The sequence below is a fragment of the Bombina bombina genome, chromosome 3 (assembly GCF_027579735.1).
Source record: "Bombina bombina isolate aBomBom1 chromosome 3, aBomBom1.pri, whole genome shotgun sequence".
NCBI classification, from domain to species: domain Eukaryota; kingdom Metazoa; phylum Chordata; class Amphibia; order Anura; family Bombinatoridae; genus Bombina; species Bombina bombina.
In genome coordinates this window covers 1,284,037,910-1,284,109,998 of record NC_069501.1, presented here as the reverse complement: position 1 = coordinate 1,284,109,998, position 72,089 = coordinate 1,284,037,910, and the positions used below count along the sequence as shown (strand labels likewise).

At 37.8% G+C, this 72,089-nt stretch overlaps 1 protein-coding gene across 1 annotated transcript; it reads left to right on the top strand.

Annotated features, from left to right (window-relative positions):
- The first annotated feature begins 18,335 nt into the window (after nt 1-18,335).
- Nucleotides 18,336-58,067, top strand: LOC128652756 (vomeronasal type-2 receptor 26-like). Its single transcript, XM_053705687.1, has 3 exons — nt 18,336-18,845; nt 26,305-26,443; nt 57,169-58,067. Exons 1-3 carry the CDS (start codon nt 18,336-18,338, stop codon nt 58,065-58,067), a joined length of 1,548 nt encoding a protein of 515 aa, XP_053561662.1.
- The last annotated feature ends 14,022 nt before the right edge of the window (nt 58,068-72,089 follow it).

The following is a 72,089-nucleotide window of genomic DNA, read 5'->3' as shown; positions in this document are numbered from 1 at the left end:
CCGCTCTCCACGCTACAATTTATTCATTCATAAAGGTTAAACCTTAAACACCATTGTTTGTTATTGGAGTTATCTATAACCTTTATTGTGATTTTCATCTGACTCAGTATATTGCGGTTTGGGATTCAAGCTAGTATGTCTGGACTGTGTATATATTTTATTGCGTGAAAGTGTGAGTGCGTGAAGAAATTACCTTTACTTTATCAAGCAGTCTAAACCTTTGCTTTGCTTAATCTGCTTTAATCTGCATTAACTGTTGCATTATTTTGTAACACATATGTCATACTCTGAACTTAAATCTCAGTTACTCATAATCTTTCCTGAATATTTATATATTCGTATCTTAGTGAAGTTTCATATTATTCTATCAATTACAAAATGAATGACTCACCTTAAATAAGTAAGTTTAATAAATCATTTTCTCTTGCTTATTTTAAGAAAAGAGCAACAAAACCTTTATTTTTCATATTCTAATTATCACACTATTAGATAACTTTTGGTTATCACAGAATTTTCAGGCCCATAAGGTTATAACCTGTAGAATATAGGATGGATCCTAGTGAAATAAAAAATGAATTCACCAACATTCATCAAAAATTAGAATATCTAGCCAGGGCCTTAACTGAGGTACAATCAGAAAATAAAGCACTTAAAACTCTAATAAAAGAATGTTTACCAGCCAAGAGCTCAGAAGTCCCTGAACCTCACATTAACTATCCTCAACCCTTTTCTGGTAAACGAAGTGAATATAGAGACTTTAAAAATGCTTGCAAATTACTTTTTTCATTAAGGCCTAAAACTTATCACTCTGAGAGAATCAAGGTTTGTACTACCATCTCCTTCCTCCAGGGGGAGCCTCGCTCATGGGCTAATAGATATTTTGAGAATAACCATCCAATCTTAGATTCCCTGGAAGAATTTTTTTTAGCCATGACATCCTTATATGAGGACTCTCATTCCCAGATGACGGCAGAAACGAAATTGAGATCCCTAAAACAGGGTAAGAGGAATATAGAAGACTATATTACCGAATTCCAAATGTGGATAGATGATTCCAAATGGAATGAAATTAGTTTGAAGAACCAGTTCAGACTGGGCCTTTCAGAATTGTTAAAAGATGAGTTGTCCCGTTTGGAGATGCCCGAAACCCTGAATGGACTGATGAAATTAAGTACTACCCTGGATCGGCGATTACGTGAAAGGAAGGCTGAGAGAGCTACCTATGACGTACCACCTAGATGTCCTTATCTTTACACACCCAACCAGGAAAAGGGTACTTCAAATCAAACCCCAATGGAGATTGGTGCCATAAAAGGACCTTTAACACCTGAAGAAAAGGCCAGACGCAGATCTGAGAATCTTTGCTTATATTGTGGGCAAAAAGAACACTCAGTTAATAATTGCCCAATTCTTCAAAAGCAGAAGAAGGGTAAGATTCATTCAAAACATAATATTTTATACTTCACTCAAAACCCTCAACTGACTCTTAACCTTTCTTTACAGTGGGATCAGAAAAACGTGCAGTCTAATGCATTGATCGATTCTGGGGCAGCCGGAAATTATATCGATATTTCTTTTGTTGATTTAAATAAAATTCCTATTGTTTGTAAGGCACAACCAGTCTCTGTTAAAATCATTGATGGTTCCCTCATACAACATGGTCCCATTACCCATCAAACGATACCTTTACTAGTGACAACTGACAATGGACATACTGAATATCTTACTTTTGACTTAATTTCCATCCACATGCATACACTTATTTTTGGCTTTACATGGTTAAAAAAACATAACCCCAGCATTGACTGGTCCACTCCACAGGTATCATTAGCATCACCATTCTGTTTAAAAACATGTTATCCATATCAGTTAATCTCTGCTATTGAACCCGAATTACCAGAAATTTATCAGGATCTGGCAGAGGTGTTTGATCTAAAAGAGGCAGAAAACCTCCCCCCTCATAGGGAGTTTGATTGTCCAATTGATCTGATACCGGGCTCTCAAATTCCTCACGGAAAAATATACCCACTTTCACAAGAGGAACTTACTTACTTACGTTCCTATTTAGACGACAATCTCCGAAAAGGTTTTATATCCCACTCAACATCTCCAGCTGCTGCTGGAATGTTCTTAGTACGTAATAAGGACGGTACAATAAGACCCATTATTGATTATAGAGCTTTAAATGAAATTACTGTTAAAAACAGGTATCCTCTACCCCTCATACCCGAATTATTGGAACGTTTAAACGAAGCTACAATTTATTCAAAACTTGATCTTAAGGGGGCTTACAATCTTATCCGTATGAAAGAAGGTCATGAGTGGAAAACCGCCTTTAGAACCCGTTATGGGCTTTTTCAATATAATGTAATGCCCTTCGGCTTAAGCAATGCTCCTGCAACATTCCAGCATTTTATTAATGAAATATTCCACGACCTTATGGACATCTGTGTTATAATTTACTTAGATGATATTCTAATATACTCCAAAACACCCTCTGATCACGAAAAGCATGTAAGATGGGTACTCACCCGTCTCAAAGAGCACAAATTATATGCTAAATTAGAAAAATGTGTATTCCATGTCTCTAAGATAAAATTTTTAGGTTATATAATAACTCCTAACCATGTACAAATGGATCCTGACAAAGTGTCCGCCATTAAAGATTGGCCAGCTCCCACTACTGTAAAAGCGTTACAACGCTTTATCGGTTTCGCTAATTTTTATCGAAAGTTTATTAAAAACTTTTCTTCAATAGTAAGACCACTGACACAACTGACTAGTGTTAATCAAAAATTTAAATGGTCTCAAAAAGCTCAAGAAACCTTCGAAAAACTTAAAGAGTTATTTTCTACAGCCCCAATCTTATCACTACCCAACTTTGATCTACAATTCCAACTTGAAGTAGATGCCTCTAATACTGGCATAGGAGCAGTACTCTCCCAACAACAAGTTGAGAATGGGGAAATTCACCCCATTGCGTTTTATTCCAGAACCTTAACTAGTGCAGAAAGTAATTATAGTGTGGGGGACAAAGAATTGTTAGCAATAAAGAGTGCCCTTGAACAATGGAGACACCTCCTAGAAGGATCTAAACTTCCATTCATTATTTTTACTGACCATAAGAATCTTGAATATTTAAAAAAGAACAAGACTTTGACAGCCAGACAAGCGAGATGGTCTCTATTTTTAGACCGTTTTAACTTTCTAATTACCTACAAACCAGGCAGTCAAAATACTAAGGCTGATGCTTTATCACGTATAAACGAAAGCTTAACTCATGAACCACCTAATTTTACTATCCCTCCTGAAAAAATCATAGGCGTCCTGACACCTATAGAACAAGAGGTTCATAAGGCTTTAAAACAAGATTCAATACCCCACCAAACTTGTGTTAAAGACTCTCAATCTGGATTGTACTATCATAACAGTCAATTGTATATACCCAAGAGCATGAGATCTTCAATACTCACACACACCCATGATGATACAATGTCTGGTCATCCTGGAATTAAAAAGACCATTGAACTAACCCGACGTAATTTCTGGTGGCCTGGCATGAACAAATATATTTATGACTATGTATCAGGATGTGAAAATTGTGCCCGAAATAAATTAGTTCATAAGAGACCAATTGGTCTACTTACACCTCTGCCTATCCCAGATAAACCATGGAGTACCATAGCCATGGATTTTATTGTTGAACTCCCACTCACTCAACAATATAATACTATCATGGTAATAATTGACCATTTAACCAGACTAGCTCATTTTATCCCACTTAAGGGATTACCCTCAGCTATGACTATGGCTAAGGTATTTATCGACCACATAGTCAGACTACATGGTTTACCTACCAACATAATTACAGATAGGGGAACGCAATTTACCTCATCCTTCTGGAGATCTCTGTGTAAATTGCTAAAGATTGACCACCTTTATACCACTGCTTTCCATCCCCAGACTAATGGACTCACAGAGAGACTTAATCAGACCATAGAACAATTCTTACGATGTTACATATCACATCTCCAAGATGATTGGACAGTTTTTCTTCCCATGGCCGAATTCACATATAACAATTCCATAAATACTTCTATCAAAACTTCCCCCTTTTTTGCAACATATGGTTACCACCCAAACACTATATCTCTTTCTAACAAATCTGTAAACTCTCCCACAGCAACTGAATTTACATCTAACCTCCACGAAAGGTTAATTGTCCTGAAAAGACATCTACATGAAGCCAAACAATATCAAAAATCATATTATGACTTAAAACATCGTAAGGGTCCTGATTATAAGGTTGGGGACTTAGTACTTCTCTCAACAAAAAATCTTAAACTCAAAGTTCCTAGCAAGAAACTTGCAAATCAATTCTTGGGTCCATTTCCAATAGAACATGTGATAAATTCCAATGTGGTTAGACTTAAACTGCCAAAAGACTACAAAATACATCCTTCTTTCCATATCTCATTGTTGAAACCATTCCCAACCAAAAACCATCCTTCTTCTATTCCGCCACCACCTGTTATGGTTGATCATCAAGAAGAATTCGAGGTTGAATCCATACTGGATTCTAGGATACACAGAAATAAACTGGAATATCTCATTAAATGGAAGGGTTACGGCCCTGAAGAAAACTCCTGGCTCATTCATTCCGAAGTCCATTCGCCCCGATTGATCAGGTTCTTCCATAAGAAATATCCACTTAAACCTCACGCAGAATCCCCAGGGGTGATTCCCTGAGGAGGGGGGCATGTGATATCCCTTTAAATCTGAACCTGCATAAGCACTTCCTTCCTATTTAAGGAAGTGCTTACCCCTCAATCAGGGCCTGAAAATTGAAGCTGTTTTTCACTTCTCCTTGCTCCTCTGTGGAGCTACTACCACATTGTGCTATTGTTACTTTAACCTTCAGGTCTTTTACTTCGCCTTCGATACCCGCTGGGTATCTACAGTTACCTCTTTTCAGACCGGGATCATCTTCCGGATTCATCCGCCATTCGGAACTTCTTTCACCACGCCGAAGTCGCGCTCACACCAAACAGACGCTGAACCTAAGAGCTGCAACTTACCTCTCAGCCTTTATTTCTAAAAGGCATTACCGCTCTCCACGCTTCTTTCCACCGCTACTGTTAAGATAAGTACCGCTCTCCACGCTACAATTTATTCATTCATAAAGGTTAAACCTTAAACACCATTGTTTGTTATTGGAGTTATCTATAACCTTTATTGTGATTTTCATCTGACTCAGTATATTGCGGTTTGGGATTCAAGCTAGTATGTCTGGACTGTGTATATATTTTATTGCGTGAAAGTGTGAGTGCGTGAAGAAATTACCTTTACTTTATCAAGCAGTCTAAACCTTTGCTTTGCTTTATCTGCTTTAATCAGCATTATCTGTTGCATTATTTTGTAACACATATGACATACTCTGAACTTAAATCTCAGTTACTCATAATCTTTCCTGAATATTTATATATTCGTATCTTAGTGAAGTTTCATATTATTCTATCAATTACAAAATTAATGACTCACCTTAAATAAGTAAGTTTAATAAATCATTTTCTCTTGCTTATTTTAAGAAAAGAGCAACAAAACCTTTATTTTTCATATTCTAATTATCACACTATTAGATAACTTTTGGTTATCACAAACTTTGTGTTGTTTTGTCTGTAGTTTCTTTCAATTTTTGTAAGTCTGCTTCTACTCGGGCATGAAATGTCTCTATTACTGACCCTCTATTTTGTATCGGATAAAAGGTAGATTTATCCTTGAATGAGAGTGCTCTATTTAATGTTCCTGATACACTATTGCTCTCTATAGCTAAATTTTGAAGTGAGATGAGATTGCATGTTTCTGAGAAAGTATTTATGCCTATAGTGGATGTAGTGGGGGCATTGTCTGTCGCAGGGCTCATGGCCTCATATGGGATGTCTGCAAAGTATTTCTTGAGCGTGATATTCCTAATGAATTTGTTAATATCAATCAGTGTCTGAAAAATATCAAATCTAGTAGTGGGTGCAAAACCCAGACCTAGGGCTAATACATCAATTTGATCATTAGTGAGTGTGACTGAAGATAGATTTACCAAACTATTCATTTGTATTTGGTTTGTGTGCGATTGCCCCATAGTGGGTATCTCTCCTGGCCGTTGTGTGGTGTCCCCCCTATCCCCTTTGATGGTAGGTCCTGGGGAAAAACCTGGTCCAATAGTGATAGTTCTTGGGCCCCAGGGTTCCCACCATGGTCTGGCTGCTTGTGGTGCCAAGCTTGTAGATGCTCATTAGGGATAGTAGGAGCCTTTAGAATTCTTAGTTGTGTATTAGAGATAGTATTTGTCTGAGTTACTATATCTGTTTCATTTTCACCACCTGAGGTGTATTCATCAGATGATTTATCAGTATCGCTATCAGAGAAAGTAACCTGTTTAGAGTGACCCCTTCTATGTCTGCGATTACCTCTGCGGTTTTTGTTCTGTGGTAAGCTTCGTCTATAATTGGAACGTTGTTTCTTGTTCCAAATATAGACAGAGTTTTTCTGATAGTCTGTCTTATCACGAACAAACTTTATATGTTTGTTTTCAATTATTACTTGCTTACCACGGGCCAAAGACTCTTGCAAAATCTTATCAAATTTAGCAAAATCTGGATCAGCACTTCTACTGCTTAACTCTATCTGCAGAATATCTATCTCCATTTTAACATCATTCAAATGCTGTGTCCTATATTGTATCAATAACAAAATTAATTGTAATGAACATTCTGATAAAGCTGCATTCCATTTATCAACAAATTCTGTATCAGTGGCATCTACATCGAATGTAGGAAATTTAAAAATTCTCAAGCCTCTGGGAATCATTTGAGATTTAATATATGACTGAAATGTCCAAATGTCCCACTGTGTTTTGGTTTCTTTGAATAACAGAGTCTCCATTGATTCAAATAAAGTGCTAAGTGAAAGTGTCCCTTTATCCTCAGAAAATATTTTTTCACATTCTATGGAAAAGTTAGTGCGTGCTGTAGCAGGTCTCAGGGAGAAATATTGTTGTACTGTATCTTCACTCATGATAGAGGGATTGGTTAAGCAAATGCAATGTTCACTGCCCAGATGGGTCATGAATATATATATATCACAAAAAAGCCCCTGTATTAGTAGTTGTAAAGTGCAGGGAGGAGTTCCCCGGGTATCACCAGTAATACCCCAGTATAGCGGCAATATGTAGAAAGAAAGGGAATACTCCTCTAATATGCAGATAAATGAAAAGTGTGTCATGAACAAACAAAGTTGTTCCCGGGACTTACCCCAATTGAGCCGTTTCCACCCCTTGGAATCCTGTAGTATGCTATGCGGTGCTCCTGAAGAGAAACTCCAGACTGGCCGGGGACCTATATGGTCAAAACCGAAGTCTTATCGGTGAGCTAGTAGCTCCAAAGCATCCGGCATCGGCTGTAAAGCTCCAACAGCGCTCCTCGATTCCTGAGCTTGCACCCTGACGTCAGACGTGACGTATCCTGGATCTCCGTTCGGGGGGCGGCGCTCACTCTTCACCCGGGTTTACAACTGGTATACAGGGACTGAAGCGGATCCAAAGCTGGTGTGAGAATAAAGTCACAAAGAAGGCAGGATCCAGCTTGTGTAGAATAAAATCCAAAATTTATTAGGCATAGTTAAAACGCCTCGTAGGCTAGACAGTACAACGTGGAACAAAGTAGGTGTGTGAGCGTGACACCAATGGCTTACATGTTTCGGCACTCAGCCGTAATCATAGCCATGGGTGTCATGAAGGTGAATACATGCTTAAAAAGACAATGAAACAATATAATTGGATAAAAGATATATACAAAACACGCCCACACCACAGGTTAGAAAGAGATTAACCCTTAATGGCCTGGACCTAGAAAACAGTGATATTCAAGAATAATTAGTATATTTACATTGGCATAAAGAAAATATAATCACTTAAAAAAATAGATGCTTGTAGAGATAAGTTGGTATACCACCATAGTTCTTCTATATGCATATGAAAAATGTAGGGTCCCTGCTAAAAAAAATTTGATAAGATTTTGCCAGAGTCTTTGGCCCGTGGTAAGCAAGTAATAATTTAAAACAAACATATACAGTTTGTTCGTGATAAGACAGACTATCAGAAAAACTCTGTCTATATTTGGAACAAGAAACAACGTTCCAATTATAGACGAAGCTTACCACAGAACAAAAACCGCAGAGGTAATCGCAGACATAGAAGGGGTCACTCTAAACAGGTTACTTTCTCTGATAGCGATACTGATAAATCATCTGATGAATACACCTCAGGTGGTGAAAATGAAACAGATATAGTAACTCAGACAAATACTATCTCTAATACACAACTAAGTATTCTAAAGGCTCCTACTATCCCTAATGTAGCATCTACAAGCTTGGCACCACAAGCAGCCAGACCTAAAGCTAAAGACACTATTCCTAATTCTACCTCCAAATATATCTCCATTAACAGATTAAATGAACAAACTAATGTACATGGTGGGAACCCTGGGGCCCAAGAACTATCACTATTGGACCAGGTTTTTCCCCAGGACCTACCATCACAGGGGATAGGGGGGACACCACACAACGGCCAGGAGAGATACCCACTACGGGGCAATCGCACACAAACCAATACAAATGAATAGTGTGGTAAATCTATCTTCAGTCACACTCACTAATGATCAAATTGATGTATTAGCCCTAGGTCTGGGTTTTGCACCCACTACTAGCTTTGATATTTTAAAGACACTGATTGATATTAACAAATTCATTAGGAAGATCACGCTCAAGAAATATTTTGCAGACATCCCATATGAGGCCATGAGCCCTGCGACAGACAATGCCCACACTACATCCACTATAGGCATAAATACTTTCTCAGAAACTTGCGATCTCATCTCACTTCAAAATTTAGCTATAGAGAGCAATAGTGTATCAGGAACATTAAATAGAGCACTCTCATTCAAGGATAAATCTACCTTTTATCCGATACAAAATAGAGGGTCAGTAATAGAGACATTTCATGCCCGAGTAGAAGCAGACTTACAAAAATTGAAAGAAACTACAGACAAAACAACACAAAGTTTGACAAAAATACAATCACAAGCACTAAGGTCATTACAACAACAACCTGATCTGGTGATTTGTCCATCAGATAAGGTGGGTACCATTGTGGTTTTAGACAGGACAGACTATGTATCAGAGGCTCTCAGACAGCTTAATAACCCCTCAGACTACTCTCTTTTACAAAGGAATCCCACCAATGATTATAGGAATTTATTACTTGACATCTTGGATGATGGTGTGGAACATGGTTTCCTAGATGAAAATACAGCTGATTATCTAAATGTTAAGTATCCTAGGATTCCAGTGTTCCACATGTTCCCCAAGGTGCACAAATCTCTCACTAACGTAAAGGGCCGCCCAATAGTTAGTGGTGTTGACTCTATATTTGAAAGATTATCCCAGTGGTTGGATGCCATCTTACAACCATTGGTCAATTCACTACCCTCGTACACTAAAGATTTGAAACACATATTGAATCTCCTAGCTGATGTGAGATGGCAATCCAACTATCACTGGCTTTCAGTTGATGTGGTTTCTTTATATTCCACAATTCCACATAACAGAGGTATTGAGGCAATTAGGTACTTTTGACCACTACTACTGAATACACAACAGTTTTTCAAAAATATATCTTGCGGATTCTAGAGTTTTTACTAACTCATAATTTTTTCACCTTTGAAGGGCAATACTATGTACAAAGATGTGGAACGACCATGGGGGCAAAATATGCCCCATCTTATGCAAAACTTATTTCTTGGTAAATGGGAGCTAGATAACATCTTTCACCATAGTAACCCATACAGATCACACATTTGTTTCTTTAAACGTTATATCGAAGACCTCCTCTTCATTTGGTCAGGTCCTCCTGCTGACATCACATCTTTTATGGAGATGATCAATAATAATAATTTGAATCTAAGTTTTACACATATCACAGATCCGTTTTCTGTCAACTATTTAGACTTATGTCTTATAGGAGACAGTAGTGGTAAAATTGTGTCAAAGGTATATCGCAAGCCTATCTCTGGCAACACCCTTCTGCACGCTTCCAGTTGCCACCCGAAGAATACATCATATGCTGTTGCAAAAGTTCAGTTTAACAGACTTAAGAGAAACTGTAGCAATACTATGGATTACGTGCAGGAGGCAGGTTGTCTAGAGAATAGACTTAGAGAGAGAAAGTATGCACGCAGTCATATCAGACAAGCACGGTTAGCCATTGACAATTTGGACAGGGAACAACTATTGGTAGACAAGCCCAAAAAAATATGTAGTGATTTTCAAGGCGTACACTTTGTGACAACTTTCAGCACACAGTATTCGCAAATCTGCAATATCGTTAGGAAACATTTTCCCCTACTGGCGGCTGATGATAAGTTGATAGAAACCGTAAAACAAGGTGTTAGGTGCTCGTACAAAAAAAGCCGTACACTGGCATCTATCTTGTCTCCAACAGAACCTAAACAGACAGCTCGTCATACCAGTTCTTGGTTACAACATTTAGGCATGTTTAATTGTGGACACAGAAAGTGCAAACCCTGTGACTATGTCTGGGTCACTAAGGAATTTACCTCAACAGTAACTGGACAGACATACCTTATCAAAACTTGCCTTAATTGCCAGTACTGATGTCATATATATTATTGCCTGCACTTTGTGTAACATCCAATATGTAGGTTTAACCTCAAGAGATATAAACTCCCGCATTAGGGAACATGTTTCTACCATTACTAAGGGTACATCCAGCACGCCCCTTGTACAGCATTTTGCAACCAAACATAATTGTAGCCTTAATACATTCAGATGGGCAGCAATTGAACAAGCCAAGGTGCCTAAGAGAGGGGGCAACCTCGAGAATATACTTGCCAAAAGGGAAGTTTATTGGATCTTCACATTAAAGACAAGGCTACCCTTAGGATTAAACTCCAGATATGATTTAATCAATTTTTGGGAATAAGTTTAAATTCCAGTTTCTGATTCAATTCATTTATATTTAATCACATCTCCATCTAATTTAGGATATCACAGAATCTCCAAAATTTCTAGCTTTAACACCTATGTGTCCATTCACCACATCACTATATCTTAGCACTTTCATGTGTAGATATATATACACTTATAGACATTCTTATGTCTTAACTTTGTTCAAAGAAATTAATGTTATAAATATATAATTAAAATTTAACAACATAGTATAGCGTAACTATATGTACATAAACTTCTATTCTGTCATATAAAGTTTGTCCCTTCATCCCTCTAACTATCCTCACATATTTATAAACATATCACATCAGGGCCTGTGGATTTGAAATGGCACATATACATTTACACTCGAACATGTGCATAGATGTTACAGCTTAGTTTACATGATTATATAGGGTCTTTCATACCTGCTCATAGTAATAAGGTACATGGTAATTTTCCATTCATAAATACTAAAAAAAAAAAAAAAAATTTAGCAGGGACCCTACATTTTTCATATGCATATAGAGTATTTGTATAATAATGCCATTACCACTAGTGCAACCTTTATATACAGAGAATTTTCTATCACCTAAGAACTATGGCGGTATACCAACTTATCGCTACAAGCATCTATTTTTTTAAGTGATTATATTTTCTTTATGCCAATGTAAATATACTAATTATTCTTGTATATCACCGTATTCTAGGTCCAGGCCAATAAGGGTTAATCTCTTTCTAACCTGTGGGGTGTGGGCGTGTTTTGTATATATCTTTTATCCAATTATATTGTTTCATTGTCTTTTTAAGCATGAATTCACCTTCATGACACCTATGGCTATGATTACGACTGAGTGCCGAAACATGTAAGCCATTGGTGTCACGCTCACACACCTACTTTGTTCCACGTTGTACTGTCTAGCCTATGAGGTGTTTTAACTATGCCTAATAAATTTTGGATTTTATTCTACACAAGCTGGATCCTGCCTTCTTTGTGACTTTATTCTCACACCAGCTTTGGATCCGCTTCAGTCCCTGTATACCAGTTGTAAACCCGGGTGAAGAGTGAGCGCCGCCCCCCGAACGGAGATCCAGGATACGTCATGTCTGACGTCAGGGTGCACGCTCAGGAATCGAGGAGCGCTGTTGGAGCTTTACAGCCGATGCCGGATGCTTTGGAGCTACTAGCTCACCGATAAGACTTCGGTTTTGACCATATAGGTCCCCGGCCAGTCTGGAGTTTCTCTTCAGGAGCACCGCATAGCATACTACAGGATTCCAAGGGGGCGGAAACGGCTCAATTGGGGTAAGTCCCGGGAACAACTTTGTTTGTTCACGACACACTTTTCATTTATCTGCATATTAGAGGAGTATTCCCTTTCTTTCTACAGATTTTATGATACTGCACACTATAATCTGTTACAAAGTATACACTTCCATTACTTTCCGTCATTGGTTTTACCTTGACAAGTAATTCCTTCCTGTTTAAACAACTGACTCCTTCTCTTGCTTTATTGATGTCATGAGACTTGTAACATCTCTCCTTAAGGCGTTTTGACAATTGGTCAGCATGTACCTCAAACCGCTTACTGTTACTGCAATTGCACTTAAGTGTGGTGAATTGGCCCCTTGCGACTGACCTAAACACCTGTCTTGGGTGACTGCTCCTGGCGTGGAGTAGTGTATTACCAGTGATTGGCTTCCTGTAGACCTCGGTTTCAATCCCGACTTTAGGAATACCTCTCAAAGTGAGATCCAAAAAATTAATCTGATTCTTATTGAGTTCAAAAGTAAACTCCAAACCAAAGTCGTTATTGTTTAACCATTCAACAAAGGTCCTTGCTTCTTCCACTGTGCCCCTCCACACCAGGAGCAGGTCATCAATATATCGTCTGTAAAATTGAATATTTCTCCTGAAGGGGTTCTCATCTCCATAGATGCGGGACAGCTCCCACCACCCCATATAGAGGTTGGCGAAAGAGGGTGCAAACTTAGCGCCCATAGCTGTCCCGCATCTCTGGAGATAAAAAACCCCCTCAAAGGTGAAATAATTATGTGTCAAAAGGTAACGTACTACTCTGAGCACAAAAACAACTAGTTGTCAGAAAAGCCAGTATTCCGTCTTAGGAAAAATTCAATGGCCTCCAGACCCTTCTCATGCGGTATGGAGGTATAAAGCGCCCTGACATCAATGGTTAACCACATATCCTTCTCATCCCACATTACTTTTTCCATTAATTTTAAGACATGTGTAGTGTCCTGCAAGAAACTAGTAAGTTCCCCCACCATGGGCTGTAGTATACCATCCACCCATTGCGAGATTCTCTCCAGGAGTGATCCAATACCGCTCACAATGGGTCTACCCATGACCTCCTCCATGGATTTATGTACCTTTGGTAGGTGATTAAAGATGGGGGTTGCTGGATTATCCACCAGGAGGAAGTCACAGGTAGACTCATCCAGAATGCCTAGCTCCCTACCGTCATCAAGGATCTGTACCAATTCCCTTTTGTACCTGTCTGTGGGGTCTCCTCCCAAAATCTGGTAATTTCTGTTGTCATGTAACTGTCTCTCGGCCTCCGCGACAAATTGGGTTCTAGACATTACCACCACCGAGCCACCTTTGTCAGCATTCCTAATGACCAAACTTTCATTAGTTTAGAGTCTTTTCAAAGCATTTCTTTCTTTAGGATTTAAGTTATGTTGATTAGCAGGGGTGGCCCGGTGTAGCAATGTAAGGTCCCTTTCAACCCTTTCCTGGAAAATTTCTAATGTGTTCCCTCTGTAATGTATAGGATGAAACCTTGAGGTTTCCTTAAATTTAGGGGTATAACTCATTGAAGTGGGATCTTCCCTAATTCCTTCATGTAGTAGTGTTTCCAAATTCACGGCTAGATTTAGAGTTGGGCGGTAGCCGTGAAAACCAGCGTTAGAGGCTCCTAACGCTGGTTTTTACCGCCCTCTGGTATTTGGAGTCAGTCAGGAAAGGGTCTAACGCTCACTTTGCAGCCGCGACTTTTCCATACCGCAGATCCCCCTATGCCATTTGCGTATCCTATCTTTTCAATGGGATCTTTCTAACGCCGGTATTTAGAGTCGTGGCTGAAGTGAGCGTTAGAAATCTAACGACAAAACTCCAGCCGCAGAAAAAAGTCAGTAGTTAAGAGCTTTCTGGGCTAACGCCGGTTTATAAAGCTCTTAACTACTGTGCTCTAAAGTACACTAACACCCATAAACTACCTATGTACCCCTAAACCGAGGTCCCCCCACATCGCCGCCACTCTATTAAAATTTTTTAACCCCTAATCTGCCGACCGCACACCGCTGCCACCTACGTTATCCCTATGAACCCCTAATCTGCTGCCCCTAACACTGCCGACCCCTATATTATATTTATTAACCCCTAATATGCAGCCCCCAACGTCGCCGCTACCTACCTACACTTATTAACCCCTAATCTGCTGCCCCTAACACCGCCGACCCCTATATTATATTTATTAACCCCTAATATGCCGCCCCGAAGGTCGCCGCTACCTACCTACACTTATTAACCCCTAATCTGCCGACCGGACCGCGACGCTATTATAATAAGGTTATTAACCCCTAATCCGCCTCACTCCCGCCTCAATAACCCTATAATAAATAGTATTAACCCCTAATCTGCCCTCCCTAACATCGCTGACACCTAACTTCAAGTATTAACCCCTTATCTGCCGATCGGAGCTCACCGCTACTCTAATACATTTTTTAACCCCTAAAGCTAATTCTAACCCTAACCCTAACACCCCCCTAAATTAAATATAATTTTATTCTAACTAAATAAATTAACTCTTATTAAATAAATTATTCCTATTTAAATCTAAATACTTACCTGTAAAATAAACCCTAATATAGCTACAATATAAATTATAATTATATTGTAGCTATTTTAGGATTAATATTTATTTTACAGGCAACTTTGTATTTATTACTTTATTATAGTAGCGGTGCGGTCCGCTCAGCAGATTAGGGGTTAATAAGTGTAGGCTGGTGGAGGTGACGTTGAGGGGGGCAGATTAGGGGTTAATAAATATAATATAGGGGTCGGCTGTGTTAGGGGCAGCAGATTATGGGTACATAGCTATAATGTAGCTTGCGGTGGTGTACGGAGCGGCAGATTAGGGGTTAATAATAATATGCAGGGGTCAGCAATAGTGGGGGCGGCAGATTAGGGGTTAATAAGTGTAAGGTTAGGGGTGTTTAGACTCGGGGTTCATGTTAGGGTGTTAGGTGCAGACTTAGGAAGTGTTTCCGCATAGCAAACAATGGGGCTGCGTTAGGAGCTGAACGCTGCTTTTTTGCAGGTGTTAGGTTTTTTTCAGCTAAAACAGCCCCATTGTTTTCTATGGGGAATCGTGCACGAGCACGTTTTTGAAGCTGGCCCCGTCGATAAGCACCGCTGGTATCGAGAGTTGCAGTGGCGTTAAATTATGCTCTACGCTTCTTTTTTGGAGCCTAACGCAGCCATTCTGTGAACTCTAAATACCAGCGGTATTTAAAAGGTGCGGGGGGAAAAAAGCATGCGCAGCTAACGCACCCCTTTGGCCGCAGAACTCTAAATCTAGCCGTTAGGGCGTCACAACCTTCATTGAAGGAAAGTTCATATGTGACTAATTCATTATGTGAGATAATCTCATGTCTATCTTCAATGTTCTTATTGTAAAAAAAATTCGTACTGTTAACCCTCTGATTCAAATTGAATTTTTGTGTTGGAACAAAACCCAGTCCCAAGCTTAACACTCTAATTTCCATATCGGACAGAACATAATCAGATAAATTAATGACATTTATATCATCATTTATTGGTATTTGCTCCCGCGTCTGCCCCGTCTGGTTGATTGTCGATTTTGTCTTACTTGACCTGTCTGGTTGCCTCTTCCTCTCCCCCCTCCCTCTGATTCCTTGGGGGTAAGGGAAAAAACCTGCTCTAGGTCCTGTCGATCCCTTGAGTCAGCTTCAGCCCCTCTATCAATGTTAGAATGTCCTACAAAGGCTACTTCATCTGGGGTATACTTAGATCCCCCTTAATGTTGTTTTTTTAAAATAGAGGGTATAACCTTATTGGAAGTATTTGGTCTTACAACCAACTGTTCTGATACCGCTGTGGCTATGAGGTTAGTTGGCTCATTTTCCTCCCCACCTGATATGGAGCTATCATCATAAGAGTCTGCCTCACTCTCTGAGAATTGGACCTTCTTAGAAATCCCCACTTCACTTATTTTAGGACCTTATTGTCAACATCCCTATTATTTATGTTATTGGAGAGACCTCTGCCCCTTCCTCTGCCTCGTGATCTGTTGTAAGCTCTGCGGCCTTCTAGCCTATCCTTCCTGTTCCAAAAGTATACCCTATCAGTATCATAGTCGGATTGATCTCTTAGATATTAGTTGTGCTTTGCTGTAATTAGCAATAACTTAGATTCTGCTAGTCTCTTCACTGCAAAATTCCGTCATACTTTGGGTACTCTAATGCTTCTCTCCTCTGATTTAATTCAACCTGTATTGTTTCAATCTGTAAACTTATTGCATTGAGGGATTTAGTTTTGTAATCAACCAGAAGTAACATTAAGCGGAATGAACAGTCAGATAGTATGATATTCCACTCATTAACACATTCATGGTCATCTGTTTGAAAAGTTGGAAATTTATTAACCCTGAGTCCTCTGGGCATGATTTTCAGCTCCTCATATTTATTTAGGGTCATTATGTCCCATCTTAGTTTACTCTCCTTCAGGAGTAAAAATTCAATTTCTTCAAACAGTTTTCATAACGTGAATTTGGTTCTGTCTGTACAAAAAACCTCCTCTAAGTCCAGAAAACAATCATCCCTTTCCTGAAAGGTTTTCAAGGAAAAGAATGCACCACCTTCTTTGTAACAGCTACCTCCATAATTATCCCCTGGTCTTTAAATAGCTCAAAATCAGTTTGTCCACTTTGGTTAATATTAAATTTAAATTTAAATGTATTTTGTATGTCAAGCACTCCCTGTGAGTCTGTGACTGGCCTCAGTGCTTGCAAAAAACAAAGTAAAAAACCTTTAATTTGTCTATCCACAATAAATGCGATGATGTTTTCCTTAATGAGGTAGTATAATGAGGCAAAAGGCAAAAATCTCCAACCTTCAAGTAAATGTAGTTGCTATTAATATCTATAGTGCCACCCCAAAAAAATGTATAGATCACATTATACAGGAAAGATGCCTAATAATAGATCACATAATACAAAGAGGAAGGACAAATATACAATTGTGTATCACAAACCACCAGTCTATATATAATACATATTGCTGCAAAATGGTGTTTTCTTTGACACCGAGTTAGTCTATCAAGAATGACATTGATCCAGATTGAGAATGTCTCTGTCTATGTCACTTGTTGTAACATGTGTATATAAATTTTGCTTCTCAGGACTGTACCGCACAAAGAAAAAACGCTGTACTGATTCCGTCCACTGCAGACAATGTGTATAATATTAACCAGTTCATATTACTTGATGCGAATTGTAGTTGCTCCTTGAAAGGATATCACATAACAATAAGGCAATAAGCCCCACTACTGGTAATGAATGCCAGAATGATTATCTAGTTTCAACGTATGATACAGCCCTTTGACGTTTATAATACAAAATACAGTCCGTACTTGAAATAAAGCTTGAACTTGATTATGTGCTTGTATTCCTATGTACTATGTTGAGCACTATCCCAATCATACTTCCGTGTTCCGTTATTCAAAAATGTCCACTTTCGGGGTACAGTGTAGCCGCACACTTAAATGAATATCAACAACAATATCCCCCACACGTAGGAATAACAACCCTTACAGTGGAACATCAATTTGGGACTAACGATGGTTATTTTACAATAAGAACATTGAAGATAGACATGAGATTATCTCACATAATAAAACAAGGCAATTAGTCACAGATGAACTTTCCTTCAATGAAGGTTGTGACGCCCTAAATTTGGAAACACTACTACACGAAGGAATTAGGGAAGATCCCACTTCAACGAGTTATACCCCTAAATTTAAGGAAACCTCAAGGTTTTATCCTATACATTACAGAGGGAACACATTAGAAATTTTCCAGGAAAGGGTTGAAAGGGACCTTACATTGCTACACCGGGCCACCCCTGCTAATCAACATAACTTAAATCCTAAAGAAAGAAATGCTTTGAAAAGACTCCAAACTAATGAAAGTTTGGTCATTAGGAATGCTGACAAAGGTGGCTCGGTGGTGGTAATGTCTAGAACCCAATTTGTCGCGGAGGCCGAGAGACAGTTACATGACAACAGAAATTACCAGATTTTGGGAGGAGACCCCACAGACAGGTACAAAAGGGAATTGGTACAGATCCTTGATGACGGTAGGGAGCTAGGCGTTCTGGATGAGTCTACCTGTGACTTCCTCCTGGTGGATAATCCAGTAACCCCCATCTTTAATCACCTACCAAAGGTACATACATCCCTGGAGGAGGTCATTGGTAGACCCATCGTTATCGGTATTGGATCACTCCTGGAGAGAATCTCGCAATGGGTGGATGGTATACTACAGCCCATGGTGGGGGAACTTACTAGTTTCTTGCAGGACACTACACATGTCTTAAAATTAATGGAAAAAGTAATGTGGGATGAGAAGGATATGTGGTTAACCATTGATGTCAGGGCGCTTTATACCTTCATAACGCATGAGAAGGGTCTGCAGGCCATTGAATTTTTCCTAAGACAGAATACTGGCTTTTCTGACAAACTAGTTGTTTTGTGCTCAGAGTAGTACGTTACCTTTTGACACATAATTATTTCACCTTTGAGGGTTTTTTTTTTATCTCCAGAGATGCGGGGACAGCTATGGGTGCTAAGTTTGCGCCCTCTTTCGCCAACCTCTATATGGAGTGGTGGGAGCTGTCCCGCATCTATGGGGATGAGAACCCCTTCAGGAGAAATATTCAATTTTACAGACGATATATTGATGACCTGCTCTTGGTGTGGAGGGGCACAGTGGAAGAAGCAAGGACCTTTGTTGAATGGTTAAACAATAACGACTTTGGTTTGGAGTTTACTTTTGAACTCAATAAGAATCAGATTTTTTGGATCTCACTTTGAGAGGTATTCCCAAAGTCGGGATTGAAACCGAGGTCTACAGGAAGCCAATCACTGGTAATACACTACTCCACGCCAGGAGCAGTCACCCAAGACAGGTGTTTAGGTCAGTCGCAAGGGGCCAATTCACCAGACTTAAGCGCAATTGCAGTAACAGTAAGCGGTTTGAGGTACATGCTGACCAATTGTCAGAACACCTTAAGGAGAGAGGTTACAAGTCTCATGACATCAATAAAGCAAGAGAAGGAGTCAGTTGTTTAAACAGGAAGGAATTACTTGACAAGGTAAAACCAATGACGGAAAGTAGTGGAAGTGTACACTTTGTAACAGATTATAGTGTGCAGTATCATAAAATCTGCCAGATAATAAGGAAACATTTCAAACTACTAGCAGCAAATTTAAAACAATGGTGTGGGTGAAGCGCTGAATCTTAATCTCCAAAGCCTCACTATAAAACTATCCCCTTCCTGGATAGTAACAATTAGAATAATAGATTTTAAAAAAATAGATTTTAAAAAAGTGGGCGCTTAAAGCAGGAGATTCAGTAGATATGCACAAATTACAATTTCCTCTGTAGGGAATGGATCAGACTATGGGGGATGATGTCCAAACTACTGCCGTTCAGAAATCTTAATAAACAAATCTGATATATTTAAATATTTTTATTTAATATGTTTAAATGTTTCAAGAACAATTCAAAAATTCAAAAACAATAATTAATATTCAAGATTAAAACAATAATTCATATTCAAAATCTAAAACAATACCCATTCACTTCCAACTATAGTTGCTCTTTCAGCCGTACACACACTCCCTCAAACACTCCCTAAAACAATATAGTAAAGATGGTTATAAAAACAATATAAATGCAATAACAACAGTATAAATGCAAGCTTGAATAAGTGTCAAAAACCAGAAGTAGCAATATATTCCCAAAAGGGATCAACAGGTAATATTGTCTATTCCTGATAACAAAGTTGTGCACAGTATTTTTACACAAGTCCGCTACAGCAAGGTAAGGTGCCAGGTCTTAGTATCTTTAAAATTGATTAACCCCAAATGAGAACAGCCGTCAGTCTTTTTTCACCGGCGCTGTATTCAGTTTGCAAAAAAGGGGGGTAGTCCGTAAGACTTCAGTACTTTACGAAGAGCTCCGTTACGGTCCTGTATATTTAGAGGCTATCCGCCTTCTTACCGTTACTCCACTGTATTTCAGCCGTTCTTGATAAAGACCCACACGGGTTGAAACGCGTAGAAGAATTACCCTGTCACTACACAAACAAACTGTCTTTTTCTGCTACAAGTCTATTTGATAGACAAAGACTGGAGGATCTTTCAACCGCGTACTGTGTAAGTACTAAAGAGCGGTCACAGAATCAGGACTAGAGGTCTTCCTACACCTCGTAATAGACTTGCGCAAGTCTGATTCACCTGGAGGTTCCGGATACCAGGTGACGTAGGAGTCTTGGAAGCCGCCGGTGTGCGGTCAATTGTTTGCAGCAGAACGGCTGAAATACAGTGGAGTAACGGTAAGAAGGCGGATAGCCTCTAAATATACAGGACCGTAACGGAGATCTTCGTAAAGTACTGAAGTCTTACGGACTACCCCCCTTTTTTGCAAACTGAATACAGCGCCGGTGAAAAAAGACCGACGGCTGTTCTCATTTGGGGTTAATCAATTTTAAAGATACTAAGACCTGGCACCTTACCTTGCTGTAGAGGACTTGTGTAAAAATACTGTGCACAACTTTGTTATCAGGAATAGACAATATTACCTGTTGATCCCTTTTGGGAATATATTGCTACTTCTGGTTTTTGACACTTTTTCAAGCTTGCATTTATACTGTTGTTATTGCATTTATATTGTTTTTATAACCATCTTTACTATATTGTTTTAGGGAGTGTTTGAGGGAGTGTGTTCGGCTGAAAGAGCAACTATAGTTGGAAGTGAATGGGTATTGTTTTAGATTTTGAATATGAATTATTGTTTTAATCTTGAATATTAATTATTGTTTTTGAATTTTTGAATTGTTCTTGAAACATTTAAATATATTAAATAAAAATATTTAAATATATCAGATTTGTTTATTAAGATTTCTGAACGGCAGTAGTTTGGACATCATCCCCCATAGTCTGATCCATTCCCTACAGAGGAAATTGTAATTTGTGCATATCTACTGAATCTCCTGCTTTAAGCGCCCACTTTTTTAAAATCTATTAAACTACTAGCAGCAGACAATGCATTGGTTGATACGGTAGAGAAAGGATGCAAATACTCCTTTAGAAAGGGTGTTTCAATGGGCAACCTCTTGGCCCCTACCCAACTCAAAAGTACAAGAAGGGAAGAACCTAGTTCTTGGCTTAGATTTAAGGGAGTATACAAGTGCAGTAATTTCACATGCAAGGCGTGTGAACATCTGGTAGTAGGTGAAGGTTTCAAAAGTTGTGTCACCAACAAAAACTACAGACATAAGAAATGTATGAATTGCCGAAGTAGGTTCACAATATACCTAGCAGAATGTGTAGCCTGTAACCTACAGTATGTAGGGATGACAACAAGGGAGACACGGTAACTTAGTAGAGAACACCTCTTGGACATCAATGCAGGCACTCTGACCACTCCTCTCGTCCAGCACTTCAAATTGGTCCATAATAGGAAGAGTGCATACTTTAAATGGACTATAATAGAAACAGTGGATGCTGGACGAAGAGGGGGGAACAGAGAGGCTGTGCTTGCCAAGAAAGAGGTTTTTTGGATTTTTCATTTGGGGACTAGATATCCAACAGGGTTAAATTCAGCCTATGACCTCATCAACCACTGGTATTAGGTCAACGAAATGCTTAATTCATAGCATTGTTCGAATGTATTTACTTTTAGTACATAGTACCCAAAGTACAAGTTAGAATTACTTAAATCAGTGTATATGCCTACCATTATACAGAGGAGAGGTTAGGAGTACCTAGCTTTTCAGGGACACAACACAAGGGAGATTTCACCTAGTGTAGTACTTAAAGGAACTTATTAAAATTACAAGGCCTAGATTGAAAAAGAGAGAGAGAGTAATAAATTGTGTTTTCCCTTTCTACTTTCATATTATAAACTTATATAGGCACCAAGTTATTATGATAGTTTATAGTGTATTGACTATGTATTTTGCCCTTTAAGCTAAGGTCTGATCATTAACAATGCTGGTTTATTGATGTATTTATCCAAGTATTTAATTGTAGCCTGTTCCCTAATTCCAGAGGTTTGTTTTATCATACTAAATTAAGTCCTTAAACTAAATTAATTCACTAAGTTAAATCAGGTAAATTGCAAAGAAAAGTATATGACATACATATGAATGGTCAAATAGTCAACATAGAGTTAAATTGATCACAGCCCTTCAGCCAATCAATTGTTTTTACACCCTTTTTAAAGCCCAGCATGTTTGAGGGATACAGTGAGCTATGATTACGGCTTAATTTCCGAAACGCGTAAGCTTAACTACACACTGAAGGGCTTATCATTGTGTTTACCTGTTTTATTGAGAAATAAAGCTGCTAATTGACTTTCATTGCGACTCCAGCTTTTGTTTTTTGCTACATGATTTGAGCCGTCTGTAGGAGTCAGCAGTGGTCATCCCAATACCCATGATGGTTTCCTGTTTGGATATCGATGTGGTGGACAAGTGAGGACCTGAGATTGAATTCAAGAATCGGAGACTCCTTACCCCCCAGAAGTCGGCGCTAAACGGTGATGTCATACCTGTTAGCCGGGGTCAGCTGGTGCAGGCGGCGTCCAACGAGGAAGCTTGTTTGCAGCGTGGAGGCTCCAAGTGCAGTGTACGGACCGACTACCGCCAGAGGAGAGAAACCGCTGATACGGCAACTACATTCCAGGTATCCACACCGACCTTATTAGCCGTGAAAAAGGGGGTAAGTGTATGATTCCACCATCGTTAGTCCCAAATTGATGTTCCACTGTAAGGTTTGTTATCCCTATGTGTGGGGGATACTTGTTGTTACTATAATAAACATATTAACCCCTAAACCACTGTACTCTAACATCGCAAACACTAGTTAAATATTATTAACCCCTAAACTGCTGTCCCTAATATCGCCGCCACCTACCTACATTTATTAACCCCTAATCTGCCGTCCTATAATCGTCACCACTATACTAAATTTATTAACCCCTAAACCTAACCCTAAATCTAACCCTAACACCCACAAACTTTAATGTAATTAAAATAAATCTAAATAAAACCTACTATTAATAACTAAATAATTCCTATTTAAAACTAAATACTTACCTATAAAATAAAACCTAAGCTAGCTACAATATAACTAATAGTTACATTTTATCTAGCTTAGGTTTTATTTTTATTTTACAGACAAGTTTGTATTTATTTTAACTAGGTAGAATAGTTAGTAAATAGTTATTAACTATTTACTAGCTACCTAGCTAAAATAAATACAAATTTACCTGTAAAATAAAACCTATCCTGAGTTCCTGTTCCAATCAGCCAATAGAATGCGAGCTCAATAATACTGGCTGATTGGATCAGCCAATAGGATTGAAGCTCAATCCTGTTGGCTGATTGCATCAGCCAATATGATTTTTTTCTACCTTAATTCCGATTGGCTGAAATAATTCTATCAGCCAATCGGAATTGAAGGGACGCCATCTTGGATGACGTCATTTAAAGGAACCTTCATTCAGTCGTCGGATCAAGAAGGAAGAGGATGCTCCTCGTCGGATGTCTTGAAGATGGACCTGCTCCACGCCGGATGGATGAAGATAGAAGATGACGTCTGGATGAAGACTTCTGCCCGTCTGGAGGACCTCTTCTTTCCAGCTTGGATGAAGACTTCTGCCCGTCTGGAGGACCACTTCGCCCGGCTTCGTTGAGGACTTCGGTCCGGTTGGGTGAAGACTTCTCAAGGTAGGGTGATCTTCAAGGGGTTAGAGTAGAGTGGGTGGGTTTTAGAGTAGGGTTGGGTGTGTGGGTGGTGGGTTTTCATGTTGGGGGGGTATTGTACTTTTTTTTACAGGTAAAAGAGCTGATTACTTTGGGACAATGACCCACAAAAGGCCCTTTTAAGGGCTATTTGTAATTTAGTATAGGGTAGGGGTTTTATTATTTTGGGGGGCTTTTTTATTTTATTATGGGGTTTTGATTAGGTGTAATTAGTTTTAAAAAATTGTAATTATTTTATTATTTTCTGTAATTTAGTGTGTTTTTTTCGTACTTTAGATAATTCTATTTAATTGTAGTTAATTTAGGGAATTAATTTAATTATAGTCTAGTGTTAGGTGTAATTGTTACTTAGTTTAGGATTTATTTTACAGGTATATTTGTCTTTATATTAGCTATGTAGTTATTAAATAGTTAATAACTATTTAATAACTTGTACCTAGTTAAAATAAATACAAAGTTGCCTGTAAAGTAAAAATAAACCCTGAGATAGCTACAATGTAACTATTAGTTATATTGTAGCTAGCTTAGGGTTTATTTTATAGGTAAGTATTTAGTTTTAAATAGGAATAATTTAGTTAATTGTAGTAATTTTATTTAGATTTATTTAAATTATATTTAAGTTAGGGTTAGACTTAGATTTAGGGGTTAATAACTTTAATATAGTGGCGGCGACGTTGGGGGCGGCAGATTAGGGGTTAATAAATGTAGGTAGGTGTCGTTGATGTTTGGGGACGGCAGATTAGGGGTTAATAAAATGTGACTAGTGTTTGCGATGTGGGAGTGAGGCGGTTTAGGGCTTAATATATTTATTATAGTGGCGGCGATGTCCGGTTAGTCAGATTAGGGGTTAAAAATGTTATTTTAGTGTTTGCGATGTGGGGGGGCTTCGGTTTAGGGGTTAATAGGTAGTTTATGGGTGTTAGTGTACTTTTTAGCACTTTAGTTAAGAGTTTTATACTACGGCGTTAGCCCATAAAACTCTTAACTACTGACTTTTAAATGCGGTACCAGGCTTGACAGGAGAGGGTCTACCGCTCACTTTTTGGAAGACTCGTAATACCGGCGTTAGGAAAATCCCATTGACAAAATAGGATACGCAATTGACGTAAGTGGATTTGCGGTATTTTCGAGTCTGGCCAAAAAAGTGAGCGGTGAGCCTGTCAGTTCAAGACTCGTAAATACCAGCCGGCGTTAAAAAGCAGTGTTTGTACCTCTCAACGCTGCATTTTAAGGCTAACCCAAGACTCGTAATATAGGCGTTTATTAGGTAAGCATAATTATTTAGGGTTCTCTTAATAAAAATAAGGGCCTTTTTGTATTGTCATGTAATTTTTTTATCAACAGATAAGGGAACCCATGAAACTCAAAAAAATGCACTTTGTTCACACCAGGTTATTACTATAACCCCAATAATCACCTAGCTATTTACTTTACATTAGAGAGGGGATTCTGGGGTATAAAACAAATGGTGTTGGGGTCTCTGGGCTTCAAATCTTGTTCTTAGCCTTTAATTATGCACACATAAAGGGTTAATCCCAACAGTTCCTCATTTAATCTTACTACTGCAGATTAATTCTAACCAGTGCTCACTAAATTATATGGCCACTTCTAAATGTACCCGTGACATTCCCACCACAAATAAACCTATTTTCTCTGTCCCAATCCCCCATACATGCATTTAACACTTTTTATTCCCCACCCACTAATAATACTGAAACTAGAGCTAATCCCCAACTTTTCTGTCCTAACAATTACCCCCTTTCATAGCGTGATCTATCCACTACTAAAGTTAACCCCCCTACTAAACTCTTACATCCCAAATATACCCCAATACTTAACCTCTTCAATTAATAACTGCGTAATAAATAATTAAATAAAAAGCCTGACAATGAATAAAAAGCAAACTATGTGCACATCTATTATATGATTAGTCAGGTTCTCATATTACTGCTCCCCAATCCCCAAAATGTACTTATATATAATTTCATGTACACAGTGTTTGAGTTCTTATACATATTGTATTGATTTGATATATTGTATTATTATTTGTGTTCTGGTACAATGGAGTTGATACTTTAATTCTTTATTGTGTTTGTGTATTAAGAAAATTAATTGGAATTTGACTAAAAGTTATATTTTTATCTTTAGGGAAGTCTTAACCAGTTCCCTCGCTCCGTGTGCACTGAGAGTTGTATGCCCGGATATAGAAAAGCTGTTGAGAAGGGGCAACCCATTTGCTGCTATATTTGTGTAAAGTGCCCAGAAGGCGAGATCTCTAGCTCAACAGGTTAGTTTGTAAACTACCAGACCTTTACCTGAATTTTGAGACCCCCTTTCTGTGAGTTGATGGGGTCATATTAGACATTTATATGGCGAGGGAGGTGATAAGCTGATATTTAGATGCATTGTACACCAAAAATAATGTAACTAAATTATACTATAAACTAATAAACTAATATATAAGAATAAAATAGATCGACCAAGATGTATAGTATTTATAAATAATTATAAATGTTTACTAGGAGTATCAGGCTGATATCAAGCTTTAATATATGTTCAACTTAATAAGCAAACTGAATGAGATTTACAACAGTTATTTATTAAACCAGTAGTGAGCACACAATTTACTGATAGTCATATAGAACGAGTTAGCTGATAGTCATATAGAACGAGTTAGCTGATAGTCATATAGAATGAGTTAGCTGATAGTTATATAGAATGAGTTAGCTGATAGTCATATAGAATGAGTTAGCTGATAGTCATATAGAACGAGTTAGCTGATAGTCATATAGAACGAGTTAGCTGATAGTCATATAGAACGAGTTAGCTGATAGTCACATAGAATGAGTTAGCTGATAGTCACATAGAACGAGTTAGCTGATAGTCACATAGAACGAGTTAGCTGATAGTCACATAGAATGAGTTAGCTGATAGTCATACAGAACGAGTTAGCTGATAGTCATACAGAACGAGTTAGCTGATAGTCATATAGAACGAGTTAGCTGATAGTCATACAGAACGAGTTAGCTGATAGTCATACAGAACGAGTTAGCTGATAGTCATATAGAATGAGTTAGCTGATAGTCATATAGAATGAGTTAGCTGATAGTCATACAGAACGAGTTAGCTGATAGTCATATAGAATGAGTTAGCTGATAGTCATATAGAATGAGTTAGCTGATAGTCATACAGAACGAGTTAGCTGATAGTCATACAGAACGAGTTAGCTGATAGTCATATAGAATGAGTTAGCTGATAGTCATATAGAATGAGTTAGCTGATAGTCATATAGAACGAGTTAGCTGATAGTCATATAGAACGAGTTAGCTGATAGTCATATAGAATGAGTTAGCTGATAGTCACATAGAACGAGTTAGCTGATAGTCATATAGAATGAGTTAGCTGATAGTCATATAGAACGAGTTAGCTGATAGTCACATAGAATGAGTTAGCTGATAGTCACATAGAACGAGTTAGCTGATAGTCATATAGAACGAGTTAGCTGATAGTCATATAGAACGAGTTAGCTGATAGTCATATAGAATGAGTTAGCTGATAGTCACATAGAACGAGTTAGCTGATAGTCATATAGAATGAGTTAGCTGATAGTCATATAGAACGAGTTAGCTGATAGTCATATAGAATGAGTTAGCTGATAGTCACATAGAACGAGTTAGCTGATAGTCATATAGAATGAGTTAGCTGATAGTCACATAGAATGAGTTAGCTGATAGTCATATAGAATGAGTTAGCTGATAGTCATATAGAATGAGTTAGCTGATAGTCATACAGAATGAGTTAGCTGATAGTCATATAGAATGAGTTAGCTGATAGTCATATAGAATGAGTTAGCTGATAGTCACATAGAACGAGTTAGCTGATAGTCACATAGAACGAGTTAGCTGATAGTCATAGAGAACGAGTTAGCTGATAGTCACATAGAATGAGTTAGCTGATAGTCATATAGAATGAGTTAGCTTATAGTCATATAGAATGAGTTAGCTGATAGTCATATAGAATGAGTTAGCTGATAGTCACATAGAAAGAGTTAGCTGATAGTCATATAGAACGAGTTAGCTGATAGTCATATAGAACGAGTTAGCTGATAGTCATATAGAATGAGTTAGCTGATAGTCACATAGAACGAGTTAGCTGATAGTCACATAGAATGAGTTAGCTGATAGTCACATAGAATGAGTTAGCTGATAGTCATATAGAAAGAGTTAGCTGATAGTCATATAGAATGAGTTAGCTGATAGTCATATAGAATGAGTTAGCTGATAGTCATATAGAACGAGTTAGCTGATAGTCATATAGAACGAGTTAGCTGATAGTCATATAGAATGAGTTAGCTGATAATCATATAGAACGAGTTAGCTGATAGTCATACAGAACGAGTTAGCTGATAGTCATATAGAATGAGTTAGCTGATAGTCACATAGAACGAGTTAGCTGATAGTCACATAGAATGAGTTAGCTGATAGTCATATAGAAAGAGTTAGCTGATAGTCATATAGAACGAGTTAGCTGATAGTCATATAGAACGAGTTAGCTGATAGTCATATAGAACGAGTTAGCTGATAGTCATATAGAATGAGTTAGCTGATAGTCATATAGAACGAGTTAGCTGATAGTCATACAGAACGAGTTAGCTGATAGTCATATAGAATGAGTTAGCTGATAGTCATACAGAATGAGTTAGCTGATAGTCATATAGAACGAGTTAGCTGATAGTCATATAGAATGAGTTAGCTGATAGTCATATAGAATGAGTTAGCTGATAGTCACATAGAATGAGTTAGCTGATAGTCACATAGAATGAGTTAGCTGATAGTCACATAGAATGAGTTAGCTGATAGTCATATAGAATGAGTTAGCTGATAGTCATATAGAATGAGTTAGCTGATCGTCACATAGAACGAGTTAGCTGATAGTCATATAGAATGAGTTAGCTGATAGTCATATAGAATGAGTTAGCTGATAGTCACATAGAATGAGTTAGCTGATAGTCATATAGAATGAGTTAGCTGATAGTCACATAGAATGAGTTAGCTGATAGTCACATAGAATGAGTTAGCTGATAGTCATATAGAACGAGTTAGCTGATAGTCATATAGAATGAGTTAGCTGATAGTCATATAGAACGAGTTAGCTGATAGTCATATAGAACGAGTTAGCTGATAGTCATATAGAATGAGTTAGCTGATAGTCACATAGAATGAGTTAGCTGATAGTCATATAGAATGAGTTAGCTGATAGTCATATAGAATGAGTTAGCTGATAGTCACATAGAACGAGTTAGCTGATAGTCATATAGAATGAGTTAGCTGATAGTCATATAGAATGAGTTAGCTGATAGTCATATAGAATGAGTTAGCTGATAGTCATATAGAACGAGTTAGCTGATAGTCATATAGAACGAGTTAGCTGATAGTCATATAGAATGAGTTAGCTGATAGTCATATAGAATGAGTTAGCTGATAGTCATATAGAATGAGTTAGCTGATAGTCATACAGAACGAGTTAGCTGATAGTCTTGTAGAATGAGTTAGCTGATAGTCATATAGAATGAGTTAGCTGATAGTCATATAGAATGAGTTAGCTGATAGTCATATAGAATGAGTTAGCTGATAGTCATATAGAATGAGTTAGCTGATAGTCATATAGAATGAGTTAGCTGATAGTCATAAAATGTACTACAAAATGTATTTGCTAAATAATATTCCGCTGAAAAAAAGTATCAAATTAAAATTGATTAATCAATTGTTGATACATAAAACATTTCTTAAAAACTTTTCAAATAAAATGCATCAAGTTAAATACATAAATAAAATTCATCGCTGGCCAGAGTAAAAAGTTGAATGTAAATTCCAGTAAACTTTCTTCAGGTTCATAACTGACACTTTGACACATGGGGCCTATCTATCAAGCTCCAAATAGAGCTTGATTCCCCGTGTTTCTGGCGAGCATTTAGACTCGCCGGAAACAGCAGTTATGAAGCAGCGGTCACAAAGACCGCTGCTCCATAACCCTGTCAGCCTGCTCTGAGCAGACGGACAGGAATCGCCACAATTCAACCCGATCGAGTGCGATCGGATTGATTGACACCCCCTGCTGTGAGCTGCTGGTGCAATTTTAAATGCGGAGAGTGTATTGCTCTCCGCATCTAGCTAGGTCTTGCGGACCTGATCCGCACTGTCGGATCAGGTCCACAAGACCTTTGATAAATAGGGGCCTTAGTATTAATATATTATTTTTGAGAGTACCTTTAAAAGCCGTTTCATGTCTCCTTTCAAAATCTTTCTGTCTCAGCTCCCACCGCTATTTACTGTTGGGCTATCTCGACCCTGACAGTGCTTATTTGCACCTCGCTGTAGATTGTGGTTTTAGCCTACGTTGTTCTTGGCTTTGCTTACCCAGTCCGGACCTTTTCTAGCTCCAAACTTTTACTTTGCGGTTGAACATATAGCTCCAAGCTGTTTGATTTTGTTGGTATTCCGTTATGGTAAAGTAGTTTTTCACACCGCTACGCGTTTAAACTGATTTCTTCAGCCTTTCTCAAGCAGAAGAGTCTAGTGTCGGATTTTTGGTATTTCTGTAGTATTTATCACAGATACGGAACAGTGTATTAGAATAGATTATCGTTAGAATACAAACTGCCTCAATATTTTTACGGTAATTCGTTGCTAACGATATATTTTCAAACAGGGATCTTTATACTTATATCAATTATTTGCATTAATTGCGATACTTTGAATATAGATCACAACATCAGATCATGGCCCCTATTTAAGAAAGTCTGGCGGACCTGATCCGACAGTGCGGATCAGGTCCGCCAGACCTCGCTGAATACGGAGAGCAATACGCTTGCCGTATTCAGCATTGCACCAGCAGCTCACAAGAGCTGCTGGTGCAACGCCGCCCCCTGCAGACTCGCAGCCAATAGGCCGATAGCAGGGGGGGTGTCAATCAACCCCATCGTACTTGATCGGGTTGATTTCCGGTGATGTCTGTCCGCCTGCAGGCTCACCAGAAACACGGGGCATCAAGCTCCATTCGGAGCTTGATAGATAAGCCCTTATGTATAGCCTAATCTGATTAACATGGCATACCTAAAGATTAGTATAATAGTAAATATATGTCATCAGATTATAATAGTATGACTTAAGGTTATCGTTTATAGACAGGTTATTCTATTTGATTTTAACAATTCATAAACATTCATAAAAAATCTGCCATTACATCTAATACTAGCGACTAAAGACTATATAAATCCATATAGGTTATATGATAGAGGGTATCTTGTTAAAAAAAAAAGGGGAGGGATATTAAAAAGAGAGTATGTTATTCCAGGACGATATAGATAAAAATACAGAAAAAAAGAATATATAGATATAATTTAGAACAAATAATTTACATAATGGGAGTATCCTTTCAAAACCTAAAAGACTAATCCATATGTTAATGATATCTACAATAGCGAAATTAATTTAATTCACATCTCATGATATTCATATGTGAATTACATTAGAGGGAATTTTATATCTTTTTTTATTGGATTTCATTATAGTCATGTTATTTATATCTATTGAATGATGTTTTATTAGATATATACAGGGGCAAATTTACCATCATAAGATATAAAAATTTAAAATTTAAATTTAAAAATGTTATTAATAAGTGAAAGAATGGAATGATGCTAAATTCTATATTGAGACCTTTTGGATACTTTGTTTCCAATTCGTAGATCCATTTATACTCTAATTTTAAGAGTTCTCTTTGTATATCTCCTCCTCTCCAATTTGGGGTGAGTTTTGCAATTGCAGTGTAATTAAAATTCTTTAAATTGCAATTGTTACATTTAGTAAAAGGTTTTGGGACTGGGAGGTCTTTATAACTGTCCTCGAGCATTTTCAAGTAGATCAAATATGTTCTCTTACTCGCTCACGGACAGGTCTAGTGGATTCCCCTATATATTGTTTACCACAACTACATTCCAATAAATAGATTATGTTCTTATCTGTACATCTTATAAGGTCCTGTATTTCGTATTCTTTACCCGTTATTGTTGATTTAATTTTTTGCTTTTTCTTTGAATGTCTAGTGGATTCCCCTATATGCATAACATGGGAAAAAAACTTTTTTTTTCTCATTCCCATGTAAATCTTTATCTGAATTCTGTTTTTTCTTTTTTAGATCTGTAGGAGCTAATCTTTGTTTTAGATTTCTCACTTTTTATATACTATCTGTGGTTGTTCACCTACTATGTCTTTCAGTTTTTCATCTGATCTTAAAGCATTCCAATGTTTTTTCATTATATTTTCTACTTTTTTCTAACTACTGCTATATTGTGTTATAACTTATAAACTGAATTATAGGTTTTTTGTTATTGATATTTGTTTGGTTCTTATTTTTGTTCCCGTATAGGATCTCTTTTCTATCTATTTATTAATAAAATTGGGGAATGACATTAATAAACTAGAAGAAAAATTAAAGAAATACAAAAAGGATAAAGAATATATGGAGAAGTAAATAAAAATGCAAGAACAAATGAAAAATACTAAAAAAGAGCCAATAAGTATAAAAAAGAACAAATTAGAAAGAGACAAAAAAGACTTTGAACAATTTAAGGTAAAAGAGGGAGCTTTGAGCTTTAGCACCCATAACTGGAGAACAACGATTAATGTCAAAGAAAATATAGATACAAAAGAGGGAGAGAGACATGGAGAGACTAATATTTCGAAACCAAATCAGGAGAATGGGAGAGATTTGAGGAATAAGGGAGGAAATTACAGGAATGGTATAAACCGAAATAGATCAGATAATGTAAGTTGGCACAAACAGAATCAACAAAAGAGATGGGAAGAAAATCCTTGTACTAATACTCAGAACTACTAATTACAACGAACAGGAATGATTACAATAGACACAATTACAATAGAGGTTGGTCCGATTATAGGCCAAACTATGATAATAGATCACATTATGAAAATAGTTCACAATATAATAACCAACAACAGTATTGTTACGGTTACCCTTAGTCTCGCTGAGAGATGGACCGCTTAGTAGCCTGGATCCCTATTGCTAAAGAGGGGAGAAGCTGCTTTCCATAGTATTCTATATGAGTCTCGCAAATATAGAATAATCTCCCTTAGCTGCAGTACAGCTAGGATACCCTTCTGCCCACAAAAACGAGTCAACGCTGCGATTGAGGGTCAAACAAGAACTCAGGACTGGGATGCCCAGCCTGCTTTTTATTAAGGTTACATGCACACAGGGCACTCCCAGGGGGAGAGGGGGGGGAAGCACAAAATCCCCCATCACACATTTAGATAGAGAGCACTGTCCTTTGACAGGCCACAATAGGATTACAGTACTTAAGATAACAAGTTTACAAGTTCATCTTATCAATTAGCAGTCTGGCTCCAGAGGTGATTAGACAATAGTTTCTAAAAGCTGAAAAAAAAGAGTTAACTCTTTATGAAATGATACTTGTTACGGTTTTCTTGGAGCCCTTCTTAGGCGCTGGCTTGCTGGTTCAGGCATTGCTGCTGGGAAATAAGCTATTCAGAACAAAATAACTAATGCTTCTGTAACAGTGCTCCCTTTCTGTGGAACACTCTGGCAGACACGGTCTGACCCCTTTTCGGGGCAGACTAAGGCTGTCCAGACCGCTGGTTATGCGGGGCTGAGGTCGGTTTGTCTGGACAACCCGTCGGCGTTGCCATTCTGTTTCCCAGGTCTGTAAGTAATGGTGAAATTGAAGGGTTGCAACGATAAGCTCCAACGTAATAGCCTGCCGTTATCTCCAGAGACCCGGTTCAGCCACACCAACGGGTTATGGTCGGTGACCAGAGTGAACTCCTGCCCATATAAATAGGGAGTCAATTTCTTTAATGCCCACACCAAAGCCAAACACTCCTTTTCGACCGCTGCATAGCTGACTTCGCGGGGCAGGAGCTTCCGGCTGATGTAGGCAACTGGATGCTCCCCTCCATCTTCGCCTACTTGGCTGAGGACGGCTCCCAGCCCGAACATGGAAGCATCTGTATGGACGATAAAACGTTTGTTAAGGGCTGGGGCCGCCAAGACAGGAGCGTTAATTAGAGCATTTTTGAGAGCCTGGAAAGCCGTTTCACAGTGGGGAGACCACAGGACCTGTCGAGGTAAGTTCTTCTTGGTCAAGTCAGTCAGGGGTTTGGCAAGTGTGCTGTAGTATGGTACGAACCGTCTATAGTACCCTGCCGTGCCCAGGAAGGCTAGGACCTGAGTCTTAGTGATGGGGGTGGGCCAATTGGCGACAGCTTCTATTTTGGCCGGCTCTGGTCGCTGCTTTCCACACCCCACCCGGTGACCCAGGTACTGTACCTCGGCCATCCCAAAGTGGCATTTTTCTGGCTTCAGAGTCAGGCCAGCAGCCCGGATCTGATCCAGAACCATTCCCACATGAGCTAAGTGGTCCTCCCAGGACTCACTGTGGATCGCTATGTCGTCCAGGTAGGCGCAAGCAAAACTCTGGAAGCCATCCAGGAGCCTATCCACCAAGCGCTGGAATGTAGCTGGGGCATTCTTCATCCCAAACGGCATTACCCTAAACTGATATAAGCCGAATGGAGTGACGAATGCCGACTTGGGGATAGCCTCCGGGGCCAGGGGAATCTGCCAGTAACCTTTGCAGAGGTCAATAGTGGTCAGGTAATTTCCCCTGGCTATACGATCAAGTAGCTCGTCTACCCTGGGCATAGGGTAAGCGTCCGTCACGGTCTTTTCATTGAGCCTCCGATAGTCTATGCAGAACCGGGTGGTCCCATCTTTCTTGGGCACCAAGACAACTGGGGAGGCCCAGGGACTATCGGAGGGCTCAATTACCCTGAGCTGGAGCATCTCATCGATCTCCTTCTTCATTCCTGTCCTAACTGCTTCGGGGATTCGGTACGGAGCCTGGCGCAAGGGAGCTTGTCCCGGAGTATCTACCTGGTGGGTGGTTAAAGTAGTGTACCCTGGCTTCGGGGAGAAGGTGAGGTGTTTGGACTGGAGGAGTTGGTTGAGCTGCTCCCTTTCAGTGGGGCTAAGTCGGTCCCCTATCTGAACCTGCGCCACTATACCTGTGGGGAGGCTCTTTTCTAATAGGTCTGGAATGGGTAAACTGTCGGGGTCTTCCTGAGGGGAACAACATACGGCCGTCACGTTCTCTGGTCGCTCAAAATATTCCTTGAGCATGTTTACATGGAATGTCTTTCTAAGATTGTTGTCGTGGCAGCTAGCTATCACATAAGTGGTGTCTCCCCTTTTCTCTACGATCTGGTAGGGACCCTGCCAGGACGCCTGCAATTTGTCTGTCTTCACCGGCTTAAGTACTAACACCTTTTGTCCTATGGTGAAGATTCTCTTTCGGGCCCCCCGATCGTACCATACTTTCTGTCTTCTCTGGGCCAACTGGAGATTAGCCCGCACGGATTTGGCTAATTGCTCCATTCGGTCCCTGAGTTCCAGCACGTATGGCACAATTGGGACACCGTCAGCCTCCATCTCTCCCTCCCAGTGCTCCCGGATCAGGTTTAGGGGTCCCCGTACCTTTCTTCCGTAGAGCAACTCGAAGGGAGAGAACCCTGTCATTTCCTGGGGCACCTCCCGATAAGCAAATAGGAGGTGCGGCAGGAAGCGTTCCCAGTCTCGGTATTCCTGAGTGAACGTCTTGAGCATTTGCTTGAGGGTCCCATTGAACCTCTCACACAGCCCGTTCGTCTGGGGGTGGTATGGGGAGCTCAGGAGGGACTTAATTTTGCAAACCTGCCAGAGTTGTTGGGTCAATTCAGCCGTAAATTGGGTGCCTCGGTCGGATAGGATTTCTTTTGGAAATCCTACCCGGGAGAACACCTGTACTAGTGCATTCGCTACCGTATCCGCTTGTATGTTGGATAGGGCGACAGCCTCTGGGTACCTGGTAGCGTAGTCCACTACGGTAAGAATGTATCGCTTACCGGAGGGACTAGGGGTAGCCAGTGGTCCCACTAGGTCAATAGCAACCCGGCTGAAGGGTTCCTCTACAATGGGCATATTTACTAGCTGGGCTTTAGGGTGATCGCCTCGCCTTCCTACTCGTTGACACACATCGCAGGTGTTACAGTAAGTTCTAACGTCAGCGTGCACCCCTGGCCAAAAGAACGTGTGAGTAATGCGGTGTAGGGTACGGGTAACGGCTAGGTGGCCTGCTAAGGGGATGTCGTGGCCTATTTTGAGGATTTCTTGACGGTATTTGTGGGGCACTACCAGCTGTCGCCTACGCTGTCCCCTTTTCTCTGTCCAGCGGTATAGTTTCCCTTTTTCCCATAAGAATGTTTCGTTATCTGCCCCGCCCCCTCCGGTCTCTGCTCGTTCCCGGTACTTTTGTAAGGTCGGGTCAGTCTTAGACTCTGCCTCGAAAGAATCTGGGGTGTCCCAGGGTATGGGGCCTAACCTGTCAGGCAAGGTCGGGGTAGGTCTTACCTGTGTCTCCCGCACTGGTGAGAGCTCTCGCTCCGTCCGGGCTTGGGCCCGTGTAGTCACTGGGTCCGCCTCGTTGTTGCATACTGGAGCATAGGCAGAAGTCATGGGGCCCAAATCGTTGCCCAGTAGTACTTCGGCAGGTAAATTATCCATTAGGCCCACGTTCACAGCCCCCTTTCCCGCTCCCCAATCAAGATGCACTTTAGCTGTTGGAATTTTGTACACATCCCCCCCCGCCACTCTAATGGCCACAGTCTGTCCGGATCGCTTGTGCTCTGGCACCAAATGACTCTGTACCAGCGTGATAGTAGCCCCTGTGTCTCGCAATCCCTCGGTAGATCGCCCCTCGAGCCATACCCTCTGCCGATGGTGCTGGCGGTTATCTGAGGCAGCATATACAGGGTCTGCCTCGTGAAGCGGCCCCACATATCCCTCCATAGGGGCCTCTTGGTTAACACAGAGGGCCCGGGCCGGACGATAGGACCCAGAGGGGTAATTGTAATTCCTGGGTGTCTGGTGCGTATTAAGGGGGCAGCTAGCCATGAAATGCCCTGGTTGCTTGCATCGGTGGCAAGTCGGTCTGGGACGCTCAGAGCTGTTATTGGGTGGTCCTGAGTGTCGGACGGGCCCTGTGGGCACCGGGGCTCGGAATTCAGCACGAGGGGGTGCACGGTAAACCTCTCTGGGTTCGACCCGTGCTGGAGCTCGGTAGTTCATGGGTTCATGAAGACGGGAGTCATAATGTTCATCGGCCAATTTGGCTGCTTCTTCTAAGGTAGAAGGCCGCCTGTCTCGCAGCCATTCCTTCCCTTGCTGTTCCATGCCATTATAAAAATGTTCTAAGAGAAACAATTGTAAAATTTCCTCCCCAGTCACCGCTTTACTTCTGCTCAGCCAGTGATTTGCCGCTCTCCGCATTCGGTGCGCCCATTCCATATGGGTATCGTTAGGCTTCTTTTCCGTGCCCCGAAACTGTCGGCGATACGTGTCCGGAGTTACAGCGTACCGTCGCAACAGTGTCTCCTTAACTAGCTCATACTGTGTCACTTCCTCAGCACCCAGAGTACGAAAGGCTTCCAGGGCTCGCCCGGATAGTTTCCCAGACAATATCGTGGGCCACTCTCTGTTGGGAATCTGGTGCAGGGCACATTGCCTTTCGAAGTCCGCCAAATATTCATCAATCCCTGTCTCGCTCTCTAGGAAGGGTCGAAATGCCGCATAGGGTATCTTGGGCCTCCCAGCATTTTCGACAGGGATGATTACCTGCGGGGCTTCAGCATTGCGGTGTGCGTTCGCTAGGTTGAGTTCGTGGGCTCGAGTCTCTCGTATATCCTCGTCCGCCTCCGCCATCAACTGCTGTACCAATTCCATGGAGGGGTTCGGCCCGTATAATGAGAGCCTTTCCCGAACAATCCTGGTTTTTTCGTCACTAATCGTGGTCGGTGTTTCCGCCATTGTGAAGCTCTGATCCAGTTCGGTCAATTCTGCGATCAGCTCTCTCCTCGGCCGGTTGCTGGCGTACCCCCCTCTGCTTTCAAGTAAATCTTTTAGGGTTGTACGCTTCAATTTTTCGTAAGCGCTCTCCATCCGTTCTGTACCTCTCCTAGGAAATCCAGGAAAATCCCACCGCTGCCACCAAATGTTACGGTTACCCTTAGTCTCGCTGAGAGATGGACCGCTTAGTAGCCTGGATCCCTATTGCTAAAGAGGGGAGAAGCTGCTTTCCATAGTATTCTATATGAGTCTCGCAAATATAGAATAATCTCCCTTAGCTGCAGTACAGCTAGGATACCCTTCTGCCCACAAAAACGAGTCAACGCTGCGATTGAGGGTCAAACAAGAACTCAGGACTGGGATGCCCAGCCTGCTTTTTATTAAGGTTACATGCACACAGGGCACTCCCAGGGGGAGAGGGGGGGGAAGCACAAAATCCCCCATCACACATTTAGATAGAGAGCACTGTCCTTTGACAGGCCACAATAGGATTACAGTACTTAAGATAACAAGTTTACAAGTTCATCTTATCAATTAGCAGTCTGGCTCCAGAGGTGATTAGACAATAGTTTCTAAAAGCTGAAAAAAAAGAGTTAACTCTTTATGAAATGATACTTGTTACGGTTTTCTTGGAGCCCTTCTTAGGCGCTGGCTTGCTGGTTCAGGCATTGCTGCTGGGAAATAAGCTATTCAGAACAAAATAACTAATGCTTCTGTAACAAGTATTATAATAGACAATTTAATGGACATAATAGAAATAAAGAATATAATACAGATTACTCCTCATGAAGAGAGAATGAATATTGGAATGGAGAAAAGGGTTATGAATATAGTAACAGACGGCCAGATTAGGAGTTTTGCATTATGAGTGGCTCGGTAATAACTTGCAAGTTATTTCCACCACTCACCTTTAATAGAGCTGCTATTACAGGTTTTCCAAAAAACGGCGTTTGTGGGCAATATAGCAGCGTTGAGCTCCATACCGCACACAAATACCAGAGCTGTTTTGAGCTGCTTTTACGTGCTCGTGCACAATTTCCCCATAGACATCAATGGGGAGAGCCAGCTAAAAAAAAGCCTAACACCTGCAATAATGGAGCGTAAAGCTCAGTAACGCAGCCCCATTGATTCCTATGGGGAAAGAAAATTTATGTTTAAGCCTAACACCCTAACATGAACACTGAGTCTAAACACCCCTAATCTGCTGCCTCCTACATCACCGACACCTACATTACACTTTTTAACCACTAATCTGCAACCCCCGACATTGCCGACACCTACATTACACTTATTAACCCCTAATCTGCCGCCCCTGACTTTGCCAACATCTACCTACACTTATTAACCCCTAATCTGCTGCCCCTAACATCACCGTGGCCACTATACTAAAGTTATTAACCCCTAAACCTCTGGCCTCCCACATCACTAACACTAAATAAATATATTAACCCCTAAACCTAAGTCTAACCCTAACACCCTTAACTTTAATATAATTAAAATAAATCTAAATAAAAATTACTATTATTATCTAAATAATTCCTATTTAAGACTACATACTTACCTGTAAAATAAACCCTAAGCTAGCTATAATATAACTAATAGTTACATTGTATCTATCTTAAGTTTTATTTTTATTTCACAGCTAAGTTTGTATTTATTTTAACTAGGTAGACTAGTTAGTAAATAGTTATTAACTATTTACTAGCTACATAGTTAAAATAAATACAAAGTTACCTGTAAAATAAAACCTAACCTGTCTTATACTAAAACCTAACATTACACTAAAATTAAATAAATTAAATTACATTTTTTTTTATCTAAATTAAAAAAATATTAAACACTAAATTACACAAAATAAAAAAGAAATTATCGAATATTTAAACTAATTACACCTAATCTAATAGCCCTATCAAAATAAAAAAGCCCCCCCCCAAAAAAAAAAAACCCTAACCTACACTAAACTGCCAATGGCCCTTTAAAAGGGCCTTTTGCGGGGCATTGCCCCAAAGAAATTAGCTCTTTTACCTGTAAGAAAAAAATACAAACAACCCCCCCAACAGTAATACCCACCACCCACACAACCAACCCCCCCCAAATAAAAACCTACCTAAAAAAACTAAGCTCCCCATTCCCCTGAAAAGGGCATTTGGATGGGCATTTCCCTTAAAAGGGCATTTAGCTCTTTTACAGTGCCCAAAGTCCCTAATATAAAAATAAAGATCCACTTACAGTTTTTGAAGCCTGGACATCCATCCTCATCCAGCCGGGAGAAGTCTTCATCCAAGCGGCAAGAAGTTGTACTCCAGACAGGCAGAAGTCTTTATCCTTCCGACGCGTAGCGCCTCCATCTTCAAGACATCTGGCGCGGAGCATCCTCTTCTTTCACTGGCTACTGAAGAATGAAGATTCCTTTAAATGACGTCATCCAAGATGGCGTCCATTGAAATCTGATTGGCTTATAGAATTCTATCAGCCAATCGGATTTAAAGGGTAAAAAATCCTATTGGCTGATGCAATCAGCCAATAGGATTGAGCTTGCATTCTATTGGCTGATTGGAACAGCCAATAGAATGTAAGCTCAATCCTATTGGCTGATTGCATCAGCCAATAGGATTTTTTTACCCTTTAATTCCGATTGGCTAATAGAATTCTATGAGCCAATCGGAATTCAAGGGACACCATCTTGGATGAAGTCATTTAAAGGAAACTTCATTCTTCAATAGCCAGGAAAAGAAGAGGATGCTCCGCGTTGGATGTCTTGAAGATGGAGCCGCTCCGTGTCGGAAGGATGAAGATAGAAGATGCAGTCTCAATGAAGACTTCTGCCTGCCTGGAGGACGACTTCTTGCCACTTGAATGAAGACTTCTCCCGGCTTCGTTAAGGACTTCTTGCCGTTTGGATGAAGACTTCTCCCGGCTGGATGAGGATGGATATCCGGTCTTCAAAAACTGTAAGTGGATCTTCGGGGGTTAGTGTTAGGTTTTTTACGGGTTTATTGGGTGGGTTTTATTTTTAGATTAGGGACTTTGGGCACCGTAAAAGAGCTAAATGCCATTTTAAGGGCAATACCCATCCAAATGCCCTTTTTAGGGCAATGGGGAGCTTAGGTTTTTTAGGTAGGTTTTTATTTGGGGGGGTTGGTTGTGTGGGTGGTGGGTTTTACTGTTGGGGGTTGTTTATATATTTTTTTTACAGGTAAAAGAGTTGATTTCTTTGGGGCAATGCCCTACAAAAGGCCCTTTTAAGGGCCATTTGCAGTTTAGTGTAAGCTAGGGTTTTTTTTTTTAATTTGGGGGGCTTTTTTATTTTGATAGGGCTATTAGATTAGGTGTAATTAGTTTCAATATTTGATCATTTCTTTTTTATTTTCTGTAATTTAGTGTTTATTATTATTTGTAATTTAGATAAATGTTTTTTTGTAATTTAATTTATTTAATTTTAGTGTAATAATAGGTTTTAGTGTAAGACAGGTTAGGTTTTATTTTACAGGTAACTTTGTATTTTATTTTAAATAGGTAGTTAGTAAATAGTTAATAACTATTTAAAAACTAATCTACCTAGTTAAAATAAATACTGACTTACCTGTGAAATAAAAATAAAACCTAAAATAGATACAATATAACTATTAGTTATATTGTAGATAGATTAGGTTTTATTTTACAGGTAAGTATTTATTTAGTTTTAAATATGAATAATTTAGGTATTAATTGTAATTTTTATTTGGAATTATTTTAATTATGTTAAAGTTAGTGGGTGTTAGGGTTAGGGTTACGTTAGGGTTAGGGTTAGACTTAGGGTTAGGGGTTAATAACTTTAGTATAGTAGCGGTGACATTGGGGGCAGCAGATTAGGGGTTAATAAGTGTAGTTGGAGAGAATTGGACCGAGCGCTACAGTGGCGCCTTAAGCTTACTAACAGTTAGCCTCCTAGTAGGCTGATAATAGTACTAATACGAAAAGGTGAGAGTAAGCGCTAAAAGAGCTTAAAAGGCTAACAGACTTGTGGCTAAATCTTACAATTTATTACCTTCGATAAAGGCTAAACATAAACAAATATCACAATAAAACCACAATAACACAATAAAATTAGAAACATGGATCCATGTCTAACTTCTAAAAACATAAGTACATAGTAAAATCTCCTGGGAGATGCGAATTACAGTGGGAGTGATGACACTCCTTGGTAGTGATACACAAGTGTGGGAAGTTAAATAAAAATACAAATCTTAATACTTATAAGCAAAGTTATAAACCATAAAACGATTCCAAACTCACAATGTCAATCAAATATAAAGTCAATCAAATATAAAGTCAATCAAAAATGGTGAAAAAATGGTGGAAAAAGTAAAATGTGAATGTTCGTATTAAACCGTGGGTGTGTCCTCCAACGTTGCTTAGGGTAGTGAGAGATCTATAGTCAAATATAGATGTTAGATGAAGTTGTAGAAAAAATGAGTAAACAATGAGTAAAAAATAATTTAACCTTTAGGCAAAGGTTATTAGAACCAAAAGGCTAAAAACAAAAAGCAAAAAATAGAAAAAATAATAATAAATGAAAAAATCCACTTTGGTGAAATCAAATATGAAATGTAGCAATCCAAAAAAGAAAGCGTTCGTGTTAGTTGTGTGCAAAAAATGGGGGATTAAAACAAATTCTGTGCCCAGTGAGTTCAATGTCCCATCCGATGTTAAAAGTAAAATCACAATAAATAGCAACAAAAAAACCTGTAGGAAAACAAAGAAAAACAGAATAGTGCAACACTGTATACAATAGATAATAATGGTAATCAAAATCAAGCTCACCAGTATGCCAACGCGTTTCGGCCTAGATTAGGCCTTTCTCAAGACTATACTGTGTAGTGATCTCTGGGAGCTTTAAATAGAGAGTGTGAGAAAACAATTGGTGCCGTTTTGGCGCCAAAATCGGAAAGACTTCCCTTTCCTGTTTGCCCCATTGCATCTCTGGGATGTTTCCTGTGGTTTCTATCCTATTCCCATCCAACCTGTATTAGTTGAAAATTAGAGAGCCTCTATTCTATGTATCGGTCTAGAAATGGCCTTATTGTTCCTAAGGGTTATTTGGCAATCATTCCGGTACTCTTCTACAGTGGCTCTATACATCCTTTATGTATAGTAATAAATTGTTTGCTGTCTGCGGACTGATTTCCCTTTTTTTTCTGTGTTGATGTTATTATTAGGGAATGGATGCTTACTTTAGATCAACCTAATCCTTATATAGTCAGAAGCGCTCAAATCGGAAGATACCGGATGTTTACACAGCCGACTTCCGACTTAGCTCCTTGGATGCGCTCAGATCGGGAGATACCGGATGCTTACACAGCCGACTTCCGCCCTGATTGATTTGCTCCATTACGTTATGGAGTGTGACCGGAAGTGAAGTCATGTCTTCCGGTTTGGCTTCTGGTTGTTGTGGTAGATTACCACATTTGTCAGTTTTATTGTCAATGCCGGTTTTGGTTAGAACCTGATATGTCCATATTTAGGCTTTAGCTTCATATGTATGTGCATTTTAAAAATAAATCAGAGTGAAATTGTCAAATCAATATATTTAGTAAATTAGTGGGATATATATTCTGAGTCTTCATATATTATGAAACTTCTTAATCTGTCACTACTTTGTGGAACGGCTATAATTATCTAGCTTTTCTCAATATTTGTAATGATCTCTATTCTGATCTGTTAGTCTGTATTAGAAAAAGACAAATAAAACAAATTAAACCCTGTGTTTGTGTATTTCTCACTACCTACTGTTATGGTCAACAGAGGTGAGGTGGATCTGTTATATATATCCTAAAATGGAGTTTTAGAGTTCACCGGAGTTGTTATCTTTCTGTTAAGTGAACCCGTTAGTTATGGATACACTGAGAGTTTGGACCTTACTGTTCTTTCAGATGAAGTTATAAACTCAAGGTACTTGAGTGGTACATTAGATAAATACGTGGGTGTCTTACTAAGGGTGGCTATTTCTCAAATATAAGCTGGGGTCTGATAATGATCAAGAAGATCTATTCTTATAGGTGACTTATGTTAGATATTCTAACATACATAGTGTAACTATACTTGGATCCTTAGTTTGCTTGTTGTGCTTTAGGATTTACCATTTTATTCTTCATTGGGCTATAGTTTATGGATCAGATTGTGAACGAGGGATCTACTAATGAGGGATTCATGTTCCATTCGAAAGTTCTATCCTAAGTAAATGTCTAGGTGTTGTTGAATTAGATATTACTGAATGATTTCCTAAAAACTGTTTTCTAAATAGTTATTTTTGGTGTATGGATCTGTTGTCAGACATAATGTACTATTGTTTATATCATTCTTTGTGTCCATTATATTTATACTGGTATATTTCTATACTACAGTTTTTAGGAAATCATTCAGTAATAGCCACCCTTAGTAAGACACCCACGTATTTATCTAATGTACCACTCAAGTACCTTGAGTTTATAACTTCATCTGAAAGAACAGTAAGGTCCAAACTCTCAGTGTATCCATAACTAACGGGTTCACTTAACAGAAAGATAACAACTCCGGTGAACTCTAAAACTCCATTTTAGGATATATATAACAGATCCACCTCACCTCTGTTGACCATAACAGTAGGTAGTGAGAAATACACAAACACAGGGTTTAATTTGTTTTATTTGTCTTTTTCTAATACAGACTAACAGATCAGAATAGAGATCATTACAAATATTGAGAAAAGCTAGATAATTATAGCCGTTCCACAAAGTAGTGACAGATTAAGAAGTTTCATAATATATGAAGACTCAGAATATATATCCCACTAATTTACTAAATATATTGATTTGACAATTTCACTCTGATTTATTTTTAAAATGCACATACATATGAAGCTAAAGCCTAAATATGGACATATCAGGTTCTAACCAAAACCGGCATTGACAATAAAACTGACAAATGTGGTAATCTACCACAACAACCAGAAGCCAAACCGGAAGACATGACTTCACTTCCGGTCACACTCCATAACGTAATGGAGCAAATCAATCAGGTCGGCTGTGTAAGCATCCGGTATCTCCCGATCTGAGCGCATCCAAGGAGCTAAGTCGGAAGTCGGCTGTGTAAACATCCGGTATCTTCCGATTTGAGCGCTTCTGACTATATAAGGATTAGGTTGATCTAAAGTAAGCATCCATTCCCTAATAATAACATCAACACAGAAAAAAAAGGGAAATCAGTCCGCAGACAGCAAACAATTTATTACTATACATAAAGGATGTATAGAGCCACTGTAGAAGAGTACCGGAATGATTGCCAAATAACCCTTAGGAACAATAAGGCCATTTCTAGACCGATACATAGAATAGAGGCTCTCTAATTTTCAACTAATACAGGTTGGATGGGAATAGGATAGAAACCACAGGAAACATCCCAGAGATGCAATGGGGCAAACAGGAAAGGGAAGTCTTTCCGATTTTGGCGCCAAAACGGCACCAATTGTTTTCTCACACTCTCTATTTAAAGCTCCCAGAGATCACTACACAGTATAGTCTTGAGAAAGGCCTAATCTAGGCCGAAACGCGTTGGCATACTGGTGAGCTTGATTTTAATTACCATTATTATCTATTGTATACAGTGTTGCACTATTCTGTTTTTCTTTGTTTTCCTACAGGTTTTTTTGTTGCTATTTATTGTGATTTTACTTTTAACATCGGATGGGACATTGAACTCACTGGGCACAGAATTTGTTTTAATCCCCCATTTTTTGCACACAACTAACACGAACGCTTTCTTTTTTGGATTGCTACATTTCATATTTGATTTCACCAAAGTGGATTTTTTCATTTATTATTATTTTTTCTATTTTTTGCTTTTTGTTTTTAGCCTTTTGGTTCTAATAACCTTTGCCTAAAGGTTAAATTATTTTTTACTCATTGTTTACTCATTTTTTCTACAACTTCATCTAACATCTATATTTGACTATAGATCTCTCACTACCCTAAGCAACGTTGGAGGACACACCCACGGTTTAATACGAACATTCACATTTTACTTTTTCCACCATTTTTTCACCATTTTTGATTGACTTTATATTTGATTGACTTTATATTTGATTGACATTGTGAGTTTGGAATCGTTTTATGGTTTATAACTTTGCTTATAAGTATTAAGATTTGTATTTTTATTTAACTTCCCACACTTGTGTATCACTACCAAGGAGTGTCATCACTCCCACTGTAATTCACATCTCCCAGGAGATTTTACTATGTACTTATGTTTAATAAGTGTAGTTAGCTGGCGGTGATTTTGGGGGCAGCAGATTAGGGGTTAATAACAGTAATGTAGGTTGCTGCGATGTTAGGGACAGCAGTTTGGGGTTAATAAGTGTATGTAGGTGGCGATGACATTGGGGGCAGCAGATTAGGGGTTAATAATATTTAACTAGTGTTTGCAATGCAGGAGTACGGCGGTTTAGAGGTTAATATGATTATTATAGTGGCGGAGATGACTGGAGTGGCAGATTAGGAGGTAAATAATTTTAATTTCGAGTTTGCGATGCGGGAGGGCTTCAGTTTAGGGGTTAATAGGTAGTTTATGGGTGTAAGTGTACTTTGTGACACTTTAGTTATGAGTTTTATGGTACAGCTTTGTAGCATAAAACCCATAACTACTGACTTTCAGTTGACGGTACGGATCTTGTAGTTAAAAGCTGTACCGCTCACTTTTTGGCCGGACAGGCAAACTTGTAATACCGGCGCTATGGAAGTCCTATTGAAAAAGGACTTTTAAAAGGTGCAGTAGTTACGTTGCGTGACGGCCAAAAAAGTGTGTGGTACAACTGTACCTACAATACTCGTAATAGCAGCGGTAGTGAAAAATCTGTGTTATGAAGCTTTTTCACTCATAACTCAAAACTTGTAATCTAGCCGAGAGAGATTAAATTGAGCAATCAGTTAGAGAATTATTCAAATGATGTTAGTAATAACCAGAGACACACAGAAAATGAAAAGGAGAAGGATTTTTTAGAAATAGGCCAGATGAGACGAGAAGGAATACATACAGAAAGAGAAAAGACTCTGAAAGAGAGGAAGTCAGATACATAAAACCGAAAGACAAGAAAAGAAAGTAAAGAAAGATTATAAGGAGATTTATAATTTAAGCACTACTATATTGACTGAGGAACAAAAAGAAGTATTAATTAAGGGTCTAACATTTGCCCCAATGAACAAAATCAATACATTTAATACATACGTGGATATACAGAAATACATCAGAGACTTAACCCCCCTGGAAAAACAAGCAATTGAAACTAAAATCGAAATTAAAGATAATATTAAACATTCAGGTCTAAAAAGGAAATCCACTTTTTACCCTAAAACAGAAAAGGACAATGCCCTAGAGACATTTGAGACACAAGTGATTGAAGATTTGAAAAATATGAAAGAAAACAAGTCAAATAGAAATGGAAACAATAATCTAACAAAGAAAGAGAGAACTGTATTAGAAGAAATGGAATGTAATAAAAATATAGTAATTAAAGCAGCAGACAGTTATCCTCGATAGAGAGAATTATATGGGAACCTGCAGGGCTTTAATTAAAGACAGCGATACCTATAAAAAATGTATTAGGAACCCTACTAGTTTTTATAAACTAGAATAAAAAATGATTCCGAATGAAGCAAAAAGTAAAGGAATATTGACAGAAGTAGAATACAACTACTTATTACCAGAAATTCACAAAATACCATTGTTTTATATACTCCCGAAGATTCATAAATCCACCAGGCAGCTGAATTGTATCTGGGATAGACTCTTTAACATCAAATCTATCCCGGTACGTTGATAAATATCTACAGAAACATGTAGTGACTTTAGATAGTTAAAGATTCTAGATACAAATACTAGAAAGAATGAACTGGAAGGAAGATATGTGGCTCATCACTTGTGATTTTGCTTCTCTTTACACTAGTATTAAACACATAGATGGCCTATACGCAGTACAACAGTATTTAACATCAGTTGACGGGATAGATACTATACAAATAGATTTTATTTTGGAAAGTATAACATTTATCCTCATACACAATTATTTTAGTTTTGAAGATCATTTTTATAACCAAATTTGTGGAACAGCAATGGGGACCAGGTTCGCTCCAAGCTATGCAAATGTATTCATGGGTCACTGGGAAAATGACTTTCTCGTGAATGCATTGCCTAGATCGAACCTGGTCTGCTTTAAAAGATATATAATGAATAATAACAGCATAAATCTAAAGTCTACATATGAAATCAATAAAGAGAGAAAAGAATTCCTAGATTTAGAGATATTTATTGAAAATAACAAATGCAATACTAAAACACACTTTAAGAAAGCGGATAGTAATAACTACATCCACATAGAAAGTTGTCATCTAACAAAATGGAAAAAGAATATCCCTAAAGGTCAAATTTTACGAATCAAAAAGAACTGCACACAAGAAGACGACTTTATAAAACAATCAGATATATTAAAAGAAAAAATCATTAATAGAGGCTATGTTGCAAAAGATATAGATAGAGAGATAGAATATGTGAAAAATAACAAAAATAAGAGCCAAACAAATATCAATAACAAAAACCTATAATTCAGTTTATAACCCAATATAGCAGTAGTTAGAAAAAGGTAGAAAATATAATGAAAAAACATTGGAATGCTTTAAGATCAGATGAAAAACTGAAAGACATAGTAGGTGAACAACCACAGATAGTATATAAAAAGTGAGAAATCTAAAACAAAGATTAGCTCCTACAGATCTAAAAAAGAAAAAACAGAATTCAGATAAAGATTTACATGGGAATGAGAAAAAAAAAGGTTTTTTCCCATGTTATGCATATAGGGGAATCCACTAGACATTCAAAGAAAAAGCAAAAAATTAAATCAACAATAACGGGTAAAGAATACGAAATACAGGACCTTATAAGATGTACAGATAAGAACATAATCTATTTATTGGAATGTAGTTGTGGTAAACAATATATAGGGGAATCCACTAGACCTGTCCGTGAGCGAGTAAGAGAACATATTTGATCTACTTGAAAATGCTCAAGAGGACAGTTATAAAGACCTCCCAGTCCCAAAACCTTTTACTAAATGTAACAATTGCAATTTAAAGAATTTTAATTACACTGCAATTGCAAAACTCACCCCAAATTGGAGAGGAGATATACAAAGAGAACTCTTAAAATTAGAGTATAAATGGATCTACGAATTGGAAACAAAGTATCCAAAAGGTCTCAATATAGAATTTAGCATCACTCCATTCTTTCACTTATTAATAACATTTTTTAATTTAAATTTTTATATCTTATGATGGTAAATTTGCCCCTGTATATATCTAATAAAACATCATTCAATAGATATAAATAACATGACTATAATGAAATCCAATAAAAATAGATATAAAATTCCCTCTAATGTAATTCACATATGAATATCATGAGATGTGAATTAAATTAATTTCCCTATTGTAGATATCATTAACATATGGATTAGTCTTTGGTTTTGAAAGAATACTTCCATTATGTAAATTATTTGTTCAAAATTATATCTATATATTCTTTTTTATCTATATTTTTATCTATATCGTCCTGGAATAACATACTATCTTTTTAATATCCCTCCCCTTTTTTTTTTAACAAGATACCCTCTATCATATAACCTATATGGATTTATATAGTCTTTAGTATTAGATGTAATAGCAGATTTTTTATGAATGTTTATGAATTGTTAAAATCAAATAGAATAACCTGTCTATAAACGATAACCTTAAGTCATACTATTATAATCTTATGACATATATTTACTATTATACTAATCTTTAGGTATGCCATGTTAATCAGATTAGGCTATACATAATCTGATGTTGTGATCTATATTCAAAGTATCGCAATTAATGCAAATAATTGATATAAGTATAAAGATCCCTGTTTAAAAATATATCGTTAGCAACGAATTACCGTAAAAATATTGAGGCAGTTTGTATTCTAACGGTAATCTATTCTAATACTCTGTTCCGTATCTGTGATAAATACCATAGAAATACCAAAGCTCTTATGAACCAATAAAGACTCGGCTAGCACTCTTTCAACCAATGGAGAATAAGGGACAGGGTTTAAAAATCCGACACTAGACTCTTCTGCTTGAGAAAGGCTGAAGGAATCCGTTTAAATGCATAGCGGTGTTAAAAACTACTTTACCATAAAGGAATACCAACAAAATCAAACAGCTTGGAGCTATATGTTAAACCGCAAAGTAAAAGTTTGGAGGTAGAAAAGGTCCGGAGTGGGTAAGCAAAGCCGAGAACAACGTAGGCTAAAACCACAATCTACAGCGAGGTGTGAATAAGCACTGTCAGGATCGAAATAGCCCAACAGTAAATAGCGGTGGGAGCTGAGGCGAAAAGATTTTGAAAGGAGACAAGGAACGGCTTTTACTGGTAATCACCAGAAAAGGTACTCTCAAAAATAATACATTAATACTAAGGCCCCTAGTTAACCTCAAATACGCTGGAATTCCGCAGCGTATTTGTGGCGAGGCTGATTCGCCTTAGTTATCAAGTCCTAGACACCGGCAAAAGAAGAATTTTGTGACGTAAGCTTCAATCCGCCGGTCTCAGTCCGACACAGATCGATGCTTACGTCACTACAGATGTTCTGCACACAAGTGCAGCACAATCTGACTACTTTTGCTAGTTATCAAAAAACTAGCAGGTACGCTCTGCACTTTTCCGGCCCAGCGTACCTGGTTTTCAAACCGCCGCACTGGAGGCGGCGGATCCCATAGGAATCAATGGGAGTCTGACCATAGCGAAAGTTCATGTTCGCTGCTGCCAGACATCCCATTGATTCCTATGGGAGATGTCTACACCTAACACCCTAAAATGTACCCCGAGTCTAAACACCCCTAATCTGTCCCCCCCCTACACCGCCGCAACTAAATAAAGTGTTTACCCCCTAAACCGCCACTCCCGGAGCCCACCGCAAGCTATACTAAATATGTTAACCCTTAAACCGCTGCTCCCGGTGCCCGCCACAACTATAATATATGTATTAACCCCTAAACCGCCGCTCCCGGTGCCCACTGCAACTATAATATATGTATTAACCCCTAAACCGCCGCTCCCGGACCCCGCCGCCACCTACATTATACCTATTAACCCCTATCCTGCCCCCCTATACCGTCGCCACCTATAATAAATGTATTAACCCCTATCCTGCCCCCCCTACACCGTCGTCACTGTAATAAAATTATTAACCCCTAAACCTAAGTCTAACACTAACCCTAACACCCCCCTAACTTAAATATTAATTAAATAAATCTAAATAATATTTCTCTTATTAACTAAATTATTCCTATTTAAAAATAAATACTTACCTTTAAAATAAACCCTAATATAGCTACAATATAAATAATAATTATATTGTAGCTATCTTAGGATTTATTTTTATTTTACAGGCAACTTTCTATTTATTTTAACTAGGTACAATAGCTATTAAATAGTTATTAACTATTTAATAGCTAACTAGTTAAAATAAAGAGAAATTTACCTGTAAAATAAAAACTAACCTAAGTTACAATTACACCTAACACTACACTATACTTTAATAAATTATCCCTATTTAAAACTAAATACTTACCTGTAAAATAAACCCTAAGATAGCTACAATGTAATTAATAATTACATTGTAGCTATTTTAGGATTTATATTTATTTTACAGGTAACTTTGTATTTATTTTAACTAGGTACAATAGTTATTAAATAGTTATTAACTATTTAATAACTACCTAGCTAAAAGAAATACAAAATTACCTGTAAAATAAATCCTAACCTAAGTTACAATTAAACCTAACACTACACTATCATTAAATTAATTAAATAAATTAGCTACAAATAACTACAATTAAATTAAATTAAATAAACTAACTAAAGTACAAAAAATAAAAAAAGCTAAGTTACAAAAAAATAAAAAAAAATAAGTTACAAACATTTAAAAAATATTACAATTTTAAGCTACTTACACCTAATCTAAGCCCCCTAATAAAATAACAAAGCCCCCCAAAATAAAAAAAATCCCTACCCTATTCTACATTAAAAAGTTACCAGCTCTATTACCTTACCAGCCCTTAGAATGCGAGCTCAATCTGATTGGCTGATAGAATCCTATCAGCCAATCGGAATTGAAGGGACGCCATCTTGGATGACGTCCCTTAAAGGAACCTTCATTTGTCGTTAGTCGTCGGGAAGAAGAGGATGGCTCCGCGTCGGCTCGTCTGAAGATGGCTCCGCTCCGCTCCGGATGGATGAAGATTGAAGACGCCGTCTGGATGAAGACTTCTATCGGATGGAAGACCTCTTCAGCGCCGCCTGGATGATGACTTCATCGGATGGAAGACTTCTTCAGCGCCCCTTGGATGATGACTTCTGCCGCTCCGGATCTCCTCTTCGGTTCCATCGGTGGGTCGGCTGGCTGAAGACGGCTCAAGGTAAGATGATCTTCAGGGGGGTAGTGTTAGGTTTATTTAAGGGGGGTTTGGGTTAGATTAGGGGTATGGGGGTGGTGGGTTTTAATGTTGGGAGGGGTTGTATTTTTATTTTACAGGCAAAAGAGCTGTTTTCTTTGGGGCATGCCCCGCAAAAGGCCCTTTTAAGGGCTGGTAAGGTAATAGATCTGGTAACTTTTTAATGTAGAATAGGGTAGGGAATTTTTTTATTTTGGGGGGCTTTGTTATTTTATTAGGGGGCTTAGATTAGGTGTAAGTAGCTTAAAATTGTTGTAATAATTTTTAAATGTTTGTAACTTATTTTTTTATTTTTTGTAACTTAGCTTTTTTTATTTTTTGTACTTTAGTTAGTTTATTTAATTTAATTTAATTATAGTTATTTGTAGGTAATTTATTTAATTAATTTAATGATAGTGTAGTGTTAGGTTTAATTGTAACTTAGGTTAGGATTTATTTTACAGGTAATTTTGTATTTCTTTTAGCTAGGTAGTTATTAAATAGTTAATAACTATTTAATAACTATTCTAACTAGCTAAAATAAATACAAAGTTACCTGTAAAATAAATATAAATCCTAAAATATCTACAATGTAATTATTAATTACATTGTAGCTATCTTAGGGTTTATTTTACAGGTAAGTATTTAGTTTTAAATAGGAATAATTTATTAAAGTATAGTGTAGTGTTAGGTGTAACTGTAACTTAGGTTAGTTTTTATTTTACAGGTAAATTTCTCTTTATTTTAACTAGGTAGCTATTAAATAGTTAATAACTATTTAATAGCTATTGTACCTAGTTAAAATAAATTGAAAGTTGCCTGTAAAATAAAAATAAATCCTAAGATAGCTACAATAAAATTATTATTTATATTGTAGCTATATTAGGGTTTATTTTAAAGGTAAGTATTTATTTTTAAATAGGAATAATTTAGTTAATAAGAGAAATATTATTTAGATTTATTTAATTAATATTTAAGTTAGGGGGTGTTAGGGTTAGAGTTAGACTTAGGTTAATAATTTTATTACAGTGGCGGTGGTGTAGGGGTTAATAAATGTATTATAGTCGGCGACGGTGTAGGGGGGCAGGTTAGGGGTTCATAAGTTTAAGATAGGTTGCGGCGGGGTCCGGGAGCAGCGGTTTAGGTGTTAAACTATTTATTTAGTTGTGGCGAGGTCCGGGATCCGCAGGATAGGGGTTAATAAATTTATTATAGGTGGCGCCGGTATAGGGGGGGCAGGATAGGGGTTACTAGGTATAATGTAGATGGCGGCGGTGTCTGGGAGCGGCAGTTTAGGGGTTAATACATTTATAAGAGTTGCGGCGGGGTCTAGGAGCTGCGGTTTAGGGGTTAATAACTTTATTTAGTTGCGGGGGGCTCCGGGGGCGCCGGTATAGGGGGTAGAACAGTGTAGTTAGTGTGGGTGCTTAGTGACAGGCTAGCAATAAAGCTGTCAAAATGCCGAAGAGCAGCGAGATCGGATGAGTGATAACTCTCACAATCCGCTGCTCATCGCCCCGTACTTGGTGCGCAACTTTTTGACAGCTTTTTTGATAACTTAGGTGAAATTTTGCAGGTCAGCGGCGGCGATGGTAGGCGGGCGTATTGAACCGGCGAAGGCAGGTAAAGTAGACAACTTGATAACTAGGCCCCTAAGTGTCAAAGTGTCGGTTAAGAACCTGAAGAAAGTTTACTGGAATTTACATTCAACTTTTTTACTCTGGCCAGCGATGAATTTTATTTATGTATTTAACTTGATGCATTTTATTTGAAAAGTTTTAGAAAAGTTTTATGTATCAACAATTGAATAATCAATTTTAATTTGATACTTTTTTTCAGCTGAATATTATTTAGCAAATACATTTTGTAGTACATTTTATGACTATCACCTAACTCATTCTATATGACTATCAGTAAATTGTGTGCTCACTACTGGTTTAATAAATAACTGTTTTAAATCTCATTCAGTTTGCTTATTAAGTAGAACATATATTAAAGCTTGATATCAGCCTGATACTCCTAGTAAACATTTATAATTATTTATAAATACTATACATCTTGGTCGATCTATTTTATTCTTATATATTAGTTTATTAGTTTATAGTATAATTTAGTTACATTACTAGCAATGTCTGTAATACTTTAAGAATATATAGCCCTAATTTGGGTTATAGAAGCGCACCTTAAATAATTTCTGTTAATATGTATCTTTTTATCCCAATATCAAGGTTTTTGGGCTTTTAAGGTGTTTAGTTTTTTGATCCCTTTCTTTTGAGTAATATTTCGTTTTACTACAAAAATAATACCAAGAATGTTTTTATGCCATTATTATAATCACCTAGCATCTGGACAAACACAAGGCTACTCATTTCAAAGAGAAGAATTGCTGATTTTAAATAAGGGGTTTATATAGATTGGGGGTGGCTGGTTATGCTTATCAGAAATTCCAGATATTATATTTTGTGGCATATTTCTGGGCATCTAATCATTGAGACATGTCTCTTATTTCAAAAGAGATGCAATTTACCCCATATTAGTTCTTATATGCAGCTTCAAGGGTCCCTTTAGAGCTTAGAAATAATATCCCTTTAATTTATATGGGCTCTGAGACATGAGATACGGAGTCAATTTGTGCAACTGCCCTGGGCACTCTCTTCATCATCAGCAACCTCAGAAGGATAAGGAATTCCCAACATATGATACTAGGGCCTCTTTACCGATGGAATATATAATGTTAGCCTTTAAAAAGTACTTCCAGTGCAGGATTGTTGTGCTTTCCCATAGTTCCAAAAAGGTGAAGACTTCATTAAAGGGACACTGAACCCAAATTTTTTTCTTCTGTGATTCAGAAAGAGCATGAAATTTTAAGCAACTTTCTAATTTACTCTTATTATCAAATTTTCTTCATTCACTTGGTATCTTTATTTGAAATGCAAGAATGTAAGTTTAGATGCTGGCCCATTTTTGGTGAACAACCTGGGTTGTTCTTGCTGATTGCTGGATACATTCATCCACCAATAATAATGTGCTGTCCAGAGGTCTGAACCAAATAAAGCTCAGCTGCCTTCTTTTTCAAATAAAGATAGCAAGAAAACAAAGAAAATTGATAATAGGATTAAATTAGAAAGTTGCTAAAATTGCATGCTCTATCGGAACCACAAAAGAAAAAAATGGGTTTAGTGTCCCTTTAAGCCAAACACCATATGTTATAAACCATATAAATATAAATACTCTCAACCATAAAACTTGAGCCAATCACCACCAGGCCTGTAGGAGGGGAGAAAATTATTTAATTCCCTTCTCACCATAAACCCTTAATCTCCCTCCCTAGTATATATATCATCCATCTTAAAAACAAACTGTAGACAATAAACATAACAGCTGCAAGCTAAAATGTCCTATAAAAACAATAGTTAGGCTACCTATAACAAAATAATATTACAAAGGAATCATTTACAGAAATGGATTCAAGTAATGTTCTTTATTTAAAGTGAAGGTCCATTTTGATAAATTAGTGCCCGGTTTTTAATAAACCTATTAAAAACAAGGGCACTTTAATTCATCAAATTGACATTTCACTGTTTTCTTCAAAAACTTACCTTTTAATCCTTGCAGCAGCTCCAGTGATTCCCCCGGCTGTCAGAAGCCTCTGCAGATGTCAGAAATTATGACTTAGGCTTCCCCCAATCACAGCTTCCCTCCCGGGGGAATCTTGGCCTGATGCAACGCTGTGATTGGAGGAAGCCGGATTCGTCATTTTGGACCCGCGAAGACGGCTTGTGATGGGCGGAGGAAGTGCTGGAGCTGCTGCATGGATTAAAATGTACATTTTTGAAGAAAACAGTGAAATGTCAATTTTGATGAATTAAAGTGCCCTTGTTTTTAATAGGTTTATTAAAAACCGGGCACTAATTCATCAAAATGAACCTTCACTTTAATTCCTTCGGGTCTAGTATAAACAAGTATAATACTCATTTAGATTTTTTATATAATAGATTCCCCAGTCTCTCTCCTAGGTTCTAATAGGTCTTATCAATGCGCATTAAATAAAAAGACCGTGAACATTTTTTAATAGAAGTAAAGTGGAAAGTTGTTTATATTATCATGAAATAAATCATGAAAGTTGAATTTTGACTTGAGTGTCCCTTTAACTGTTTGATCTATTTGAATATATGATTGTATTGGCAAATGTTTAATTTAAGGGTTTCTGACATTTTTGTTTTCTTATCCTAGTCTTTACTTTTGGGTTGTTTCCCCCACATTTAAAAGTCCTCATAGACATTTAGGTGTATTCAGTACACATGATAAATTATGTGTGGAATAACCTTTGATCTTAAATTGTCGCCCTATATATTAGTGTGAAATCTCAACTCCTTCTCTCAATAATATTATTGAACTGTGTACAGCCCCAACAATAGTATTTTTAGAAAGAAAAAATATATACACATGTGCAATGATTTAACTACTTAACATTTGCACTGACTAACACTGAGATTGTTATTATACAGATGCAGAAAATTGCGTGAAGTGTCCTGAAGATCAGTGGTCCAATGAGAGCAGAGATATGTGCATCCCAAGAACTCTGGATTTCCTATCCTATGAGGAGATTTTAGGCAGTTGTTTGATAACCCTGTGCATAATATTCTGTATAACTGCATTATTAGTGCTGGGGATCTTTATTAGACACCATGAGACACCTATAGTCAAAGCCAATAACCGAGATGTAAGCTACATTCTCCTCCTCTCCCTAATCTTGTCCTTCCTCTGCCCCTTGTTATTCATTGGACGTCCTGTGACAGTGACTTGCCTGCTCAGACAAGCTGCCTTTGGTGTAATATTTACAGTATCTGTCTCTTGTGTTCTGGCAAAAACCATCACTGTTGTCATTGCCTTCAATGCCACTAAACCTGGCACTAACATAAAGAAGTGGGTAGGTCCCCGGGTATGCATGTGCCTGATTATCATTTGTTCCCTGGGGCAGGTAGTGACATGTACTGTGTGGCTTAGCCTCTGCCCTCCATATCCAGACTATGACACTCAGACTGACACTGGGAAGATGATATTACTGTGTAACGAGGGGTGTGTCCCTGCTTTCTACACTGTGATTGGATACTTGGGCTTCCTGTCGGCATTAAGTTTCCTGGTTGCTTTCCTGGTTAGGAAGTTACCTGCCAGTTTTAATGAGGCCCAGCTAATCACATTCAGCATGCTGGTGTTCTGCAGTGTGTGGCTATCCTTCATCCCAGCGTACCTGAGCACCAAGGGCAAATACATGGTGGCCGTGGAGATATTTGCTATTCTGGCTTCCAGTGCAGGACTGCTGGGCTGTATATTTATTCCCAAGTGTTATATTATTATTTTCCGGCCCAAACAGAACACCAGACAACATATTCATTTGAAACACTAAGCTTATTTTTTATTTAATTGATTTTTAAATAGAGCACCAGATTAGACTTAAAAATGATCAATACAGATTGTCACAATTAAATTGCAGGTAGCAAACAACAAGAATTAGACATTTAGATCTATGAATGTAAGTACAATTGTTAACATTGCTACATTTAGCAATAAAATACATACATACATAAAATAAAGGTAAAAACAAACTTAGTTTAATTGATTCCTGTTTCAGTTTATTTATTGTTAATTGTTTGCTTTCTGCTCCTCTTGGCTTATGCAAAAATAAAGCTACGCCCACTAGGAATGCGTTATAGGAGGGCCCTGTCTCTTCTGCAGTAAGCTGAAAAACAAATAAAGCGCTACCATAGCTGATCAAAATAAAAAACAATTACTTAATGTAATATATAAATAGATACTTATAACACAATGAACACATGGACAACACAAGATGAATACAATACTTTATATTGCTCTCTAGTAAAAACCATAAGTTAATTATATATGCAGCAACAAGTGTCTGAAGTCACCATTCTTAATGTCAATAAATAAGTTTATAGGAGCGTATCTAGGAACTCCAAACAATGATATCCCAGTCACGTGACCACTAGAGCCAATAAAATTCCAACTAGTTCTTACGCTATACTTTTTATTTTGTGTTTTCTGCATCTTTAATAACTGTGAATTGGAGGTAATTGTGAGTATTATGATATACAATGTATAACATCACTGGCAATAAATAACTTTGTAATAAAATTAACCCTTTAAGGACACAGCTTTCAGTTTGCTCAATTGTTTTATGACGGAAAAATTCCGTCATATGTCCTTAAGAGGTTAAAGGACTAATTATTTCCCTATTGGTCAATGAATATCACGTGACCAACTATCGCACTGAGTACAGAAGATACAAAGTAACAACAAAATAAACAGGAATTGAATTGGCTCCAGTGGTCATGTGACTGGGATATTATTGTTTGGTGTTTTTACATAAGCTCCTATAAACTTATTACTGACATTTAGAACTGACTTCAGACACTTGTTACAAGCATATATAATTAAAGGTACAAGAAGCTCAACATTTTTCTTTCATGATTCAGATAGAGAATACAATTTTAAGCAACATTTCAATTTACTACTATTATATAATTTTATTTATTCTTTAGATATCCTTTGTTAAAGAAATGACCATGCACATGGGTGAGCAAATGACACAAGGTATCTATGTGCAGCCACCAATCAGCAGCTACTGAGAGTATCTAGATATGCTTTTCAACAGAGGATATCAAGAGCATGAAGCAAGTTAGATAATAGAAGTAAATTGGGAAGTTGTTTAACCCTTTAACGACCGAGGCCGTTCTAGATACATCCTCTAAAAAACGTTCCTTAAAGACCGCCGATGTATCTACTAAATAAAAAATATATCATTTTGATAAATATATTGAAAAAGGGCTCTATTTCTGTTTGAATGGAGTGATAGCAAAAATGCTAAAAATACTTTGGTCTTTTGAAATAGTTTTAGTCTGAAATTCCCGGTCCTTTACGGGGTTTAGGGGGCAAACATTGGGTATTTCTAAACAGGACAACATTTAGAAACTGTTTAGCATGGGTGTTTTTTGATGGTTGTAGATGTGCAACAGATTTTGGGGGTCAAAGCTAGAAAAAGTGTGTTTGTTTAATTTTTTTCATCATATTTTATATATATATATTTTTATAGTAAATGATAGGATATTATAAAAATAATGGTATATTTAGAAAGTCTATTTAATGGCGAGGAAACTGTATATTACATATTTGTAGGTACAGTAAATGAGTAAGAGGAAAATCACAGCTAAACACAAACACTGCAGAAATATAAAAATAGCCCTGGTCCTTAAAGGTAAGAAAACTGAAAAATGGTCTGGTCAATAAGGGGTTAAAACTGTGTTCTCTATCTGAATCATGAAATAAATGTATTATTATTATTATTTATAGAGAGGGATGTTTTGGTGTTTGTGTGAATCTTGTGTTGTTGACACTGGGGCAATTTTTTTATTGTGTTACAAGTATCTATATAAATAGTTATATATATTACATTAAAGTCAATGTAAGGCTTAGTGAATAAGTGCCCGGTATCTAAAAGTACTCTTAAAACAGGGCACTTTCATTCATTAAACTTTACAATGAAGCTGATTTTACCTTTGTTTTACGGAAAGCAGACAGGTAAGCCTCCGCCGTTTATTCTGCTGTAGTTAGCACAACAATGATGAATCCGGCTTCTTTCAATTGTTGTGTACCCCCTTTGGCATCCAGCTCGTCAGGCAAACAGGAGGAGGGGCCAACTGGGTATATATTGTTTGTTTGCACATTATTTTGGTTGGTCTGATGGAGGGGTGAACACCCCTAAACGCCACTGGTATGTAATAAAGGATTATTTCACCTTATACATAAGTCCAGACAGTGTTGTCTTCTACATATTATATATACACACACAGTTTATACAAGTAATTAAGTGCCATTGTATATTTTCTGTACACACAACAATTACAATTTGGAAGTAAAAATAAGCAGGCAATATATTATTTAAATGATACTAGACTTAGCCAAACAGAGGAGGGAAGGGATTTGGGAGCAGTAATAGATAACAAGCTAAAGATGGGTGCACAATGCAGGGCAGCGGCTTCTAAGGCTAATAAGATACTAGCATATATTAAAAGAGGCATTGATGCAAGGGAGGAAAGCATAATTCTGTCACTATATAAATCCCTGGTAAGACCTCACCTTGAGTATGGAGTGCAGTTCTGGGGGCCGATCTCAAAAAAGACATTGCAGAGAAGGGCCACAAAACTATTAATGGGATTAGAGAATTTAAGATATGAGGAGAGTTTAGCCTAACTGTGTCTGTTTTCTCTAGAAAAAAGGCGCTTGAGAGGTGACATGATAATGTTATATAAATATATTCAAGACCCATATACAGAGATGGCAGAAGCTCTGTTTATTCCTAGAAAATTGTTTGTGACAAGAGGTCACAATTTTAGGCTAGAGGAAAGGATATTTAATCTCCTGCAATGGACATGTTTTTTCACTGTAAAATAAAATTGTGGAACTCATTACCTGAGGAGGTAGTGGATGCCAATACCTTGGATACATTTTAAATGGTTTAGATACATTTCTGGCAAGAAACAGAATTCATGGATATGATTGCTTGTGTTAAATAGGTCACCTTTTTAATTGGTATAATTTAAAATCAACTGGAGCTTTTATTGTAGATACAAATGTGTGTAAAGGTATGCACTTCTGTCTTTTTTCAAGCTCATCTACTATGTTACTATGTTAATATCTAAATCACACAAGTAGTGCTTTGCTTGGGAATTTACAATTTGAAACAACAGAATAAAATGAAAATTAGGTTATGAACATTTACTTTACTATATGATTATATTATTAGTAGTGCAAATGTGTCTTTAAAATAATACTAATAATAATAATCATGCAAAAACATAAACTGGATATTAGATCACAAAAATACATTTATATTTATCACTTGTTCTTTAAAGCAAATACCCTGTAACATAATGTTTAGCAAATCTCTCTATAAGTAGCAGGGTAAACACCATTTTGAGCTCAATTTATCAATCCATGGTGGCAGGGGTATACATATTAGCTCCTGTACGCCCAACCTCTCCTCTGGGGGAAAGCAATCCACTGCCCGCATTTAACATTGCACATGAGCGTTCCTTTGCGCTTGCGTGCAACACCGCCACCTGTCTGCGTACAGCCAATCACACATGGGCAGGGAGCTGTCAATCTCCCCTGTTGGAAGAGACCGGGTAGATTTAAATTCTCCACTTAAGAGGTGGAGAAAAAGGTAAGGAAGCAGAGGTCTGATGACTGCTGCTTTATAAATCCTGACTTGTGAGAACCTGCAGTCAAAGTGGAGAAAAGGGCTTTCTAAATTGAGCCCTTTGTGCAGTATTTACATATCTTACTTTACTGTAAACACAGACCTGTGTCTCTCTGTTATTGTTTAGCAACCAGTAAACAAACACATTAATTAGCTCGAATTAGAGCTTGTCAGAACTGTCTATATATGTGACCCTGGGCACAGAGGTATCTGTAGCACAACTCTGTAATTGTGCAGAGGATAAAACATGTTATTGTGCAATTGTACTCTCTAAATAGCTTGTTTATTATTTATAGTATTATGTCTGTACAGCGAATCATCCCACGCAATGTGACCCAGGTGCAGAGTAGTGTAGACCTGTGTTAGAAACAAAACCACCGTGAGACAGAAACAGAACTGTATGCTTAAATACTGTTACTATATCAGATGGAAACAGCAAAAGGAGAGCAGATACTGATATTGTAGAATTAATAAGAACTCAATAAATTTTGTTATTAGCCTGTTAAAGACCTGGGGTTTTACTTATATCTGAGAATCAAATAAGAATACAACACAATGTACTATTAGCTTGCTGAAGACCTGGGTCTTACTTATATCTGGGGGGCCAAATAAGAATACAACACAATGTACTATTAACCTGCTGAAGACCTGGGTCTTACTTATATCCGAGGGTCAAATAAGAATACAACACAATGTACTATTAACCTGCTGAAGACCTGGGTCTTACTTATATCCGAGAGTCAAATAAGAATACAACACAATGTACTATTAACCTGCTGAAGACCTGGGTCGTACTTATATCTGAGAGTCAAATAAGAATACAACACAATGTACTATTAACCTGCTGAAGAACTGGGTCTTACTTATATCTGGGGGGCCAAATAAGAATACAACACAATGTACTATTAACCTGCTGAAGACCTGGTTCTTACTTATATCTGAGAATCAAATAAGAATACAACACAATGTACTATTAGCTTGCTGAAGACCTGGGTCTTACTTATATCTGGGGGGCCAAATAAGAATACAACACAATGTACTATTAATATATATAATATATTAGAGCTTGTCAGAACTGTCTATATATGTGACCCTGGGCACAGAGGTATCTGTAGCACAACTCTGTAATTGTGCAGAGGATAAAACATGTTATTGTGCAATTGTACTCTCTAAATAGCTTGTTTATTATTTATAGTATTATGTCTGTACAGCGAATCATCCCACGCAATGTGACCCAGGTGCAGAGTAGTGTAGACCTGTGTTAGAAATAAAAGCACCGGGAGACAGAAACAGAACTGTATGCTTAAATACTGTTACTATATCAGATGGAAACAGCAAAAGGAGAGCAGATACTGATATTGTAGAATTAATAAGAACTCAATAAATTTTGTTATTAGCCTGTTAAAGACCTGGGGTTTTATTTATATCTGAGAATCAAATAAGAATACAACACAATGTACTATTAGCCTGCTGAAGACCTGGGTCTTACTTATATCTGGGGGGGCCAAATAAGAATACAACACAATGTACTATTAACCTGCTGAAGACATGGGTCTTACTTATATCCGAGGGTCAAATAAAAAAACAACACAATGTGCTATTAACCTGCTGAAGACATGGGTCTTACTTATATCCGAGGGTCAAATAAAAAAACAACACAATGTGCTATTATCCTGCTAAAGACCTGGGTCTTACTTATATCTAAGAGTCAAATAAGAATACAACACAATGTACTATTATCCTGCTAAAGACCTGGGTCTTACTTATATCTAAGAGTCAAATAAGAATACAACACAATGTACTATTAACCTGCTAAAGACCTGGGTCTTACTTATATCTGAGAGTCAAATAATACAACACAATGTACTATTAACCTGCTGAAGACCTGGGTCTTACTTATATCTGAGAGTCAAATAATACAACACAATGTACTATTATCCTTCTAAAGACCTGGGTCTTACTTATATCTAAGAGTCAAATAAGAATACAACACAATGTACTATTAACCTGCTGAAGACCTGGGTCTTACTTATATCTGAGAGTCAAATAATACAACACAATGTACTATTAACCTGCTGAAGACCTGGGTCTTACTTATATCTGAGAGTCAAATAATACAACACAATGTACTATTAACCTGCTGAAGACCTGGGTCTTACTTATATCTGAGAGTCAAATAAGAATACAACACAATGTACTATTAACCTGCTGAAGACCTGGGTCTTACTTATATCCGAGGGTCAAATAAAAAAACAACACAATGTGCTATTATCCTGCTAAAGACCTGGGTCTTACTTATATCCGAGAGTCAAATAAAAATACAACACAATGTACTATTAACCTGCTGAAGACCTGGTTCTTACTTATATCTGAGAGTCAAATAAGAATACAACACAATGTACTATTAGCCTGCTGAAGACCTGGGTCTTACTTATATCTGGGGGGCCAAATAAGAATACAACACAATGTACTATTAGCCTGCTGAAGACCTGGGTCTTACTTATATCTGAGAGTCAAATAAGAATACAACACAATGTACTATTAGCCTGCTGAAGACCTGGGTCTTACTTATATCTGGGGGGCCAAATAAGAATACAACACAATGTACTATTAACCTGCTGAAGACATGGGTCTTACTTATATCCGAGGGTCAAATAAAAAAACAACACAATGTGCTATTATCCTGCTAAAGACCTGGGTCTTACTTATATCTGAGAGTCAAATAAGAATACAACACAATGTACTATTAACCTGCTGAAGACCTGGGTCTTACTTATATCTGAGAGTCAAATAATACAACACAATGTACTATTAACCTGCTGAAGACCTGGGTCTTACTTATATCTGAGAGTCAAATAAGAATACAACACAATGTACTATTAACCTGCTGAAGACCTGGTTCTTACTTATATCTGAGAGTCAAATAAGAATACAACACAATGTACTATTAACCTGCTGAAGACCTGGTTCTTACTTATATCTGAGAGTCAAATAAGAATACAACACAATGTACTATTAGCCTGCTGAAGACCTGGATCTTACCTATATCTGAGAGTCAAATAAGAATACAACACAATGTACTATTAACCTGCTGAAGACCTGGGTCTTACTTATATCTGAGAGTCAAATAAGAATACAACACAATGTACTATTAGCCTGCTGAAGACCTGGGTCTTACTTATATCTGAGAGTCAAATAAGAATACAACACAATGTACTATTAACCTGCTGAAGACCTGGGTCTTACTTATATCCGAGAGTCAAATAAGAATACAACACAATGTACTATTATCCTGCTAAAGACCTGGGTCTTACTTATATCTGAGGGTCAAATAAGAACACAACACAATGTACTATTAACCTGCTGAAGACCTGGGTCTTACTTATATCCGAGAGTCAAATAAGAATACAACACAATGTACCATTAACCTGCTGAAGACCTGGGTCTTACTTATATCTGGTGGTCAAATAAGAATACAACACAATGTACTATTAACCTGCTGAAGACCTGGGTCTTACTTATATCTGAGAGTCAAATAAGAATACAACACAATGTACTATTAACCTGCTGAAGACCTGGGTCTTACTTATATCCGAGAGTCAAATAAGAATACAACACAATGTACTATTAGCCTGCTGAAGACCTGGATCTTACTTATATCTGAGAGTCAAATAAGAATACAACACAATGTACTATTAGCCTGCTGAAGACCTGGGGTTTCACTTATATCTGAGGGTCAAATAAGAATACAACACAATGTACTATTAGCCTGCTGAAGACCTGGGTCTTACTTATATCTGAGAGTCAAATAAGAATACAACACAATGTACTATTAAGCTGCTGAAGACATGGGTCTTACTTATATCCGAGAGTCAAATAAGAATACAACACAATGTACTATTAACCTGCTAAAGACCTGGGTCTTACTTATATCTGAGAGTCAAATAAGAATACAACACAATGTACTATTAGCTTGCTGAAGACCTGGGTCTTACTTATATCTGGGGGTCAAATAAGAATACAACACAATGTACTATTAGCCTGCTGAAGACCTGGGTCTTATTTATATCTGAGAGTCAAATAAGAATAAAACACAATGTACTATTAACCTGCTGAAGACCTGGGTCTTACTTATATCTGAGAGTCAAATAAGAATACAACACAATGTACTATTAACCTGTTGAAGACCTGGGTCTTACTTATATCTGAGAGTCAAATAAGAATACAACACAATGTACTATTAGCCTGCTGAAGACCTGGGTCTTACTTATATCTGAGAGTCAAATAAGAATACAACACAATGTACTATTAACCTGCTGAAGACCTGGGTCTTACTTATATCCGAGAGTCAAATAAGAATACAACACAATGTACTATTATCCTGCTGAAGACCTGGGTCTTACTTATATCCGAGAGTCAAATAAGAATACAACACAATGTACTATTATCCTGCTAAAGACCTGGGTCTTACTTATATCTGAGGGTCAAATAAGAACACAACACAATGTACTATTAACCTGCTGAAGACCTGGGTCTTACTTATATCCGAGAGTCAAATAAGAATACAACACAATGTACCATTAACCTGCTGAAGACCTGGGTCTTACTTATATCTGGTGGTCAAATAAGAATACAACACAATGTACTATTAACCTGCTGAAGACCTGGGTCTTACTTATATCTGAGAGTCAAATAAGAATACAACACAATGTACTATTAACCTGCTGAAGACCTGGGTCTTACTTATATCCGAGAGTCAAATAAGAATACAACACAATGTACTATTAGCCTGCTGAAGACCTGGGGTTTCACTTATATCTGAGGGTCAAATAAGAATACAACACAATGTACTATTAGCCTGCTGAAGACCTGGGTCTTACTTATATCTGAGAGTCAAATAAGAATACAACACAATGTACTATTAAGCTGCTGAAGACATGGGTCTTACTTATATCCGAGGGTCAAATAAGAAAACAACAAAATGTGCTATTATCCTGCTAAAGACCTGGGTCTTACTTATATCCGAGAGTCAAATAAGAATACAACACAATGTACTATTAACCTGCTAAAGACCTGGGTCTTACTTATATCTGAGAGTCAAATAAGAATACAACACAATGTACTATTAGCTTGCTGAAGACCTGGGTCTTACTTATATCTGGGGGTCAAATAAGAATACAACACAATGTACTATTAGCCTGCTGAAGACCTGGGTCTTATTTATATCTGAGAGTCAAATAAGAATACAACACAATGTACTATTAACCTGCTGAAGACCTGGGTCTTACTTATATCTGAGAGTCAAATAAGAATACAACACAATGTACTATTAACCTGCTGAAGACCTGGTTCTTACTTATATCTGAGAGTCAAAAAAGAATACAACACAATGTACTATTAGCCTGCTGAAGACCTGGGTCTTACTTATATCTGGGGGGCCAAATAAGAATACAACACAATGTACTATTAGCCTGCTGAAGACCTGGGTCTTACTTATATCTGAGAGTCAAATAAGAATACAACACAATGTACTATTAGCCTGCTGAAGACCTGGGTCTTACTTATATCTGGGGGGCCAAATAAGAATACAACACAATGTACTATTAACCTGCTGAAGACATGGGTCTTACTTATATCCGAGGGTCAAATAAAAAAACAACACAATGTGCTATTATCCTGCTAAAGACCTGGGTCTTACTTATATCTGAGAGTCAAATAAGAATACAACACAATGTACTATTAACCTGCTGAAGACCTGGGTCTTACTTATATCTGAGAGTCAAATAATACAACACAATGTACTATTAACCTGCTGAAGACCTGGGTCTTACTTGTATCTGAGAGTCAAATAAGAATACAACACAATGTACTATTAACCTGCTGAAGACCTGGTTCTTACTTATATCTGAGAGTCAAATAAGAATACAACACAATGTACTATTAACCTGCTGAAGACCTGGTTCTTACTTATATCTGAGAGTCAAATAAGAATACAACACAATGTACTATTAGCCTGCTGAAGACCTGGATCTTACCTATATCTGAGAGTCAAATAAGAATACAACACAATGTACTATTAGCCTGCTGAAGACCTGGGGTTTCACTTATATCTGAGGGTCAAATAAGAATACAACACAATGTACTATTAGCCTGCTGAAGACCTGGGTCTTACTTATATCTGAGAGTCAAATAAGAATACAACACAATGTACTATTAAGCTGCTGAAGACATGGGTCTTACTTATATCCGAGGGTCAAAAAAGAAAACAACAAAATGTGCTATTATCCTGCTAAAGACCTGGGTCTTACTTATATCCGAGAGTCAAATAAGAATACAACACAATGTACTATTAACCTGCTAAAGACCTGGGTCTTACTTATATCTGAGAGTCAAATAAGAATACAACACAATGTACTATTAGCTTGCTGAAGACCTGGGTCTTACTTATATCTGGGGGTCAAATAAGAATACAACACAATGTACTATTAGCCTGCTGAAGACCTGGGTCTTATTTATATCTGAGAGTCAAATAAGAATACAACACAATGTACTATTAACCTGCTGAAGACCTGGGTCTTACTTATATCTGAGAGTCAAATAAGAATACAACACAATGTACTATTAACCTGCTGAAGACCTGGGTCTTACTTATATCTGAGAGTCAAATAAGAATACAACACAATGTACTATTAGCCTGCTGAAGACCTGGGTCTTACTTATATCTGAGAGTCAAATAAGAATACAACACAATGTACTATTAACCTGCTGAAGACCTGGGTCTTACTTATATCCGAGAGTCAAATAAGAATACAACACAATGTACTATTATCCTGCTAAAGACCTGGGTCTTACTTATATCTGAGGGTCAAATAAGAACACAACACAATGTACTATTAACCTGCTGAAGACCTGGGTCTTACTTATATCCGAGAGTCAAATAAGAATACAACACAATGTACCATTAACCTGCTGAAGACCTGGGTCTTACTTATATCTGGTGGTCAAATAAGAATACAACACAATGTACTATTAACCTGCTGAAGACCTGGGTCTTACTTATATCTGAGAGTCAAATAAGAATACAACACAATGTACTATTAACCTGCTGAAGACCTGGGTCTTACTTATATCCGAGAGTCAAATAAGAATACAACACAATGTACTATTAGCCTGCTGAAGACCTGGATCTTACTTATATCTGAGAGTCAAATAAGAATACAACACAATGTACTATTAGCCTGCTGAAGACCTGGGGTTTCACTTATATCTGAGGGTCAAATAAGAATACAACACAATGTACTATTAGCCTGCTGAAGACCTGGGTCTTACTTATATCTGAGAGTCAAATAAGAATACAACACAATGTACTATTAAGCTGCTGAAGACATGGGTCTTACTTATATCCGAGAGTCAAATAAGAATACAACACAATGTACTATTAACCTGCTAAAGACCTGGGTCTTACTTATATCTGAGAGTCAAATAAGAATACAACACAATGTACTATTAGCTTGCTGAAGACCTGGGTCTTACTTATATCTGGGGGTCAAATAAGAATACAACACAATGTACTATTAGCCTGCTGAAGACCTGGGTCTTATTTATATCTGAGAGTCAAATAACAATAAAACACAATGTACTATTAACCTGCTGAAGACCTGGGTCTTACTTATATCTGAGAGTCAAATAAGAATACAACACAATGTACTATTAACCTGCTGAAGACCTGGGTCTTACTTATATCTGAGAGTCAAATAAGAATACAACACAATGTACTATTAGCCTGCTGAAGACCTGGGTCTTACTTATATCTGAGAGTCAAATAAGAATACAACACAATGTACTATTAACCTGCTGAAGACCTGGGTCTTACTTATATCCGAGAGTCAAATAAGAATACAACACAATGTACTATTATCCTGCTGAAGACCTGGGTCTTACTTATATCCGAGAGTCAAATAAGAATACAACACAATGTACTATTATCCTGCTAAAGACCTGGGTCTTACTTATATCTGAGGGTCAAATAAGAACACAACACAATGTACTATTAACCTGCTGAAGACCTGGGTCTTACTTATATCCGAGAGTCAAATAAGAATACAACACAATGTACCATTAACCTGCTGAAGACCTGGGTCTTACTTATATCTGGTGGTCAAATAAGAATACAACACAATGTACTATTAACCTGCTGAAGACCTGGGTCTTACTTATATCTGAGAGTCAAATAAGAATACAACACAATGTACTATTAACCTGCTGAAGACCTGGGTCTTACTTATATCCGAGAGTCAAATAAGAATACAACACAATGTACTATTAGCCTGCTGAAGACCTGGATCTTACTTATATCTGAGAGTCAAATAAGAATATAACACAATGTACTATTAGCCTGCTGAAGACCTGGGGTTTCACTTATATCTGAGGGTCAAATAAGAATACAACACAATGTACTATTAGCCTGCTGAAGACCTGGGTCTTACTTATATCTGAGAGTCAAATAAGAATACAACACAATGTACTATTAAGCTGCTGAAGACATGGGTCTTACTTATATCCGAGGGTCAAATAAGAAAACAACAAAATGTGCTATTATCCTGCTAAAGACCTGGGTCTTACTTATATCCGAGAGTCAAATAAGAATACAACACAATGTACTATTAACCTGCTAAAGACCTGGGTCTTACTTATATCTGAGAGTCAAATAAGAATACAACACAATGTACTATTAGCTTGCTGAAGACCTGGGTCTTACTTATATCTGGGGGTCAAATAAGAATACAACACAATGTACTATTAGCCTGCTGAAGACCTGGGTCTTATTTATATCTGAGAGTCAAATAAGAATACAACACAATGTACTATTAACCTGCTGAGGACCTGGGTCTTACTTATATCTGAGAGTCAAATAAGAATACAACACAATGTACTATTAACCTGCTGAAGACCTGGGTCTTACTTATATCTGAGAGTCAAATAAGAATACAACACAATGTACTATTAGCCTGCTGAAGACCTGGGTCTTACTTATATCTGAGAGTCAAATAAGAATACAACACAATGTACTATTAACCTGCTGAAGACCTGGGTCTTACTTATATCCGAGAGTCAAATAAGAATACAACACAATGTACTATTATCCTGCTAAAGACCTGGGTCTTACTTATATCTGAGGGTCAAATAAGAACACAACACAATGTACTATTAATCTGCTGAAGACCTGGGTCTTACTTATATCCGAGAGTCAAATAAGAATACAACACAATGTACCATTAACCTGCTGAAGACCTGGGTCTTACTTATATCTGGTGGTCAAATAAGAATACAGCACAATGTACTATTAGCCTGCTGAAGACCTGGGTCTTACTTATATCTGAGAGTCAAATAAGAATACAACACAATGTACTATTAACCTGCTGAAGACATGGGTCTTACTTATATCCGAGGGTCAAATAAGAATACAACACAATGTGCTGTTAGACTGCTAAAGACCTGGGTCTTACTTATATCTGAGAGTCAAATAAGAATACAACACAATGTACTATTAATAGAGAGAAAAGAGAAAAAGACGACGGCACTACTAGTGTTGTGTCCCTTGTAATATTTATGTCTCTTGTGTAGTAGCAGAGATAACACTGGTACAATCTGGGACTTAAGTGCTGTACACTGGGAGAAGCAAACTAAAGAATACCAATTGCTGAACGCAATTGAAAGAGTGTACTTGAATAGCACTCAACAACACTGGTTGAATACTAGCTTATAATGCCATAGGTAAGGAAGACCTTTGACAAAGCCTTTGTGGCGAAACATGTCAGGGCAGTTGGAGATTATCTCTCCTTTTTAACCTAACAGCAGTGTGACTTGTTGAACGAATGTTTTATTAGAATTTAATTTAAACTGCTATGTGTGTGAGTGCGCCTGGATAAGTTGTATCTGAGCCAAGTACCGCCAATTAAGCTACAGTGTTAAAGTATCCCACTAACCGTTACAACAGTAGAGTTTGCATGCTGAATAGACAATTCGAGGAGTGGAGATCAGAATTCTTCTCAATAACAAGAGAGCGATATCGCTAGTTACAAATAGAGGGCAATATCAGAATAGTCAATTGGGGAGAACGAATTATATCAATTCAACTACCTGGTTTTCTCT

Coding starts and splice junctions, on each gene's coding strand:
- LOC128652756 (XM_053705687.1), top strand. CDS start 18,336: ATGTCTAGAACCCAATTTGTCGCGGAGGCCGAGAGACAGTTACATGAC. Junction 18,846..26,304: donor CTGGCTTTTCTGACAAACTA/GTTGTTTTGTGC, acceptor TTTTATCTTTAG/GGAAGTCTTAACCAGTTCCC. Junction 26,444..57,168: donor CGAGATCTCTAGCTCAACAG/GTTAGTTTGTAA, acceptor GTTATTATACAG/ATGCAGAAAATTGCGTGAAG.